Source organism: Falco biarmicus, chromosome 11 (genome assembly GCF_023638135.1).
Source record: "Falco biarmicus isolate bFalBia1 chromosome 11, bFalBia1.pri, whole genome shotgun sequence".
Lineage (NCBI taxonomy): Eukaryota > Metazoa > Chordata > Aves > Falconiformes > Falconidae > Falco > Falco biarmicus.
The window spans coordinates 13,020,196-13,075,225 of record NC_079298.1 but is presented as its reverse complement, the minus strand read 5'-3'; the positions used below and the strand labels follow the sequence as shown (position 1 = coordinate 13,075,225).

At 55.4% G+C, this 55,030-nt stretch overlaps 3 protein-coding genes across 4 annotated transcripts; 1 reads left to right on the top strand and 2 right to left on the bottom strand.

Moving 5' to 3' along the window:
* Positions 1-3,805: 3,805 nt before the first annotated feature.
* POMGNT1 (protein O-linked mannose N-acetylglucosaminyltransferase 1 (beta 1,2-)) lies at positions 3,806-20,966 on the bottom strand. Of its 2 annotated transcripts, none has more exons than XM_056356303.1 (22): positions 20,544-20,966; positions 18,409-18,603; positions 16,002-16,110; positions 15,478-15,593; positions 15,102-15,167; positions 14,549-14,662; positions 13,804-13,921; positions 13,415-13,513; positions 12,763-12,890; positions 12,100-12,170; positions 11,719-11,794; positions 10,159-10,242; positions 9,983-10,024; positions 9,707-9,765; positions 9,078-9,150; positions 8,646-8,774; positions 8,191-8,316; positions 7,971-8,035; positions 7,543-7,587; positions 7,232-7,367; positions 6,613-6,722; positions 3,806-6,326 (listed from the first exon to the last, which is right to left on the bottom strand). In XM_056356303.1, exons 2-22 carry the CDS (start codon positions 18,517-18,519, stop codon positions 6,224-6,226), a joined length of 1,980 nt encoding a protein of 659 aa, XP_056212278.1. In that variant the 5' UTR covers positions 18,520-18,603; positions 20,544-20,966; the 3' UTR covers positions 3,806-6,223. The 2 variants fall into 2 exon arrangements, with proteins under 2 accessions (XP_056212278.1, XP_056212277.1); XM_056356302.1 differs by lacking the exon at positions 20,544-20,966 and adding an exon at positions 19,598-19,751.
* Positions 19,952-26,293, top strand: LURAP1 (leucine rich adaptor protein 1). The gene is made up of 2 exons (XM_056356304.1): positions 19,952-20,252; positions 23,611-26,293. The coding sequence occupies exons 1-2, from the start codon at positions 20,034-20,036 to the stop codon at positions 24,298-24,300; spliced, it is 909 nt and encodes a 302-aa protein (XP_056212279.1). The 5' UTR covers positions 19,952-20,033; the 3' UTR covers positions 24,301-26,293.
* A 109-nt stretch (positions 26,294-26,402) lies between these two features.
* On the bottom strand, positions 26,403-46,564 carry SMIM44 (small integral membrane protein 44). The gene is made up of 3 exons (XM_056356307.1): positions 46,097-46,564; positions 44,926-45,986; positions 26,403-34,966 (listed from the first exon to the last, which is right to left on the bottom strand). Exons 2-3 carry the CDS (start codon positions 45,314-45,316, stop codon positions 34,791-34,793), a joined length of 567 nt encoding a protein of 188 aa, XP_056212282.1. The 5' UTR covers positions 45,317-45,986; positions 46,097-46,564; the 3' UTR covers positions 26,403-34,790.
* Positions 46,565-55,030: the final 8,466 nt, after the last annotated feature.

Below are 55,030 nucleotides of genomic sequence, written 5' to 3'. Positions count from 1 at the left end.
GCCCTGGCAGTGACCCCGGCTCTGCTGCCCAGCCTCCCCCCACACAGCTAGGTCTCTCTCCGCCACCCTCATCACCTCCCCAGCTGGGAGAGGGGCAAACCCAACCCAGGAGAAAAAGCAAAGTCTGGTCCCTGTGCTCAGGGGTTTGCTTTGTACAGGGAAACCGGTGCACGCAGAGCCCTGCCTCACGTGCTGGGGACCAGCGCAGTGCCACCATGTTCCCCCCCTCCACTCCAGCAGCCTTGAATCTTCTCCCTGTGAGAAACAGCCGCTTTCAGAGCCCACACAGGGAATTTCCCCCTGCTTAGGGAGCAGGATGGCTCAAGGCTGAGCTGCTCCCTCGAAGGCAGTAAGGAAGGGCCTGGTGTGTGTGCTGGAGGCTGGGCTGGGTGGGATGGATCCTGCCCCCCCCCCCCCCCCCTCCCCCCAGGAGCTTCCTGCAGGGCAGCATCCTGGTGGAGAAGGTGAGAGGCTGGAACTCCCAGCCACATGGGAAAGGCGAGTACCTGAAGCTGCCTTTCACCCCCAGCAGCCCCATGGGGTGCCCGTACACCTGTAGCCCTGCCACGATGGGTGCTGCGCATGGGCTGAAGTCCCAGCAGGTTTGTAGGATGCTTTCGCCACCAGCATCACCTGTCCCAGGGCACAACAGGAAAAACCCTGCGTGGCAGGCAGGTATGTGCTGGCTGGGAGTGGGTAGCACTCAGCAACTGAGGAAACGAGCTGCCCTCTCTGTCCTGGGAATTAGCATTAATGGGGGACTTGTTCGTCATGAGGGGGAGGAGGAATGACAGCTGTTCGAGTTTGTGTTGATAAAAGGAGTGAATGGGAAGCAGAAGCAAACTCATTAGGTGTCAGCTCCATAAAAAGTGTCTGCTGCAGGGGGTTTCCCTCTATTTGCTGTAGCAATCTGTTCCCAGGTTGAGGCAGGGAGGACATCCTCGAAGGACACGTGCCAGTCTGGGAGGAGAAGTAAGGTAATGCACCCTTTTCCCAGCACAGCTTTCCTCCTGGCTCCCCTTCTCCTCCTCCTCCTCCCTCCCCTAGACATAAACCCATCCTGGGTGTGCACCCAGGCTCAAGGGTGCTTTCTGGGCAGCTCAGCGCACTGGTTATTTGTCAGGATATCAGAAGAGGTGATGGAAGGGCTATAGAAAAGGCAGCAGGCAGGAGCTGACGTTGAACCTGAGGTGTTAATCGTTAACGGCACGTCAGGCAGAACACAGCATAATAACTACCACAGCAACAATTCCGGGTACCCAGTTGAAGATTAATTTGCTGCCTGGCTTTGTTGGGTGTGGGCACAGGAGGTGGCAGCCCCACGCTGGGAGGTGCGGCAGCGGATTGGAACAGGGACAGGCTGACTGAGGGGGAAAGACCCCCCTGCAGCTGGGAACAAGGGGAGAAGCCAAGCACAGCCCCTCCCTGGGGGCAGTTTGGGCACCTTGGTGTTGCAGCGCTCTTTATAAAGCAGAGGAATTGGGGATCAGCTCCCTGAGCTTGGATGCAGGTGGCTTGGGCGCAGCACCACTGCTTCTCTCCCACGCATGGATGGGGCCACCATGTCCTAGGCAGTAGGGTCCCTGCAGCACTGAGATCCCCCCATCTGAGAGGGCTGTGTCTGTTACCCCGCAAGGCGCCAGCTGGAGGGTGCTTCCCTCTATCTGTGGGGCACAGAGGGACTGATGTGCCACGGGAAGGGTTCGCCGGGACCTTGTCTCCCACATGCCAGCCCATCATCAGAGTACTGGGACTCCCTGCTTCCCCAGCACAGAGCTCCCTGCCAAAAAAGCATAATGCATAAAAATAACCACCTCCAGATATGATGCAAAATTCCCCTTCCCCCCTCCAAGTTCTGGAAAGGTCAAGTTTCATGCCAAGGCTATTTTGCCTTTGTTTAATTATCAGCCAGCTCCTGGGACGCAGAGCAGCCCGGGCAGGTTCTCTTTTGTACTGCTGCACAAAGCCAGGGAGGCTGGGCTGCGGGGGGGCTGCAGGGGGCTGGGCAAGACCTGGGAACCTGCAACGTGGGTAGCTGGTGCTGGTGCCACATGGGGCTGAGCTGTGGGAGCCCTCAGGTCGGGCTTCCCAGGCAGGGCAGGTCAATGGGCCAGTCACCCAGCCAGCTCCCAGACATGGGGATGCTCCAGCACCCATGGGCTGAGCCAGGAGGTGAGCGGGACCCCGAGAAAGGGCGTGATGGGGAGTAGTGACTCTGCTCCTCTAACAGGTTCCTTGGGACCCAGCCCCTTCAGGCAATGAACCTTGGCATCACCATCACCTGGGGGCGATGAGCCGAAGCTCTCCCTCAGCCTGACACAGGCACTCCCCTTCAAGGGGGTTAACCTGCTTTTAGCATCCGTCCTTGCTTTCAGAAGGGGATGCCCCTGTAAACGCAGCAGTTTGCAGATGCAGGCTCGATGGGGTGGGTCCCACTGTGAGCCCACATTGCCCTGCCGGGCTCTGGGGCATCAGTCCCAGTGGCTGGATCCTCTCGTTGCCCACAGCACCCTGGCAGAGGCTCAGCACCACAGAGTTTGGCCTAAGCAGGAGTCGGATGCAGAGGCTGCCAGGAGGTGGGAGCCCACTCCAGGACCACCAAGCCAAGCCCCTGGGGTGGGTCAAAAAGCCTCTGGCAAGGGGGTGACCCCCCTGAAAGCTTGTGCCTTGTCCTGGGGAGGGGGTGGCAGCTGCCGAGGAAACAGCCCAGCCTGGCTGTAGGATTGAGGCAGGTGGTACGGGATGCAGGTCACGGCCGATCTGTGCTGGTGGCTGACTCTTTCCAATTGCAATTTGATTTGGGTCTTGTGGTCCCAGCCCCAGGAACAGGTACGCATCCAGCCCTCCCAGGGCTCCCCACCCCACGGAGGCAGAAATCTGGAGCGGTCTCTTGGGCTTCCTGCAAGTGTCACCTACGCAGAGCTGACCCAGAGGCTCTGTAGCTATTTTTCCTCATGGCAGAACCAAGCTCGCTCCTCGCTTGGCTTCGCTTCACCACTGCCTGCACCCACACCCCGTGGGAAAGAGGCAAAGGCGGGTGTGCTGTGGAGGTGGCTTTGCTGGACATGCCTCCTGCAGCCCCTGCTTTTGCTTGGCTACCCCTGGCCAGAAACAGGCAGGGGCTGAACTGTCTCTGCTCCAGCCATGGCTGGTTGGTGGCCGGGCCCCAGTTCCCTCCAGCTGCCACATCCCTGCCCCCTGCTGTGACCTAGAGGTGGGGGTGTGTGTGTCCTTATTCCAAGACCTCACTTCCCTCAAAGGAAAGAACCCCAAATCCACCAGAGGTGCCAGAAATGCAGCTCAGCCCTGTGGGGCTCAGACTGCCAGATGGTGGGGTGCAAGCACCAGGGCAAACTGCTCGCTGCCCCCCACCCTAGGATGAGCAGCTGCTGACCCCCAAGGGGACACCAAGCCAGGAGCCAAGGGCCATGAGTGTGTATTTCTCAGGGGTGGGCTGAGGGCAGCTGGAGGTGCTGGGGGGGAGTGTGGGGGCTGGTTATGCCAAGCAAGAGCCCCCAGGCAGCTGGTCAGAGTTTCTGTAGGTTGCTGAACTGGAGATAAAAGTGATAAAGCTTGAGGAGGAAACAGCTCATAAACCTGTGCCAGCCACTCTGGCCACATGGCACAGCACAGCTCGGAGGACCTCTGCTGGCATAGGCCTGGGGCCACCGTTAGCCCATGGCTAGCCCTGTGGCGCAAAGGGCAAAGCGAGACACCAGAGGACAGTGGTTTGTCCTTTCCAGGCAGGTGGCCAGAGCTGGGGATTCCAGCCCTGGGCCATGCATAAAGCCAGCTATGAAACACGTGAGGCTCAACAGCTTTGCAATGTTTACTCTTGAAAAAATAATTTGATTCAGAATGCGGCAAGCCCTGGGGATGCCCATGCACCCAGCCCTACCATGGCTGCCACCCTGGAGCCTTTACTGGAGGAACAGGGATGGAGAACAGCACCCGGCAGGCCCATCAAGGTGTACTGAGAGGGGGAGGGAAGCTTGGAGCCCACCAGTCAAGTCCTGCTGTTGCTGAGAGCAAGGAGCCACAGCCCCCAGGTCGCTGCAGGGCAGGCAGCAGAGGAGAGAGGAACTTGCATTTAACCATTCCCTACCCATAGGACCACCTTCCCCAGTCCCAGGAGGAAGCCAGGCCTGAGCCCTGCCAGAGAAGGGAGAGGGAGTGCATTCAGTTTCGGGGAGAAGGGACACTGGGCCTCGGGAACAGAGATGCCAAAGAAAGGGCATCACGGTGGAGAGCTGTGGAAGTTACTCCAAAGCAGGGTGCTGGGGATGAGCTGCCTTCCCCAGGAAGAAGCCAAATCCCTCTCCCACGGTGCTGAAAGGACCTGCTTTACCCTGAGGGCCAGCACAGAGAGGCTGGCTGCCCACTGGCAGGGTCCCTGCAAAGGGCAGTACTGGGGTGGCAAAGGGGAGCAGGGCTGAATCTAAGCTTGGTATCACAGCCTAAGGGTGCCACCCTGCACCCTCTTGCTCCCCTCCTGCACCCATCCCACCCCTGCTGCTGGGACAGGCAGGCAAGGGATGGTGGGGGTCAGAGTCCCTGCGGTCATGCCAGAGCTGCGCTGTGTCTACACAGGGCTCGTTTTGGCCAAAGAACAGATTTCCCACATTCACAACTATTCATTCCTATGCTGGGTAAGGGAGGAAGGAGGGGAACAGAGGATGGAGCCAGGGGGACAAGAGACAAGCCTCCCATGACTGCCCCTGCACAGGCTGGGGGCTGCCAGCTCTCCGCGCTGCTTTCCTAACATCCTCCCCTTCCCACAAGCAATAAATAAATAAGTTAGTGTAGTGTAGACCACGATGCTCAGTTCACAGTGAGAAAATGAAGGAAAGAGCCCCTGCGACCACAGGTAAAGGGCTGAGCAGCAAATCCTCCTCCCAAGGGCAAGCCAGAGTGTAGCATCTCTGCCTGAGGCTGGGGGGACCTGGGCAGAGAACAGTTCTCTCGCTGCACGGATGAGACGTGGAGGTGTACTGAGCAAGGGGACTAGGACTGTCCCTGGTGGGTGGGGCGGGCAGGACATTAGTACTGAGTGGCTGAGGGTGCGATGGGGCCCTGGGGTCCTTCCTAAGGCACAGGAGGGGGGGACAGGGACCCCCTCCCTCTCCATGAGGGGTGTACCACAGCAGGAGAGCCAGGCTGTCCATCCTGGCTCAGCTTACAGCTTCCCTGCTAGCAACGTACCATGGTAAGGGTAGGGAGTCAGAAGAAACCCCCGCTGCCTTCAGCAAAAGCTGGGGGTACCTGGCCAGGGATGAGGGACAGACAAGGTACAGTACCACAGGCAAGGACCACGCCAGAGCGCAGCACCCCTCATTCCAGAGGACCTCAGTCCATCTTGCCGCTGCAGCCAGGGAGATGCCCGCTGGCTGCTCCCATCTCGCTCTGCAAGGCACTTTCACCCCCTCTCCCACGACTCGGGGGGCAGGGCTGCTCCCCACAGAGAAGGTGGCTGAGGACAGTCTGAGCTGCGGCACACAGCTTGGTCCACTTCCATCTATCCATCTCCAGGTTCCAGAACTGCAGAGAGAGGAAAAGGACACCTGACTGCCCTCACGCTGGGTATGGGGTGTCCCCTGTGTCCACAGCAAGTTCAGCTACTCTCCGGCATTCCCTTTCGCCTGTGAGCTGGGCTGTACCAGCCCAAGAAGAGAAGCCAGTGTGTGGGCAGATGTCCAGCCCAGCATAGCCTTTCAAGGTGCATCCATCGTGCAGGAGATGGAAGAGATGCTGGAGGATCCCCTCTTTGCCACCAGGCATGGAGCCAGCCAGGCAAGAGTTAATAAATAACACCCAGCTGGTAGGCTGCAGCACCCGACAGAGCATGCTGCCTTCTCAGGACTTGGGGGTCAAAAAGGGAAGCAGAGGTGTTTCTCAAGGCCCTCTCTAGCTCCCTGCTGAGCATCTTCCTCCAGCTTTGCCCAGCCAGGGGACAAAAGGAGCAGCGTTAGTAAAGAGTCTGTTAAAAAAAAAAAAAAAGTTCCTGGGATGGGGGGGTGGCATATCTACAGGGAAGGACCCTGTCCCATGCAAGGGAGAGGGAGACCACAATAGGGGGCTGGAGGGAGCCCGAGATCTCATTTTGCAGCCTGAAATGGGGAGTTTGTGTCCAGTCACCAGCCTCCGAGAGCTGCTGCCAACTCTGTCTCTGCACCATGGGGGTCTCTGTCTTCCCCCGGTCCCCTTCGCTTCCCAGCTGCCAGCCTCACGTCTGCTCTGCTGCAGCAACCGCTGGCACTGCCACTGCCCCCTCCTCCTTGGCAGGGGGCTCCATGTAGATTGGTGTCACCGACGAGGGCTTCTTGGACCTGCAGGTGAGGAAGCCGGATGGGAGCGGGCAGGGGTGGTGGCTCCCCTCAGCAGCCCAACTCCCAACAGCACTGCCTGGCCTTCCTGGCATGATCTCCTTCCCACCGGGGCGTCCTCCAGCCCTAGGCACGTATCCTGTCCCCCACCACACTGACTGAGAAGTGGGGGTGGTATGCCCCAGAACTGGGCCAGGACAGAAGCAGATTATGCAGTGTACCGGGCAGGGGATGCTGCCATGAGGACAGCGGGGGGAATCACCCAGATTGCTGTGCCCCTGATACTCACGAGTAGGGGGAGGCAGGGACCCCCACCACAAGGAAGTGGTTCTTCTTGCGGAAGAGCCGCCACAGCCCCTTGTGGTTCCCACGGACATCCAGGTCCCAGATGTGGAGGCACTAGGACGGTAGGAAGTGAGGAACAGGCATCAGAGCCTGGGGATGGACACCAGAGCCAGGTGACCCACGGCAAGGAAAGCCGCCAATTCTGCCCTCACTGAAACACAGCGGAGAGGGCTGCACCCCTTGATCGGGGTGGTGCAGGGCAGCACCCCTCCAGCTACCATCAGTGGCAGGAAAGGGGGAACCCGTTCCCATCCCTGCCTCAGGACAGGGGGTTTTGCTCATCACCTCCAGGCGAGGGATGGAAACTACCCAACAAGCTCAGGCCCTGGACTCCCACACAGGGAGGTCATAAAACAGTCTTCTTCACTGGGCCAAGCATCTGCCCTGGATGACCCAGCGCCTTCTGTAAACACCAAGAGCTTTAACATCACCCAAGGACACCAAGAATCCATTTGCTGAGCTGCAGCCATGCCACAGACAAACCCAGGAACAACAGCCAGACATTTCTCAGCGATGCTGAAATCAGCACAGGGCTGCGGATGGGCCATGTTGAGGGGCCTCACCTTGGCAAGCTGAGTCCAGGTGGTGAAATCTGCTTCTTGCTCCATCTTGATGAACATGACATAGACCCTGCCTTCGGTGTCGGGCACGAAGGAGTCCTCACAGGGGTTCTTGCGGTGGTCCAGGACTTCAGCCTCACTGTGGAAACAGAAAAGGGAGTGAGAGGGGACCCTATCTCCTCCCCATTCCCACTGCAGAGTACTTCAGACAGGCAAGCAGTAGCTGGGGCTGCCAGAGCCACCACCCTTTCTTCTGTCCTGGTTTGTCCACCCAGTGTGCCCTGTGGTCTCCCAGCCTTCCCGCAGGCACTTACCCCAGGAGCCGATGAATTTCAGTCTCGTAGGCATCCTTCCTCAAGCTGTTGGAGGAGGAGAAAACACAGAGATCAGGGCGCAGTTAGACAGTCTGATAAGCAGGGAACGTCCCAAGATGATCCGTATTTAAGACTGCCCCAGCGTAACACTAAAAGGCAGGCTGGAACCAACGCAGGACAGGGACTGCCACGCATTCTGGAGGACGTGGCAGCAAAACCGTGACCCTTCAACACGTCCATCAGAAGCACAGGGCCACTGAACCCACCCTTACAAAGACCACTGCAAGGATTCCCCAGCAGAGGCCAATGTGCTGGGGCCGGGGGTCATGGCTGTTGTTCCAGAAGGGAGGGAGTTGTCCCCAGCACAAGGGAACAAGGGTCAGGTCAAGCAACTGTTTCATCCAGATCTCATTCTGACCAGCACTCACCTCTCCACATTTTTCAGCTGGACATTTGGAACAGTGTTGAACTTGTGCTTCTTGAAATAGGCTTCCTGGGAAGAAGGGAGAGGGGAGGGAAGGAGAACCGTGTTTAGTCATGAGTCAGCAGGACCTGGAGGTCACGTCAAGCATCCTTGTTACCTGGATAGGTGGCTGAGTCAGAGCTCGGCTCCAGGACGGGGCTTAGGGGCTGAGAGAGGTCACTCACATGAAAGTAGCCGTTCATGTTGAGCCCCACGATGCCAAAGTGGTAGGAGCGCGAGATGTCAGGGATGATGCACTCCCGGCCCTTCCGCTGCTCGGGCATCCGCATCCACATGTCCCAGTCCCAGAGCTGGGGAGGGAAACTGCCACTCACACTCAAGTTTGAGGACATGATTTGTTAGTGTAGCCATCAAGGGACCTTTCTGGCCACCCACACCAGCTCTAGCCCCTTTGGCTCCAGGTTGCCTGGGCTGTTCCAGCCAGCTCTGTGGCTGGTTACATCATCCTCAAGTTACCGTCTGTCCCAAATCCATTCGGCTTTGGCAACCTTCCCAAAACAAGCTCAGGGAGAGACATGGCCCCTCCAAAAGCTGTACCCACAGGGACTGGGTGATGATCAGGGACTGCCGATGGGCAGAGATGGGGGTGCAGAAGGCAGGGTCGCTCTAGGGTACTCACCTTCTCAGGGGTTGGCCACTTTGGCTCCAGCTCATCCTTGTACAGGCTCTTCCGGAGCACCCAGCCCAGACCTGGCATGGTCTCCACACGGTACAGGAGCGAAGGGTCCTCAGCTGTGTGCTCATAGCCCTGCAATGTCACAGGGAAAATTCAGCACCCTGAATGTACCCCTATTGCACTAAAAAGGGAGGCATCTTGCTCCACTGAAGCTCTTGGCACAGGGAGCAGGGGACAGCCACTGGGAAGCACATGGCAGGGACACGACGGCTATTGGCAGGGGCACTTCTGAAGAGTGTAGGGCTGGGGAGACAGACCCACTTAGGATGATAGTCGGGGGGGCACCCTCTTTAAAGACAGAACTTGGACCCCAGCCTGACATAGGAACAACACAGGGCAGAGGCACCCCGGCTCCACCATCCTTCCCTGACCCACCTGGTCATTCCAAGCCGAGATGCAGTATAGGCTCTCATCCTCCTCCAGAAGGTGTATCGACTGGCTCAGAAAGCTGAGGGAAGAGTTGCCCAGTCCCTGGTCAAACATCCCTCCCACACACAAACCAAGGCAAATTTTCCACCAAGAGATGAGCCACGCCCCAACTGCTGGGACTGTTCAACCCATCTCTTGGGTTATAAGTCTGACATAGCGGATGCTGGTGGGAGATCAGGGGACGAGCACCCAAACAAGCTAAGCTGCATCTCACTATGGGAAAGGGACATTGTCTCCTGCTCCGTTAAAAGTCTCTCCTCCTTAAGAAGAGAAGCCCTATCAGACACTGTCCCTGTCCTCTTGCACAGGGCAGCCCCAACCATATGTGTATATAATGCATCAACGTCCCCAAAAAGCAAACCAGAAGAGACCTCAGACCCCAAAGTCACCCTGCACTGAGGGCCAGGACAGTGGACTCAAGATTTTCTGCAGGCAGAGCTCAGTTATGGCTGTTGCCTGGGGGCTGCTCAGCCTTGGATAAGCGAGCGACACAGCACGGCAAGGATCTGGCCTCTCGTGAGAAGCCAGAGAGCTTCTAGAAAATGCCCCACCCAAACAGGGACCTACAGCTTTACCTGAAGAAGTCAACAGAAATATCAAGGTCTTCCTCCAGAACCACGGCGAATTTAGCATCCTGTAGGGGCAAGGGTAACTTCAGAAGGATGGAGAGGAACAGGACAGAGCAGAGACACCAAGCAAGTGTCCCCTGCCTGTGCTGTTCCCTGCCCCAGAGGATTGATTCCAGCTCCTGTGAGATGGGGGTCACAGATGTCACCCTCCCAGGGAACCCTGTGCTGCCTGGCTCCCAAGGGCGAGCAGCTAGACAGAGCACAGGCAGAGGTCTCACTCACCGGGAACAGGTTGAAGGTTGCAGTCAGGCTGGCTTTGTAGTGCTACAAGAAACGACAGATCATTGCCTGCGTTAGCATCAACCTGGCATAGATGCGAGGCTATGTCTGTCTCCCCCTCGGATGCCATCCCAGGTCCCAGGACGTAACTCTCCCAGGACTTGGGAAAGGTCTCTCACCTGGGAAACCCTGGCATTTTTAATGCTAATGGGAGTGTGCTGGATTCCCGAGAGGCCAAACAGCTCCACGACATCCATTGGCTCCTGCAATGGAAAGGTACAAAGCTCACCAAATGTGTGGGTCTGGATACATTCTCCCCATCCTCTGCCACTGTCAGCTCCCTGGGACAAGAATACGCCTGTGGGATCCCCTGTATGTGGCTGTCCTCTTAGGGGCAACTGAGGCTTGAAATGATGCTGTGCTGTAGGCCCTGCAGCGAGGAACTCCAAACCCTCTTGGCCCTTCAGCCCTTACGTACTGTCATAAGTTTCTGTAAGTCCCGCTAGTTTGCAGACCCAAAGTTGTATCCAAGAATATCTGAGAGGCCCCGAATTCCCAGTCCCCCACTGACAATGCAGAAAGAAAAAGGGTATAGCCAGGAACACTTCCTAGCTGCTTCATGTCAGGACCACAACTAACTTAATCTTCCCTCACAGTTGCCAAGAAAGGGACGTCTCTGACCAAGCACATCTGTACTGGGGTCAGAAGTAATCCGTATTTGGGCTGACACGTCTCTGCTCCAAAAAGACCCCACCAAGGCCTTCTCCATCCCCTTGCTGTCCATCTCACCTCATAGCCACAGAACAGAGAAGGAGCCCCCATTGCACCAACCATTCCTCCTTTCCCTGGCATCCACCACGACAGCACAAGCATCCAGGCTGCCCCCTCGTAGCTGAGGGATGCTGCTCCTGTTGCCATGGTAATAGATGCTGCTATCTTTAACCGCTCTAATGTGCTGCAGTAAGAGCCTGCATAAACAAACCAGTTCCCCCAGCCCCACAACCTGGCAGTGGTGAGAGAGGCCCGCAAGGGAGCGAGCCTGTTCCCTTCCGCACCTCCATCACAAGGCAACCAGACAATACCTCATGGGCTGCTGCAGGGACGAGGGACAGCAAGCTCCTGAGACCTACAAAGATCCCACATGCCTGTCCTGGAGAACAGCCTGCTACCAGAGAGCCAGAGCTTGCAGTGGGATCCTCCAAGATTTTATAATGTTGAGCTGATGGGAAGATCTTTGTGCTCTAAAGGGCCAGTGCATCCCTTCCCAGCCTCAGCTTTCATGAGCCTTAGGAAAACAGACCATTTTGGCTCTCTTCACCTCTTACTGAGTGGAACTGGACAGACACAGCTGGACTGGTTTGTTCTGCTTCACATAAGGGAGTTGGACAGGCAGTATTACAGCCAGACCCTGCTCAAGGGCTGGCAATACTCATCAAGCGAGAAAAAAGGGGATGGGGAGAGCCCAGCACGACCACCTCATTCCTGCACACCAGCCCCTTTCTGACATGGGAGTGTCAACCCTGGGCTTTGGAGAAGGCCAAGGCAGCTTTATCCACACCCATGACTTGGCTAAGCTGACTGACTTTGTGTAGGAGAGCATGAGGAGCAGTGTGACCCACAGCATGAGGAAGGGCCAAGGGGCTCATAGCCTGCCCCCCACCAAGGAGTGGGCCAACACCACATACTCTCAGCTGAGGGACCAAGAACCTGGCCACAGGGACCTCCGGGGGTGCTCTCACCTCGTAGTACCCGTCGATGAACACTGTGATCATCTGTGGATTGACGCCCTGAGCCGACAGCAAGGAGCGCAGCATTCTGGGGAGAGATGGAGGGGCCTGAGCGCAGCACAGCCCCAGCGGGCCCAGGCCGTTCAGCAGAGGGGTATGGATCCCTTGGGGTGGGGGAAAGTGTGCACAGTTAGGGAACAGGATCTACTATCCCCAGGATCTTCCCCTTCCCGTGGCCAAGGACCCCAGCAGTTGTCCAAGCAGGTCCGCCCATGTCACTCGTGCAACCCCAGGAGGAAACTGGAACCTGCCAGCAGGACAAAAGGGAGGTCCTGGGCCATGCCTGGTCTTAGGGCACAGAACAGAGAAGCCACGTCCCCTAGGAGTGCTTACCTGTACAGGTAATTGGGGCGGTTCCCTGCAATAACAGCTACAGGCACATCAAAGACTTTATTGTCTTTGAGCTGGAAAAGAAAAGTGTGTGTGAGTGGGGCTGGGGGAGGTCACACCAAGCCAAATGATTCTATGCCACTGGGAGCAGGATCCAAGGGGTAGGGACTGGCCTCACTCTATGCAGAGCTGCATAGAACTTCCCCTTGGCTCAGGACCACACTGACCAACCAGGACTCCACTCAGCACTGGTGGAGACCCTGTGAGCTCCCCTCCTTCACCCCACCTCAGACCCAGCTTCCAAATCCCAGGTTGCATCCACCTAGAGACCTTTGTCCAAACTCTTCAGTACTGTGCCCAAAGACCACGTTAGCTCCTCCTTCTCCAGATGTACACACTCTGCTGCTTTTACACTGATGCCCCTAAAGCCACGGTAACCTGGCAGCTCAGGGCAGACGCAGGGCAAGGGAACTCCTCTTCCCCTGCATGACCTGACCACGTGTATTCACGTTACCTTTGTAGGGGCTAAGAGCTTGCCCAGGGGCAGTCCGCTCCACTCAGCTGGTGCTTAAGGACAGGGCTCTGCATCTGAGCTGCAAATACACCTGGTCCAGCCCAGCCCGGCCCTCTGGGAGCATTCCCTGAATACTCTGCCTCTGCACTCACGGGATCAGGGTTGAACTCAATGGGTGTGGGGTCTTTGCAGCTGCAGACGCTGCCATAACCTTCTACTTTGCTGCAGAACCTCTTCCGGCGGCGGTTCAGCTCTGTGTCGGGCCAATGGCACTCAGCATCTGGAGGCATCAAGGAGAAAACAGACCACTCACCCCCACGGCCTCACCTTGTGTGCTCCAGACTACACTGCCACACGCATGGCTCTCCCTAGACTCAGCCATCACCAAGCCAGTCCTTATTACTCTGAACAAGCAACACTTGTGGATGCCAGATATAACCACAGGAGCTATTCAGAAGCCGTCCCCACCATATGGCCTCTCTGAGCAGCAAAGGCCCATGTTCAAGGCCAGCAGTCAGAAAAGATTGGACCAGGCCTGGTTTGGAGAGGTGACAAACGGCCAGACCATCTCCCTGCTTTCCCAGCCCCACTTTTTCCCAACCACGACCATGCCTGGAATTGTCACAGAAGCAAGAAGAAGGGAAGCTGGCCCCATTTTAAAAGTTACAATCCCCATCTCAAACAGCCTTAAATCCGTCCTGTGACCTTGCTAACAGACCCACGGCTTTGACTCAAAACGTCAAGGGCAGCAGGCAGACACGTCCCAGAGATACCTGGCACTGCAGAGCAGACCTTACTTCCTACCTTCCACAGATGTCAGATGAACTTCTGTCTTCAGCAGTACGGGGTCACCCCACGTTGAGAGGGCGGGCGACTTGGCATGCTTCTCCCCATACACTTCCCCTGGAGCAGGGACAGAGGGTCAGGACTGTCTGGAAGGGCCCATCCCTCCTATGTCAGGGCATGAGCAGGGGCTGTAGCTCAAGGTGGCAGCTTGACACCTTTCCCATTGGCCTCTGGCAAGCTGCTGAAGGGGTGTGCTCTGCCTCCATCCCCTCCCCCACCCCCAGGAACAGAGTTGCCACTCTCTGTAACTTGTTCCCTGCTTATACGGTGTGTTGGGGATGTCTTCATGTGGCTTCTCCCAAAAAAACAGGAGCCATGAACCCTCTCCCAGCCTGTGCAAGACTCACCTCCCTTCTTCCCCACAAATGTCCACATGTCTCTCCAGCTCAGGAATGGTGCAACTTGGCTCCCCAGGCTTTTCAGGACATTCTTGGCTGTGTCCTTGAGGTGAAAGGAGCCTTCATCCTGGAACAAAGCACAACCCTGCAGCTGAGGTCTGGCTCCTGATGCAGACAAGGAGAGTCTCCCAAAGAGGTACAGGGGCCACTCCTACCCTTGAACCAGCTGAACCAGAAACCTTCAAGAGCATATTCCTAAGGTCTCTGTGCTACTAAACCTCTTGATGGCTTCATCATGACCCACAGGGAGGTCAGAGGAGTTGCAGACTCCTGTTTCCTTGAGACCAAATTGTTCTCAAGCAGGGCCATGTGTTCAACAACACTTTACATAGCTAAACCTGGAACTCTGAAGCAGTCCAGAGCCCCCTGTAAAGCCTAGAACTGGGACCCAGAAAGGTCCCACCACATACTTAAGTTTCCTCCTGGCCATTCTCCACCTAACCTCTTGTTTGTTGCTGCAGCCTCTGACACATCTGCTTTTTGCTCTCCTGCCTTACTGGACAAACAGTAGTATCTGTAGTAACACGAGGGAGTAAGAGGACAAGGGAAGTGATCCAGGCAGGGAGAGATAGCCCAGTGGGGATGTGACACAGCCCTGGGAATGTCCGATGATATTCAGGAGGCAACTGCCCAGATGAGCTTTAGGGCATCCTGACTCAAGGTGACTTTTTCTTTTGATGCCAAGGCCACATACCTTAATGGTGAAGATCAGGATCCGGCCCCGGGCGACCATGTTGAGGAAAAGTACCATGGCTTCATCTTCATGGGGAGAATAGGTGTCAAAGACCCTCTTGGCCATCACATGACCCTGTTTGGTATTCAAACGTCAGATGCATCTTAAATGCTACGTGGCCAGGACATGCAGAATTATGGAAATCTGTCCTGGAAGCCTCAGTCCCTAAGCAACACAATGAGTTATTTTTCTGGTATGTCAGGGAGTTAGGCCTCAGGCAAGCGCAGCCCTTGGGCCTTCATCCATGACATGAAGTGCACTGAGGTTCATGGGACAGCATTACCCAACCTCACAACTCCTCTCCTGCCTGCTCCCCAAGCACAGCTAGGCAAGGACAAGGAAATACTGCAGGGACTCTCTGGGTGACCAGATCGTGCTCTGGAAACTACAGACAAATAAGCATTTGGGGACTTCCCTCCTGGCTGCCCTTTGCCTCACGCACCCAACAGTTAAAGAGCAACGACAAACACTGTCCAGTAAGAAAGACAAACGTGGACACATGGGGATGTTTTACCGTAGCCTGATTTAAGACAATGACATGGATCCCTCTTCCCTGCTCCCGAGCCTCATCTTCCAGGACCTGCAAGTGGAGAAGCGATGAGAACCATACACCGAGACCTCTTATTCCCTGCCCATTCAGCACAATAAAGCTCCCAAACAATAGGCAAGTCTCTCTCCTGTGACACTTTGGCTTTGTTCATGGCAGTGACGGATGCCAGAGCAGAAGACAATGTGGGACAATCCTCCAGAGTCCTGCAGGCAGAAGGGGGGATCCACTCCTGACCTTCTTGCTAGCCACTGAAGTGCTCTCACCATCCACTGCTTGAGGCTTCACCCATTCAGCTCTATCCGTCCTCTGCCCACATGGACAGCCAGCACACGTCACTTACCGTCGTCCCATCCACAGCCACATAGACCTTCGACCGGCTGGAGTACACCTCAACATCCAAGACCTTCTTATTGCTGACAGGGTGCCTAGGGACCTCCACATTCAGCATCTCATCATCTACAGGGAAGAAATGCCCAGTCTCAACCAGCCAAGGCACCTCTAGTTTGTCCCTGCTTGGTGATACCCCTGCCGAGCCTCCAGAAGGTCATGCCCACCAGGCACCCCAGCCCAACAAGCCATGTGTCAGAATCCACAGGGATGGCAGGTAAGGGAAATACAAAATGACAACAGGTCTGGTTCCAGCTATCCCAAGACAGACCTCTGCAGCCATATGTGCTGAAGCCTTGAGCAGACGGACCAGGAATGGGAACAGCCTTTTCTATTCATTTTTGCTAAACCGACATGCACAGACCTGTCTTTCATGTTGTAGCTGGTCACAAGTTTGCCCTGACTTATAGAAATTACTCCTCCCCCCCCGCCCCCAGTTTCCTCGTTTTCAAAAACAGGCAAGATGCTGCCCCTCACCGTAGTCCTGTGCAGATTCCTCTTCCTCCTCATAAGCAGCTCTTCTGGTGTCCAAGATCAGCTTGATGTTCACAATTACAGTCACAAGCAGGAAGAGGACAGCACCTGTCTGCAATGCAGGACACTTCGCGTTAGCAGCCTGTAACAACCCCAAGATCAGCCCACCTCCTTGGCAGAGGCTGCAGGGCACCCCAAGCAGATCTTGGAAGGGATGATAAGCATCTGTCATTTCCCCTGTTTTCTTCTGGGGAAAGGCAAAGAGAAGGAAATAGAGGTGACGGAGTTTTAGGGTGAAATGCTTTCATCAGCTGGAGAGCACTGACTTCTTGATACATGAGAATTAACCCACTTCCAATGTATCCCTGCTTCCAGATCCACAAGCAGATTCCTGCTAAAATATTGCATCAAGGTTGAGGGTTTCTGCAGGCAAAGGGTTTGGTAATTCAGAGTTACAACTCCCACAGTAACCTTAACTTCCACCTCTTCTGCAGCATCACTGCTCTTGTCCCCTGAATACCCTGAATATGTCCTCTGGTTGCAGAGGGAGAGACAGGAGATGCTGCACGACTAAAGCAAGGCAAAGGGAAGAAGCTGAGGTCTGACTTCAGGAAACCGCACTGTGCCACAGGCTGCAGGGAACAGCCCGCAGCCTTACTGTCTGCAGCAAACTTCAAGGCAACACATGTGGATGCCAACAGAGGGCTACGGCAAGGTCCCGGAGCTATGGAACATGGGAACCCCCAGTGTGACCACCACCACTGTCCACAGCCTTGTTTCTCCCAGATCAAGAGGAGGGAGAAAAGAATACAAAATTTCTACAAGCACCTGTATTTTCTTTAATGCATATCTTGCTCCTCTCTTCCTCAATTTCAGTCTTCTTCCTGGTATTTGGACCCAGTGTAAAGCAGAAACTACTATACCAAGACAGAGCCACACAGGAAGACTTGGACCACAAACATCCTGTGCTGGGAAATAATCCACCTGCAGGTGTAAGCTGCAAAAGCACATCTGGCCACAGCTAAGAGGATGGTCTTAGAGCTGCAATGCTGCCCTGGGATGTAGAATTGAAAGACAAGATCTTAGCTGAAGCAACTTGTCTTTGCTTGACCCAGGGAGCTCTGTAACCCAGGGCCCAGGTGCTTCTTCATGGTAGAAAGGTCACAGCAGCATGTGGTGGCCATGGGGCTCTGCATGGGGACAAAGTCCCTGCCCAGTAGCTACAGCCCTGCCCTCAGCTCCAGCAGGGAGCCCAAAAACTGCCCTCGACAGTCATGCAGCGAGGGGAGGTTTTGTTGTTGGATGTAAGACACAAAGCCCTGAGCAGCTATTACCCGCAAAGCTAAAACCACTGCAGGGCTCCACCATCAGCCTCCATGTGAGGAGGGTCCATCCTGCTCACAGCAGAGCCACCACAGAGGCCCAAATCTGACTGCTACGTGCTGCTGACAGATTCATCCCATGGCCCAAAAGCGCTGGACCCTTGACCCAGGCACACTTTGGACATACTAGATGTTTTCAGTTTTGGCCACGCAAGCTCAGGGTCCTACTAATCTCCACATAGCATCCCAGGACTCAGTGTGAACATGTCACAGCAACCAAGGGAGAGGACGGGAGAGACTGGTGGGCCAGATTTACCAGGTCCAATGCCAAGCCCCAAGCACTCCAGGGGATGGAGGACTAAGCAGTCTCCTTCCCCAGGGAGCCCTTGCAAGTCTTCATCTCCCCAGGCACATGCAAAACCCTCCCCTGCTCCCTCCCACACCAACCAACTGCCAGATTCCACAAGCTCTGCTCATCTCAGGAACAGTCTCTTTTCCACAGCTGTGTCACGGGGGGGGGGCAAACTTGTCCTTAAGCCCCCAGACACCCCTCAGCATGCTGGCTCTGCCAAGGATTAGCCATTTTACAGCACAAGCAAGCAGGCCTGTGGCTTTCCCAGACACCAGCTGCCCCTGGGGCACGCGATCCTGTTACCCAGCCCTATTTTCTCTGTCCACCTGTTGTGCCTTGTACCAGGCTTGGTTTGCAGACTAAACATGGCAAGGATGCTTTCCCACTGCAGGCTGAGCCCTGAAGCACTCAGCATGGGTCCAGAACCAGGAGGGGAGGAACCGGTCTGGTTTCTAGCTGAAAGCCTCCCAGGGACACCTGGGTAATTGTCCCTTGTTCCATAGCCACCTAACAGGACCACTTGCAGCTGGAAGGAGCTGCTAGGTGTGGCAGAACCTTCCATGCATGAGCACAAAGCCACTGAAGGTAAATTTTGGGGGGAAAAGTTATGCTTCCCCAGCCCATCAGATCACCCAGACTGCCAGCAGACCCACTTCCATCCACGCAGCTGCTCCACAAGCTCACAAATCCTGCAGATTATCCTTCCTAATCCACCGCAGGCCTGTGGGTGACTCACCTGGCACAGCTTCCGCAGTGCGCGCTGGTTCATCAGCTTGTACTTCCAGGCAAGGTACCAGCTCCGCTTCTTGTGGGGCTTGATGGCAGGGTTGGGTTTCCACTCGTCCATAGTCACAGGGGCTGGCACAGGGGCAGCTGTGTGGTACAGGGGTCAGGATGCGTGCTGCTCCACTCTCGTGTCCATCGGGTCTCCCTGCCAGGATGGGATGGGCACAGGATGAGGGAGGTGAGCGCCTTCAAACTCTCCTCAGCAAAGACAGGGCCTGGCACAAGCAGTGGCCACGAACGGCGCTCACATACCACAAGCAAAAGCCCCACAGAGCCCCCCCACCTTACAGCACCCCTTGCCCTGCAGGGAGCGATCCAGGAGGCCAGGCTTCACTGGAGGACTGTAAGCAGGGCGATGGGAAGCCCTTGAACCCAGCGAGGGGCTCTGCTCCAGGCCAACCCCTTAGCGAGGCTGCTGCAGTGTGGTGGGCCCACTCCCACACTCTGGAAAAGTGGCCAAAAGGCACAAGCTGGTGATGGGGCCCAGACGGGCAGGCGTTACTGAGATGCCATCGCTGGTGATCTCTGCCTGCGGGGTCCCTGCTAGGGAGAGGCACCCTCCCCGCCTGCAGCGGAGGAGCCATGAAGCAGCTCCGTCACCCCTAGCGAGGATGCAGCTAGCCACTACCCACGGGGACCAGAGCTGAGCCACAGTCTGCCTGGAGACGCCGGCACCCCTGGGGCAAGGAGGCTCTGCCCAGGTGAGGCCAGGCTCCCTGCTGGGAGTGACCTGCTGGGCCTGGGTGCGGAGGCCCGGCAGGGCCAGGGGCCTGGCTGGAGCACAGCCCCCCGCGGCGGGGCCAGGTCGGGTGGGGAGCCCGCAGCAGCCGCCTGGGGCCGGGGGGAGGCCTGGGGAGCGCAGAGCCCTCGGGGCAGGGCGGCGGGACCTGGCAGTGCCGGAGGACGGGTAGCGTAGAGGGACCCAGGGACCCGGGGGGAGGGGGGGCTGCGGGGAGGGGGGGACGGGAGGGACCCAGGCGCTCCGGGCGGGGCGGGGAAGGCAAAGCCAGGCACCAAGGGCGGAGGCGGCAAGGAGCGACAGCGGGGTGGGCCCGGGCGCTTCGGGACCGCGGAGAGCCCGGGGGGGCCGGGAGCCGGGCGGCGCGGCCCGGAGTGTGTGTGCCGGCCGCGCTACTCACGGTCCGTGCGGGGAAGCTGAGGCTGGGGCGGGGCAGGCCGGGGCGGGGCGGGCAGGGGCCGGGCAGGGCCGGGCCGAGCAGGGCAGGGCCGGGCCGAGCAGGGCAGGGCAGGGCCGGGCCCGGCGGTGCCGCCGCCGCCGCCCCGCGAAGCCTCAGCGCTAGCGGGGCCGCGCCGCTTCCGGCGCCGCAGAGACGCCGCGGGGGGGCGGGGCCAGCGCCGGCCCCGCCCCGGGCCCCGCCCCCCCGCGCCGCTCTGCGCTCCCCGGCGGACCTCGCTGGTGCGCAGCCCCCCCCCGGCGGCGGCAGCGGCGGCGGCCGGGTGCGGGCAGGTGGAGCGGGGGCGGGGCTGGGGGCGGGGCCGGCGCGGCGGGGCGGGGCCGGGTCTCGGGCCGGGGTGACAGCGCGGCCGCCGCCCCGGCGCCGCCGCCCCACCCGCATGGAGGGCGGCGGGGAGGCGCTGCCCGCCGACCTGCGGGAGCTGGCCAGCAAGGTGGGACGGCGGCCGCCCGCCGGGCTGCTGCGGGGGCTGCGGGCCGAGACCGCCCCCGCGCCGCCCGCACCGCCCGCGCCGCCCGCACCGGCCCACGGCGCCCGCCCGCCGCTCGCCGACCGCCCGCCGCTCGCCGACCGCCTCCGGGCGCTCCGCCTCGAGCTGGTGAGTCCCGCGGCGCCGGGGGGGCACCGCCTGCCGCCCCCCGGTAGCTGCCCCCCGCCGCCCCCGGGGTAATTGCGTGTCCCCCGGGTGCCTGCTTGCCGCCCCCCCGTAGCAGCCCCCAGTAGTGCCCTGCGCTCCGTCTGCATTCTGGGGGACACCCCCCCCTTTTGCTCCTCCCTGCACAGGTTAACAGCCCGCAGCTCATACCCCCCCTCTGGGCTTTCCGTGTCCGCAGCAGCCCCCCGGCGGCCCCCCCGGCCCCCTCCGTCCTGCCCCCTTCACCCCGCGCACCCCCAGGCGCTGGCTCCGGCGGGACCGGGCTGTCCCCGGGATCAGGATTCAGGGCGGGGACCTTCGCCAAGGGCACGGTGGCGGGTGTCCCCGTCCATCCGTCCGTCCGTGCCCCCCCACCTCCCGGGTGTCACTCCCAGGGTGACAAGGCACAGGCAGTGCTGGGAGCTTTCCCGGGGTTCGCTTCCTGCTGGGGCCTCTCCAGTGGCTAGTAAAGGGTTGGGCTCCGGGGGCAGCCCTTCCCGGGGACCGGGGGGTGCCGGTGGCAGCCTTCTCGCCTCCTCTGTTCGTGGAGGAGCAAATGCCGGCGGTGCCTGCGCCTCTGGGAAACGTGGCGAGATTGGGCAATGGGTTCAAGTGCTGCTGGGGGAAGGGACTCTCCCACGCACACACACGCCGAGTGGGCGGGAATGAGCAGCGTTTCCCTCGGGAAACAGCCTGAATACCCCCGCATCCCTGCCCGCCGCCCATGGAGCTGCGCCTGCCCAGCCAGAGCCACCCGCACCGACGCGTTGCCCCGTTCAATATTGGTGTAAATCGTTGGTGTAAAAGCTTCCACCCTCCCTCCGACCGAGGAGAGGGTCGGTGGCTCGGAGGAGGGGGACGCAGCCGTGCGGTTTGCCCTGCCCGGGTGCCGGCAGGTTCAGCCCTCGCTCTGCAAGGTCTGGCTTTGGCCGGGTGTTATCCACCTCGGCTCGGAAGGGCTTTTCCTTTCTCTGCCCTGGCTCTTCTCACCAGCCAGCGAAGAATGGGCTGCTCTAAAGCATTTGACCTTGGCAGGGACAAGGCACAGGAGGAGAAAAGCTGGGAACCCCGATAGGAGGGGGTTCCTCATTTTTCTCTGCTTTGTGCAACTATCAGAGATGCCAGGGGAGCCACCCCAAAAGCAGAGTGTATGAGAACACTCCCCGCTTTCCGTATCATCTGCTGGAAAGAGTTGGCCATGGATTTGCTGCTACTTCAGGCCAGTTTGACCCCCACTGTTAACCCCTCACACCCAGGTCAGCAGCCTGGAAATGGCACCCGAGTGCCCCAAACCCAGCACAGGGCTCCCCCTGTTTCCCCATCCCTGTGAACAGGGACCAGAATTCCCCTCCCAGCAGCAGAGACCAGCAAACACAGTGCTCAGAGGAGAAGCTGGCCTGGGAGTGAGTGGTGGGAGGAGAAGATGGCAAATTCCCACTCTTGTCTCCTGGTCCGAGGAGGATGTTTTGTCCCTAGGGCTCAGTGCCTTGAAGGGAGAAGGTGCCTGCAGGTTTCCTGCATGCTGGGGAGGGGAGCGAGACTGTACCCCCCTCTGGGGGGGGATGCTCTGTCCCCTCTGCCTGCCTCTAGAGAGCATGAGGAGGAGTGTGGCTGTTCCTGATATGAGGTTGACATGGTGTACCCATCACTGCACCTGGAGGAACATAGAGAGCAACTGGACCTAGGTTTCCTCCTATGTAACCTTGGTTTGCTGGAGAGGGAGTTTCTGGGGGTGCAACAGTGGGGGTCAAACTGGCCTGAAGTAGCAGCAAATCCGTGGCCAACTATTTCCAGCGAATGATACAGAAAGCGGGGAGTGTTCCCACACACTCTGCTTTTGGGGTGGCTCCCCTGGCATCTCTGATAGCCACAGTTGCATGAAGCAGAGAAAAATGAGGAACCCCCTCCTATTGGGGTTCCCAGCCTTTCTCCTCCCGTGCCTTGTCCCTGCCAAGGCCAAATGCTTTAGCAGTGCGTGCAGAAAAATCCGTTGTAGGCAGTTTTTGAAATAACTTGCCTAGAAAGGAAGTTTCTGCACTTCGAAGCTGGCTGCTGCCCCAGTCCGGGCACTTCACTGTTATTTTTTTATTTAAATCCAGCTTGAGGAGCGTGGGGAGGGAATGGGGGGTTGGTGTGGGGTCTCTACAAATTTCCCCTCCCCCTTTGTGTTTTGTGTGTCCTCTGGACTGAGAGGTGTCACATGCCAAAACCCTGACTGGAGTTTTCCCAGGCTTCTTCTTTGGATGCTTTTATTGCTGCACACGCTGTGGGACTGGAGACAGAGGTCTTGAGAGACCAGCAGGTCACTCATGGGCGGGCGGGTGACTCCGAGGGTACCGGATGCTGGGGACTGGGCACTGTGCTTAGAAATGATCCCGGGGGATCGTGTGGATTTCCGTCACAGCTTGCTGGTGCTGGGGACAGGGTGTGTTCATGAATGAGTCCATGGCCATCAGCAGCTCCCAGGATGCCTGTACCTGTCCTGCAATGGGTTTCTCTCCCTCACCTCACATTGCCACTTTATTCCCTTTCCTGGCAAAATATTTGCGTCCTGTACAGGGGAAATCCAGTGGCTTTCAGCGGCCAGTATCACACAGACAGGAATGTCTTGGCACGCGGGGCTTTCCATTAGGAAAACAGATGTTTCTGCAGCAACTGAAGTTTTGCAATGAGCTTCCCTGGGCTCGGAGGGGCAGGAGCTGCCGAGGCGAGTGGTGTGATCAGCAATGCCTGTGTCCCCCCACCCCGCTCTCCCCTGTTTCGGGAGTGATTTGTGTCTCAGGCTCCAAATCCTGCTGCATCACATTGTCACCAGGCTTGGATCAGATCCTAGAAGAGGGGAAGTAAATGTAGGACGGGACCTGACCGAAACAGCCCAGGGAGGCGCTGACAGTCCAGCCCGACCCTTGCCCTGAGCAATGCCCCTGCCTGGTCCTCTTGCCCTGCCAGCAGCCTCCCAGGGCTTGGGGAATGCTCTGGGCTCAGATCTAGACCCAGGGCCTCCAGTTCCTTGCTTACCTCTGTCCCTACATGAGACAGTGACATAAGTGCCCTGGATTTATTTCCCCCAGGGTGGCGGCAGCTGGTGGGTGCCGTAAGTCATTGGTCCCCAACAGCTGTGTCCCTGGGTCTTGGACAGGATCCCCTGGTATGGTTCCCTGCAAGGTGTTCCCCCATGCCATGCTGTTCATCAAGCAACTCAGGAGACCTGCAGCCACCGTGGTGACACCTCTGCCAGGGAGGGCTGGGACTCGGGGTGGCCCTTGGCCACCTGGGTCACCTTGGTCTCCCAAAAACCCCGCACTCTCTGTCTCCCCACCAGGCCTACCTGCGAGCAGTCGACGTGAAGATCCTGCAGCAGCTGGTGGTGGTGAACGAGGGCATTGAGGCAGTGAAGTGGCTGCTGGAGGAGAGGAGCACCCTGACCAGCCGCTGCAGCAGCCTTGCCAGCAGCCAGTACAGCCTGGTGGAGAGCCAGGCGGCCTCGCGGCGGGGCAGCTGGGACAGCCTGCAGGACCCCAACGACAGGCTGGACAGCATCTCTGTTGGTAGCTACCTGGACACCTTGGCCGATGACATGGATGAGTATTCCCAAAACGCCACTGAAACTGCTGTTGCATCCACACCAGGCAGAGCCCTGGTCAGGGCAGAGCAGGACTGGGTCAGGATCGACCCCGAGAGGGGTCTTGCAAAGCAAGAGAAGGGCAAAGCGGAGCATGAGTGGCCCCATGTGGACCTCTCCCCACCCAGGCTGCCTCAGGATCACCGGTTTGCTAAGGAGCCCCAGGTGGCCAACGGGTATTTGGGCCAGCAGCCCTCCTCTCTGGAACCAGACAGAGACACCAAATTGCCATCGGGGGCCAGGGAGAGGCTGGGGAAGGGGAACCTGGGTGGGAAGGCTTGGAAAGCTGAGGCTGACTTCGAGAACTGCAAACTCAACAGCAAACTGCACGTGGAGTACGATGCCCACTGGCGCTGGCTCCAGTCTCAGGATGATGTGACATTCTTGTAGCCTGTGGCTTCACCTTCCCACTCCAGCTGTCCCAACTGCGCGCTCTGCTTCAGTTGTCTCTTCTTGGGAGAGCTGGGGTGGCTGGAGAGAAGGGGGGCAGGCTGGCTTGATGGTATTGCATTGTTCCCCCCATCAGTGTTTGGTGATACAGCCCTAAGGGATGGGATGCCTGCCCTGTGGCAAATTTCTGGGAGAGGTGGGATGAGGTGGGTCCCTGTAAATCTAATCTTTTGTTCTGGGGTGATGCTTGCAGGTGGCTAGTTACTCCTGTGTTGTCCTTGGTGTTGGTGGCAGGGAAGGGTGGGTGAGGAAACCTGGGACAGTGGGACTCCTGGGACCTCTCCCCTCAAATTCTCATTCTCCTGTCTGCAAGCACTTCCCCCAAGCTGGCTACCCAGAGAGGACGGGAGATGCTGCTATACAGCCACAGCTCAGTGGCACCAGCATTCGAGGTGCGGGGCGGGACCATCAGCAGGGCATCCCTGTAGGATGTGCTCATTTCCATCATCATCTTCAAGGCCAGTGTCCATCCAAGGTAGAGTCGACGTGGAGTACCTGGGATGTGACCGCAGCATGTGGTGGCAGCTAAGCCCCCCCTCCCTGAGGTGAAGCCTTGCCTGCTTTAAATGCCTCTGCGAAGCCGATCTGAAGCCTGATCAGGGAGGTCGCTGTAGCTGCTTCTGTTGGGCTGGGGATCCTTTGCCTGCCCTCTGGGGGAAGGATGACGGTGCAGACTTCCCTCCCCGATGTGATTACATGAGAGGGGCAAAGCACTGGGTGGGAGACGGAGATCCAGTTCTCCCAGTTTGTTTCTGGACTGTCTTCCACCTTGGGACCAGGTCCTGCAATAAACCCTGGGCTGTGGTGGAAGTACAGGCAGCCTGATGGAGCCTGTGGGGTTCCGACTCAGAAAGGCTCTTGCTTTCCCCTGGCGCAGTGTGATGGGGGTGATAGCTGGCATCTCCATCTGTGTGATGAGTGGTGTCAGGTCTCTGCTTCCTACCAGCGACCAGAAACGTGAGCCTCCTCTGTCGGGGTGGATTTGCAGCAACCTGCACTGGAGACATCTCCTCTGTCCTTTTAGCCTTGGCTTCTGCCTGTGCCTTTTACTGTCTGTCCACCATACCTCCCAGCACACCCTTTGCTGGCTTGTAGAGCATGGCTTGCAGCTGGAGCTGTGCGAGAGCTTGGGCAGGACCTGCTGCCTTCACCAGATGATGCAAGGAAGGACCTGAGTATCCTGCAACCACCTGCTTCAAGGAGAGGGGCTCTTCCACATGTGTGGACAAGCCTGGAGGGTCTTGGCTTCACAACTCATGGGTGCATCCGTCCCTAGCCAAGTGCTGTGACAGCTTTGCTCTTGCCACAGCGCTGTTGTTCCTCTGCCTGCCTGGGTGGCAGCCTGGCTCTTTCTTTGCTGGGGTGGGTGGTGGGAGTGGGGACAACATCTGATGTCCATGGGAAGTGAAGAGAGAGGGAAGGCCTGGCTGTGACTCTTTCTAGATACGAGATGTGGCCTGGCTGTGGTTGGGTGCACAACAGGTTCAGCTTTCTGTCTCTCAAGCAGCATCTTCAGTGGAAACTACCCTCTGTGCCGAGACCCCCGAGCACCTTCCCTTCCCCTGCAGATCCTTAGGGCTTGCCCAGATGGACATGGAAAGCAGGACAATGTCCAAAATTCCTGGAGATGGCACCTGCTGAGGACTTGAGGGAATCCCAACAAACCAGAACCGGGTTGCCCTATGCGAGCATCCCATCTGCCTGCCCTGGAGCAGCCATGCTTGGCTGCGAGCAGCTCGTGGCTCCCTGTGCTCTGCTGCTGCTGCTGAGCCACCATGTCCCCCAAGGCTGGCTGTTCCCCGCTTTCCTTCTAGCCCTGCATGCGATGAATCAGCTGAGGGTCCCTGGGGGAGACAGGGTAAGTCCTCCAGTACTGTTAAAATCATTCTCAACAAAAAATAGCTGACTTAATAAATGGTAGTGTTTCTCCCAGGCCACATGTCAATGCTTTGCCGAGCTTACGGGGTTTTCTAGTGGAAGGGGAGAGGCTCTGGGCTGAAACACCCTGGAGCCTGTGGCAGCTCTGCAGGCAGGGCAGGTTTAGCCCCGGTCCCAAAACAGGCACAGACCACATGTCCAGGGATCTGTCCCTTCTCACATCAGGGTGGTGACACATAAAGTCACGCTTCCCGAAGCAGCTGGGTACCAGAGTGTGTCTGCCAGGAGCGAGGAGTCTGATGTGACTGGCTCTCTGGGCAATGGGGCATATTGAGCTTGGCTGAACTATGTCTCCAGCTACAGCAACTTTATCCTTCCTGTCCCAGATTTCCAAGGAAGATCTTTCCAGGTGTTTGCCAGCCCTGTTAGCCCTGTCTCTGTTTGCTTCCCTTGTTCTGCAGCTGCAGCCTTGGCTCCTGTGGCCTCCTCCACCGGGATGTGCAGGGGGGGTCTGGGTGTAGGACAGACTTAATTCCAGCCCAGCAGCCACAGCTCTCATTTCAGGCTGTTGGGATTTGCTCCTGGGTGGGTCCCTTAAAACCACTGGAGCCGGTGCTCATGCAAACTTCAGTCTTTCCAAAGCAAACGAAAGTGGATTATCCAGCCCTACCATCCCAGCCTCAGCGTCCCCTCTAGCTCCTGGCTTTGAAACTGTGAGCTTTTGCAGATGGAGAGGTGGATGCTGCCGCCAGCAGGACTCCGCAGGATTTCCCCATTTTCTGCTGGGCTGAGGTAAAAAAATAAAATAATATGAAGAAAATCTTAGAAACAAAATGCCCAGCCCATTCCCCGTCCAAACTTAGACCCCAGTGGTCAGACAGCTCTGTATCGCTGCAGATGAGTCCTTGCTGGGGCTCCCCTGGGCATGGACTCTTTGGCTTAGCTTACAGGAGCCTAAGTTCCCCATAGCCCCGAAATCTGTGTATCCCCCAAATCCCATCTGCAGGGCGTGGATGAGGTTTTCCTGCCATCCCCTGTCCTGTCTCTGGGCTGCCTGGACGAGGAGTCACCCACCGCAGGGCTTTGCCCAGGCTTATGCAGAGCCCAGCCCACCCTGGGGAAAACCCAGGGACCTCCGTCTTGCTGAAAGGTGGGTGCAGCAGCGGGGTGCAGAGCACGCATGGATGGGAAGCAGCCCACAGCACAGACCTGCAGCCTCTCCTGGCCGCTGCCCAGGGAGGAGCTTCCAGGCCCTACCTGCTGATGCCCTTGGGCTGTTCTTGGGCTGCTCCGCGCTGGTATCAGGTAAGAAAACAAGCAGATAAAGCAAGCAGGATCCCAGCTGGTGCCAGAAAACACCCACCTCTGTTACAATAAAAACACCAGCAAGCATTTTTTTTTTTTTTTAAGATATACACAGAGATTAGACTGCCTTAACGAGGCAGTAAAACACTTCAATAGCTCCCCTTGCTAGTTATTAAAAAGTCCCTTGGGCTTTCCCCTCCCTGAATGCAGCTTGGCTCTGAAAGAGCCTGTTCCTGGAGCGTTGCAGCCATTTAAGCAATTTATGTTAGTTCTTGCGGGGAGGCAGCATGAAAATAACTTTTTCCTGGGGTGGGGAGAACCTGGTGCCCATGGTCGGAGGGGATGTGGCATCCAGCCCCTCTGCCAACGACCGTGGCCTTTGGTCTGGTGGCCCTGTTGCCACACACAGTGCCATGGGCTTGCTGGCGTGGGGTGCATGGCTGTGGGGTGACCAGGGAAGCGGATGCAGGGGATGTGTGGGTGCAAGCACAGCCTGTGAGGCTGGATCCTGGCACCCCCACCCTCCTCGGGGCTGGGGTGGGGATGCTCCCTGTTGTCCTTTGTACCCTTCCCTGTGCACTGCGCAGGGATCAGATGCTGGGAGGAAAACTGTCCATTAATGCTGCTTGGGGCTGCTCTAAAATGTGCCCTTTGGGCTGTGCACAGGCTTGTCTCAAGGCTTGTCTCAGACCTCTCCACCACAGCCCTGCCTCTGGCACCCGCTGCTGAGATGGAAAAGGTAAGAAAAGGTCCAGATAAAGCCAGTGTAACCCAGGGCTGACGGCATCCCGCCCACTGGTTCCCCCGAGCTGAGCACAGGCTGCTTTGAAGGGTGACCTGCCTGAAAATCAATCCCCTCGAGAGAAATTTTCCAGCCAGAGCAGTGCAATGAAGTGACCCAGACAGCAGTGGCAGTGGGAGGTTGTCCCCCAGGCCACCTCACCCCAGCCCCTGGGGAAAGGTGAGCCCATGCACCCCACGGTTTGCTGTAACCCTTACTGGGGAGCAGTGCTGCAAGCAGAGCCTGGGACTTGCACAGCCTGACCCATTGCAGACAGTGTGGGGCAGGAGAGGCCAACAAATGGGGTCTGCCTGCCCTCTTTTGGCAGTGGGGATGGTCTCCTGGGCAAGGCTGAAATGATGGTGCCAGTTGGGGCAGAGTGGTGATCCCATCCATCCCCAGGGAAAGCCCCATGACACCAAACCCACCTCCAATTCAGGACTGCATCCAGTCCTGGTCCTGGGGGACATTGACACCCAGGTTGGCCCCATCATCCAGCTCTCCTCTGGCCAGGCCCTCTCACCCAACCCACTCCCCATGCCCTGCCTAGCAGCCCCCAGTACTGGGGTTAAACCAGCCCAGTGGAGGGTTCCTGTGTCTGGAGTTTCAAGCTTTTCCTTCCCACTGCCCCAGGGTGACCAGTTTCCTCCAGGTTTTGTACAAATAGCAGCTGAGGAGAAGGCAGAGGTGTCCCTCAGTGCCCATCTTCTAAGGAAGGGTGTGCTTGCAGCGTGTGCTCAACCTCTACTACACACTGGAGAAGACACACCAGGCAGGGGATGCTCCGATTGCCCAGGGTGGCTTAGGCACCGAGCAGGAGTCTCATGGTAGCAATGTCCTGCCTCCTCCCCATCTGTGGGACCCCCTGAGATCCCCCCTGAGTCTGCTCTTGGTGACAGTGGCTGTGGGACTGGGAGGCTGGTGAACACAGGGACAGAGCTGGAGCACGAGCCAGGAGCAAGCTGAGCCTTTGGGAAAAGCATTCCTGGGCTGTTCCCTGCCCTGGCTGGCAGCTGGCCAGGCCTTTGCTTTGGAGACTAATCCTCCCGTTTTCGAGCTTCCCAGCTCTCCTTGGGAGCAGAAAAACAAGCGTGACTGCTCAGGGCCTCGTGGGCATATGCGCGTGAGTGGGTGAAGAGGACAAGCTCCGTGCTTGGTTCCCTGCCTGTGTCCCCCTTCCAGACCAGCCAGGGTGCTGTGGAGGTGGCACAGCTCTCCCTCCTCCCCAGGTGGTGGGCACCCACCCTGGCCCATCAGGGTCCCTGATGTGCCACCTTCTTCCCACTCGTGTGACCCATCACTTGGTGAGTACCTCCCCACCTCCTACACAAGGCTGGGACCTGGGGACATCCCGCTCAGTGCCACCCCAGGGGTGACACCAAGAGCTGCATGTCCACAGATGTGTGCGCTCCTGCCAGCCCTGCTTTGGTCACTGCTGGGGAGGAAAAAATCTGAATGGCTTTTCTGAGAAATTAATCTTCTTTTACCGTCTTAGCTTAGCCTGACCTAGAAGAACCCCCCCTAGGTGTTTTTTTTTTCCCTTGTGGGGTCTTTAAAGGGAAAATTGCAGCAAATGTGTTGCAAAGATGCTGTGGGAGACAGGGGCCAGAGCTGCAGCAGGGGAAAGCGATGCCGGCAGGTTCTGGATGGTTTCAGGCAGGATTCCCCATGCTGCCCTCTCCTGTGAGACCCTCTGGATCCAGGGGCTGGAGAAAATTGCATCTGTCATGGGCAGTAAAACAGAAGGAGTAAAAGGTTAAAAGATGCGTTTGGTTCCCCCTGGCATGATGTGGAGTTGTGGGGTCAGGGGGGACTGTTGGCTGGAGAGAAGTAAAAGCTGAGCTGCTTAAAAGAGAAATTGTGCAGCAGCCAGGAGGGCAGCCGTGCTGGCAGGGGAAGGCAGGGGTGCTGCCTGGCCAGGGCTGATGTCCCCATGCTGCACAGCCACCTCTCAGGGGGACACTGGGGTAGTCCAACACCAGTGGGGAAGGATGGGGAGCAGGACCAGAGAGGGATGTCCCTGAATGGCAGCGAAGCAGCTGCAGTGCTTGCTGTCCTCCCTGGACAGCTGTGGTCCTGGTGGGGCATGACTGGGACTGCAGCTGGGTGGAGACAGGATAGGGACAGGAGGTGAAATATGCCTCTCCCAGGCACCCGCTCCTGACCCACCAAACCTCCCGCTGTCCCATTTCACATCTCTTTTCCCCAGTCCCCTCCAGCTGCAGGGATGAAGCCTGGGTGGCCCGGATGCCATGCATGGATTTGCCGGTGCAGCCTGGGTCAGGGAAGCCAGCCACAGCGCCAAAATGACCCTGAGAAGATGCTGAAGTTCGTGTCTTGGGGGTTACAGGCAAGTGTGAGGCTTTGCCAGCCTCTAAAGCTCATCAGCTGCCCTGCAAAGGGCTCTGCTCTGTGCTGCGGGGCCAGGAGCACTCTGCCCCTTCCCTGCTCCCTCCCTGCCTCAGTTTCCCTCTTGTTAAAGGAGAGGGGATTAGAAAGGAAAGACCCCCCCGCCTCCCCTAGCTCCTCTGCTGCCGCAGGCTTTCTCATGGCTGTGCCATGGGGTTGGTTCCAGCTTCACAAGTCTCGGAGCAGAGCAGGGAGGCCGGGCAGCTGCTCTCATGCTCATCCATGCGTCTCCGTACATGTGTCTGTCTGTCCCTCCTCATCAGATTGCTGCGACTGCGAGGGGGGTCCAACACTTCAATGCCTTCTGCAAAGGGGTTTTGAGTCCAGAACCAGCCCCAGCCGGGATCTGTGCCCTGGGAGAGAGGCAATGCTGGGAATCAGAGGTGTTTGAGGCAGATTCTGGGCAGCAGCCCCCATTTTGGAGACTCAGCCCTGGGCCTCAGGGCAGGAGGGCACAGGTGGTGTGACCAGCAGGGATTATGGCTGCTATAAAAAGCACCAGCATCTCTTGTCCCTGCTCCCTAAGGCGCTTAGCGGAGGAAAGAGGGCCTTAAAGAGCAACCTCCTGCACTGAAGAGGTGCAGGGACTGTGGCAGTCGGAGCAGCACAGCACCCTCATCAGCCCCTTCCCCCTCGGCACCCCCAAAACCTCCCCTGGGTGAAGCAGCCCCCAGCACCTCTTCCCACAGACCTTCTCCCTGGACCCCTGATGTTGGATGGCCAGACCCTCGTCCCCTGTTCGGAGGACATGGGGGACAAGGAAAGGACAGAGGGGGAATAGCCCAGCCTGGAGAGGGGGACCTGGTGGGTAAGAAGAGCAGATGAGGCTGCTGCACCAGCCCCCAAACAGCTCTGCCTTCCCCAGCCTGGCAACCTCGCTTGTCCACCTGGTCCTGCCCTGCCACCCTGCTTCAGAGGTTCTCTGAGGGTGCTGGAGATCTCTAAAATGCATCCAGCTGCAGGGATGGGTGGCTGGACTGAAAGCCACTGATTTTTTGGAGGGACAGGGGCTGCTTTCAGCCAAAAGCCATGCTCTGCCGCCAGTGTCTGGAGGTGAAATGGCTCCACGGCTTCTTGGGATTCTCTGACAGGCTCACAAGCATCCTCAGAGCTCAGCACCAGTACAGTGCCTGGGGACATGTTTGGGGACAAATTCAGGGGAAGGCAGGTGCCAGGTGGTGGCAATGATGCAGGGATGGGGGGATGCAAAGGAAGGTGGTGTGGCAAACTGCTGTCCTCTGAGGTTTTCCCCTGGCATGTGGCAAGTTCCAGTGGGACCAGCAGAGAAAGAAGCTACAGCCACGGGGTTCTGCACAGCTCCAGTGCCAGCCTGGCTCCTGGCCTCGACCAGGCGTGACGCTGTGGCTCAGGGAGACGGTCAGTGGTTCCCCTCGCCACAAACACTGCCATAACATTACCCAGGGGCTCGGCCGGTCTGGGGGATGGACACAGCACCAGGACCCCTGCAAAGGAGGGGCTTCAAAGGAGGGGTCCTGGCTCCAGGAGGCCGAGGAGCAGAGTGGGCCAAGGGCAATGTCTCACCAGCTCCTGAGCAGCCTGGTGGACCCCGGTGCAGGTGGCCACAGGAGGGAGCTTGGCTCCTTCCTTCTCCTGCTCGGAGGACGGTGGCCTAGGGTGGCTGACAGCCACGCTGGCCCTGGGTGCAAGCTGCTGCGTGTTGCAGGAGCATCTCCTCGGGATCAAACCGCATCGTGTGGGACCCAAGATGTCTCAGGAAGGGAGTAAGAACCTGGCTGGAGAGTGGTGGCTGCCTCCATCCTCAGGGAAACCTCCACCTTATTTCCAGCAGCTGGTGCGTGACAAGTCTTTGATGCAGATGAGCTGTGGCTGTTGCTTACAGCCATGGGGGGACAAGTTGTGCCTGGTGAGTGACATGTCCCCGTGGCAGGGACTGGTCCCTTTGAGAGCAGTGCCAGTGCCAGACACACGGTCTCAGCATCCCCCCCCAGCAGTGGCTGGGAGCACCTGGGTGTCCTAATGTCCAGTCTCTAGATGCTGAAAGGGCAGGGGAGCAAGGAAACCAGCTGTGCCCCCCAGCTCTGTACAATCTCCTGTCCCTCAGGAATGAGGACCTTCACAGTTTCCCCTGCTCACAGCCAGCTCTGGTGCTGCAGCCCCACTCCTAGGGGCTGACAGACCTGGGATCACCCCCCAGCACCCTCCCAAGCTGTTGCAGTGTTGCTGCCCAGCTCCCCTCAACAGCCCCAGCGTAGGAGCCGGCTGGCAGCTGCCAGAGCAGCCACATTACAAACCCAGGGCCAAAAAAATGGGAGGAAAATGATGGTGGCAGCGATGGTTGGCTGGTTGGAAATGGTTAATTACTGGGGGGAGGTTTGCAGTTCTATCCTACAGCCTTTGCTTGCTGCAAAGCTGACAAAGCTCCAGCCTGGGACTGCTGGTAATGGCTCTCATTAAAAGCCATCAGGGCAGGAGGTTGAAACCACATCCATTTTCCCTTACTGCTTTCAGAAGGGGAAAATTATGTTCTGGCCCCTGCTGTTAGGGGTCTGTTGGGTACCTCAGGCTGGGAAAGGCAGGGACTGTCTCCCTGAATGCAGAGGCAGAAGTCCTGACCGTTTGCCTTTCCCTGGGATTAGGTCTCTGGGCCATCCGTATAGTCTGTTTTTTTAAGTTCAGGGAAGATGTGGAGGTCAAAGAGATCTTCATAAGAAACAGACACTGGGTCCAAGGAATTAGCTTGGTCCCATTGCCCCAGCTCTGCCGTACAGAGAAATGATGGATTCTGGTTTAAAATCCCAAGCAGGGTGAGAGCTGGCCTTAAAATACCAATGAAACCATCAGGGTGCCCCTTTTCCCACTTGGTTTGGGAGCTCGCCCCCCACCTTGGGAGGCTGCTGCTTCCCATGAGCCCCTTAAAAAGGAGGGAGCGGATATCTGCCTGGAGTTAGCAATGGGAAAGGATGCCTTTGAGCAGAGAGAAGTGGCAGAAGAGAGAAGGAAGGGCAGTTGTGGGTGGCAGTGCCCTGGCAGCGAAGAGTTAGGTACTCAGGGGGACAAGGGAGGTCTCCCCCCTCCATCAATGCATGCACATGCAGCTGACCCCAGTGCAAAGCCAGCATCCCTCGTGGTGGCAGCTGCTTTGGAGATGGTGAGGGAGATGGCCACACTGGGATGAGTGTGAGGGATGCAGCCATATAGCAGCTATTTTCCCCCATGAAGAGTTGGGGTTTCCTGCAGGTGGGTCCCTGCCCTCCCCTCCAGCAACTTTCCTCGAAGAACGGGGATGTGCCATGTCCCAGCAGGGTTGTTCCTGTTCAGGGGATGCTGGGCTCAACCAGAGCTGGTGGTGGGGGCGGCCTTGGCCTGGGCCTGGGCATGGGAGAGGAAGGCTCTCTGGGTGAGGTGGGGCTGTCCCCCCACTGTCCTACAGCCGTGGGATGCACCTGCTGAAGTGGGCTGTGAGCTGGGGCTGCATAACTAAGGGGTTATGCCCAGACAGGTCATCAACATACTGAGCTGGATCTGGCTCCTACCGACATTTCAGTGCCTTCCTGCAGCCCCTGGCTCACGCTGAAGCCCCAGTCCCTGCTGATTCCTGGGTCTGTCCCCAGAAACACAGACACCCCCATTTCTCATGCAGCGTCCTTGTCTCCTTCGCCCTTTTCACCACCCCATCCCCATGCCGCAGGACAGCTGCATGCCAAAGGACTGCCCAGCTCCTCTCTGGCTCATTTCTCTTGCAAGCTTTGTTTGGTGGGTGTATTTTGCATTTGCTTTTTTTTTTTTTTTTTGCTATTCACAGGGAAGAAAGGAAGGTCACAAACCCACAGACAGATGGTCAGGGCAGGATGGGTGAGCCTGGGAGAAGGGGCAATACTGCCTGCCCTGGCAAGGTCCTTAGAGATTGGCAAAACTGGGGCGAGAAGGGCTTTGCTCTGTGGTGCCAGCTCTGCCCATCCTCTTGCTGCCCGGTCCTGCAAGGTGGCTGCTGCACTGTCCCCCTGCTCCATCCCTCCGCTCCATCCTGCTGCTCCATCCCACTGCTCCATCACTCCTGGCCCAGCCACCGAGCTCGTCATGTCTGCTGTGGCAAGTGACAGGTCTCGCTGATGGAAATGACCACATCCTGGGGCTGGTGGTCCTGGTGCTGCGGTGCCTCAGGCATCTCATTCATCTCATTGACGCTGTTGCTGATGCAGTTGATGTCGCTCTTGTTGCTGTTGTCATCTGGGCTGGGGCCGAAGATCCAGTCTGGAGGAAGGAAAAGCATAAAACAAGCCCCTGTTTACCTCTAGCTGTTCCCATTGTCAAAGCTGGTTGGGAAATTGCTGTCCCTTGCTACATCCTACCCCTCGCTCTGGGAGTTCACCCCTGCCAGGAGGGTCCCTTGCCCACCCCTGCCTCTTCAGCCCCCTCTGTTCCCCTGGTACCAGGGTCTCTGCTCTTCCCTGCACTGTGCTGGCTTTCAGGCTGCTGGTTTCTGGAAGCCCTCCCAGTACAGGCAAATGAAATCACTGTGCTAATCCCAAAAATGAAAATGAAGTATTTCTGAAGCAAAGTGTGCACCTGGGATCTCCGGCAATGTACTCCCCTACAGTGGGTTTTTGCAGTCAGAAACAGAGGGGACAAATAACCGTGTGACATCCAAATGGTACTGGACATAACTGGGGACATAGCTTATCTGCTATGGGAGTGTATCACAGCCACACCGGGGCTTCAAACCCCCCTTGAGCTGCTTCGGGGCCATGCTTCTGGCAAGCCACTGGAGCACCAGGACATAGCTCTGAACTGATCCAGCCACTCTCACAATCCTGGGGGCAACCGACCCTGCTCCAAAATACAGTGGTCACTGCTGGGTGGTGATGGGACCAAGACACCCCCTGCAGCACAAGGGGCTGTGGCTCAGTGGAGGAAGGTGGTGCTGCTTCCTAAATACCTGTTTGGTTTTTTTTTTAATTTGGCTGTTTGGGTGGTGAGAGGCTATGCCCAGCCTTCACGGGGAGGCACCAGCAATGAGGAAACCAAAGCTGGGGAAACCCAGGCGAGGGCAGAGGAGCCCCTGGGGCCAGGCAGGACCTGGTGGTTGTGGGCAGTGGAGCACCAGGACCCCTTCACTTTAGCCCTGCTCCCAAAATAAAGCCGAGATGGCTATCAGGAGGCAGACAAAAGGACCTGCCTGGTTTAGTTTTCTGAGGGGTTACACTTACTCACCAACAGATAGCTCTCAAGAAATAACATTTTTCTCCTTTGTGGCATGGGGTACTTTCTGTCCTCATGGGGCATTTCAGTTGCAGCTCTTTGCTGGAGGATGCAGGCTGCCTGGCGGAGCAGGACCAGATAAATGCAATCACAGAGAGATAGATGTTGCCTTTTCACAAGCTGTGGATAAAAGCTTTGCAGCAAAACCAAGGCTGAATGATGACAAATGTGAGGGTGGGATCCCAGGTGTGAAGGGAGAGGAAAATCTAATTTACTGGGTCACCAGTGGTGTCCAGACATTGCTGCAGGCACGAGAAGAGAGATGGGAATGACCTGTGGTCCCCCTTGTGCTTGGTGTGTGCACTATAGGTTGAATCTTGGGGCTTTTTTGAAAGCCAAATTTTGTCATTTTTGCAATGCAATATTTGACTTTCTTCTCCAGACTTTAGCCATTTGGCCACACCATCCCTAAGCGCATGGGGCATGGCTTTTGGGGTGATGCTCGTGCTGTGGAGCCAGGATGGGTGTTCACCCCTGCCATGGGGACTGGGCAGGGGGTGGAGGGGGTTGTGCCCCACTGCCAGTGTGGGCTGCCTGAACGTGGGTGCAGGCTCCAAGGAGGAGAGAGTTCCCACCACACTGGGCACAGGCAACCTGTCCAGAGAACAACTGTTTTTTCTTGTCTTTCCTTTTTTGTTCACCTCCATCACCATGGCCATTGGTGTCTGCTGGTTGTGCGACGGGAAGGGCAGGAGAAGAACCACCACAGCCCGCACATCTACCAGCAAAAGTGATTGGGGAACTCAGCAAAGATGTGGTCCAAAGGCTTCTGGGGAGCCCTGAGTCTGCCCCGAGTCCTAACCTGGGCATTTAGCTTTCACTTGCAAGGTCCACAGCCCCCATCAGAGCCTGGGCTCCCCATCACGACCCTTCCCAGAGGAAATCAGCCAAGCCCGGAAGGCTCATTTAGGTCTTTTTTTTTTTCCTTTATAGCATCTATTTTGCTTTGATTTACTGGATTTAGACCAAAGCCAAACAGTCCACCAGCTGCTTCCCGGCCTGGCCCTGCAGCCCAGACTGGGTCCGTGTCAGCCAGACCTCCACCTCCTGCTCCCAAGACCTCCCAGGATCACACCAGCCCCCACACAGCTGCTTGGCGTGAGGAGGATCCGGAAGGCAATAACAAGATTGCCTCCTACAAATACTATTAAAGGTCCCAGCTTGCTTTCCTTGACGTCAGCTGTAAAACTCCAGTGGGAGCAGGGGCTGGTCCAGCACGGAAGAAGGGGAATAATATGTAGAAAAAGAGGTGACGGGTCCCCACGTATCCCGTGAGGCATCAGGTGAGGGTTGCTGCATGCAATGGGAAGTAAAAAGCACAGCTTTGCATGCCTGTGAGCAAGAAGTGGCACTTGGTGGCCAAGTGATGAACCCTTGGGGACATTTGCAGGCAGCAGAGGAAGCAAAAACTGGGCACAGCACTGGGACACCACAGTAGAGGCAGAAAGGCTGAGGATGGGTGTTTTGGGAGAGCACTGGGGGGCTCAGCACAAGTCACTTCCATGGGAAAAGAGTCACGGTGCATCATCTCCAGAGGGGACGTGGCAGGCCAGGGTGCCCGGGGAAGGCGGCTTGTGTGAGGCTGCCGCAGTCTAATTCCCGGGTAAGAGTGGGCTGGATTGTACGCGCTAATCCAAACTGCTCCTTCCCTGGGAATTATTTCTGGAGCCTGCTGGATCTAATTACCCAGTAATCTGCAGGAAGATGTAATTAGGCTGTCATTAGAGGGTATTTACTGCGATGCCTTTATGATTTGACTGTGTAAGTAAGGAGTGAAGTAATTACACAATTACACATTATTTGTGGCCATTTATGGCCTGTAACTTCAGCATGTTGCCATGTGCAGAAGAGGGGAGTGAGGCCCCGTGGAGCTGGCAGAGGATCTCCTGCCAGCAGGACCCTGGAGAAACAACCATAAAAATGTCAGCACCCTTGTCTCCCCTGTCAGCCACTGCCGGCCGGCTCTGTCCCAGCTGTGCACACTCCTCCCCAGCTTCTCCCTCTGGCTTCTCTCAGGCTGTGAGTGAGAAACCAGGGTCCCCTGGGGTCCCCCATGGGATGTCTGGGGAGGGATGAGTGGGAGGAGAGAGGAGACTTGCACAGCTTTGGCCACAATGGGATTAATCCTTGCTCTGATGTGGAAGGACTTTTGCAGGGGATGGGATGCACAGCTTCACGTCATGCACAAGTACGTGTTAGAAACCTTGGATAATGAACCCTACGGGAGATGTAATCAGGTAATGGAGGATGGTGAGGGGCCGGGAGTCGAGGACCACTGGTGACTGGCTGAAGGTAGCTGAAGTCCGTAGCACCACAACAGGTATTTCTCTCTCAATCCGTTAGATCTGGCAGGGGGTCTGCATGAGCAACAGAAAATGGGCATGGTTGCCACCAAGAGGAAAATTAAATCCTCTTTTGGAGAAAAGTCCACATTTGGGTTCACACATGCTTGAGCAAGAAGGCAAGCAAAGCCATACTGAACCAGGGCACCTGATGGACCTGGGACACCCAAGGGCTGAGCTGGGGCAAGCAGGGGTCCCATGGTGTGCTCCTGGGGCCGTGGCACCCCTGGACCCACAACATTCACACTTTGGAGGTAAGAAAAAGCATTGCCTGCACCTCCCCAGCCCCTAGAAGGAGCTTGTGACACATGCTGCAAAATCAGGGCATGCACACAGGAATGGATGTGACTGCTTCAGAAAAAAGAGAGGGACAAAGTGACTTTCTCAGCCAGGCTAGGGGAGCAGCATCTAACCCAGAGACGCCTCTCCCTGCTCGCCAGGTGCTGCCGAGGCTCAGCGAGCCTGCTGAGGTCTTGCAGGGCGAAAGTCGAGGTGGAAAGTGCTGAGATGGGGTGAGATCGATACAGAGCGATTGATCCAAAGCAGCTGGGGAGAGGAGATAGGGTAGACTGGGTAAATCGGGAGCTGCAGAACAGCATCTCTCCCTAAACAGTGGAGTGATGTGGTGCAAAGTGTCTCTGCACCTCCCTGGCTCTGCCTGAGTCTCCAACAGTATCCCTGGGATGCGCTGTGTTTTGGGGGGCAGGAAAACACTGTTTGGGGCTGCCCAAATTTCACAACATGCTCCTTGTACCAGCAGCGTGAGTGATGGTCCTTGCTCAGAAATCCCTTAGAGTGCAGGCAGAGGGGAGCAGCCATGCTGCTGCCTGTGTGCACAGGGATGCTCTACACCAAGTCCCATCCCAGTGGGGTGGCCAGGTCCCCTGCATTCATTGGTGGCAGGGTGGGATGTCCATGAGGCACTTCAGCCCCTGGAAAAGAGATGTTCCTAACGGAAGAGCAGAGGGAGGTGGGAGAAGAGGCTGAAATTTAAATGCAACCCAGTGAGCGAGACATTCACACTCCCTGCAGTGATGGAAACAAGCGATGGAAGGGAAAACATGTTAGATGAACAATCAAACTCGTGCTCTAGTTTTACTTGCTTTAAATGGGGCTGGTGTGAAAACAGCTACTAAAAAAGCCCTTTTCCCAGCGGCAGGAGCAGAAGCACCAGCTCTGGCCAAAGCATTCCCTACAGACATGAGTTCAAGGGTATCCCTCATGTGTTTGACACAATGCAGCAGTCTCAGCTGGACATCGTATCTGTCTCATTTGCAGGACAGACTCTGCTTATTCATTAGCAAAATCAGCAGATATCTCCCAGGTTTGTTCTGCTGGAAAATCTCTGCCTCTGGCAGTAGTGATTTGTTAGCAAGAAGCCCCCCTTTCACCCCAGATTCATGTCTTTCTAAATTAACGTGCTGTTGGAGTCTGTTCTTCCTTCCCTGTTTTGCAGAAATTTCTCAGGCTAGCTGTGCTGGTCAAGTCAAAACTGTCCTGCACCCCGAGCAACACAAGCACACTGCATTGCTGATGGACAGGTAATGACACTGTCCCTCTGGTGAGCTGTCGCCGGCATGAAGAATCTGGTGGGAAAAGGGGGTGACGAGGAAAAGGCATTCAATTAATTACAATATTATCTTAAAAATAGCTTCTCTGCACTGGTATAACCTGGGACCAAGCCTGCATTTGATCCCAGTCCTGTCTGCCGGGCAGCATTGCTGCTCCAGAGAGTGGATCTCGGAGAGGCAATGGCTCAGGTGTGGCACATGGGAGGCAGGGATGCTCCTGGGCGTCATTAATTGCTCTGTGCATCCTCCAGCTTAGATGTTTGCCACGAAGGAAGAATGAAGATGGCCAGAGGGTGAAAAGCTGTGCTTGGTCTCGGCTCAAGAAAGATGAGCACTTGCAGAGGAGTAGAAAGGCACAGTCCTCGCCACAGGGACGTGATGCAGCCCATCGCTGGACCACACAATGGCAGGAATGGGATGGCGCATCCCTGAGGCCAGCCTTGGTCAATCCCCGGCAGTGCGTGCTGGGAGCCATCCTGCTGCTCGGGTTTTGTGCTTCAAAGGTTTGGTTGTGAAAGTAGGTGTCCTGGAGTGGGGCCACCTCTGCCTGCTTTTCGCAGGGCCAGACCACTGTGGCTGCTTGTCTGGCTGACAGCCGCAGCCCGCAGCCACGGTGGTGCCAGGGTGGATGTGGGGATGGGGCATCTGTCCATTATTACAGTAGCTGGGAGTGGGAATTAAGGTGGTGAAAACCACCTTACAGCAGCCACTGCTAGACATCAGCACCCCTGAACAGCAGCTAAGGAACCTCTTATGCACCCCCATTTACAAAAAGAGAAACTGAGGCAGTGGGTTAGTGTCAGAGGTGGGTTAGCATCGAGATGCGGGAATAGAAGGGACCTGACACAATCTCTTCTTTTCCCACAGCTTTGGGATGCAAATGAATCATCCCCGAAACAGAGCCTGAAAAGAAAACATAAGTCCTGTCTGATGGGCTTGAGACCCTATCTGCAATCCCTGCCACTGAATTATCCTAAGAGCCCTGCAGTTCTGTGTGGAGCAATTAAAAGCAGATCCCGAGTCCCTGCAGGATCACCCAGCAGCTATTTTCAGCAACGCTACACTCACGCACAGTTTCTTTGTTCAAGGAGACCATTTCCTAAAGAAACCTGAAATGTGGCAGGTGGAGATAAGGCTGAAAAATAAAAATATAGCTGGTGGGTCAAAAGGGCAAAGAAAAAAAAGACCCCACTCCAAGAATGGCTTGGGGTTTTAAGCAGTCCCAAAGCCATCAGCCAGCACAGTCCCGTCAACATCAGTGAGCCTGCCCTGCCTTACCCCAGCTGAATGTCTGCCTTGGGCCCATTCTTGAAGGAGAAGCTTCCTCAGGGTCTCCTCTGGAGAATCAGCTGAATCCTCAGCTGAACTGGGTGACACTAGCAAAGGTCTACCCGCAAAGCATCAGCTCCCATGCAGGCCAACAGACCCTTCCTGTGTGGTTCCCGTGCAGGCAGCAAGATGCTTTCCTGGGGACCACACGGCACAGTCTCCATGGCAACAGCTTTGTTTCCAGTCAAACTTTTTTTTCCCCTCCCTTTTTTCTCCCTTTTTTGTGTTTAAATAAGGGCAATATTCAGTGAACTGCTGGGGACAGAGGAGGGAGGGCAGGCTGATTCCCAAGGATTGCAGTAATTAGGCGCTTGCTATGTTGGGGCCGGCACTTCACCGCAGCGCCGTCTCTGGCAGCAACCCAGCGCTCCCGAGTTAAGCCGCTTTCCAAATGTTTCGACCCAATTTGACTTAAGTGGTAGCCAGGTCTGAGCTGCGCTCACACAGGAGCGTTCCTCCTGCCTTGGGGGGCTGGCATTTGCACCCCAGCCAGAGACGTCTGGTGAGTTTTGGGAAAGTCACAAACATGAGACTTTGTCAGCTCGGAGCAAGTGAGGAAGGATCGGAGAGATATTAAGGTATTTTGGGTTCTCCTTGGTCAGGTCCCTCCAGCAAGAGCTGAAAAGGGGCTCTTTCACAGCCCTTTTATCCATATTCACGTGTTCTGGGGATGAGGACAGACAGAATCCCCACCCCGGCTGAAGGGGAACTCTGCCTTCCTCCTCTCTGACAGCACACCTTCCCCTCTCCTCTGATACAGCCTCCTGTTTTGCCCTCCTCCCCACCCTGCTGGGCATCACAGCAGCATTCATCTCACCCCGAGGATGCCTGGAAAAGCTCTAATTGAATTTTAAGAAGCGTCTGTGAGAGAGGTGTCGATGCCTCAAATACCTGTTCAGATTTTGCTGGGGAAGAGCTCAGCAGTATCCCGGGAGCCCCTCCACCATCCCGAACAAGGCCCAGTGCCGCCTTCTTATGGTCCTCATGAGTGCACGCAGCTGGGTGATGCTTTGACTCCCCCGGCCGTGTCCTACAAGCTGTTATTGAGGAGTCAAACCCATCCCTGATGTCTCTGAGAGAGTGTTTAAAGTAGCGATTAACTATTCACACTTTAATCTCCCTGAAACAGGCTCCAGCCCTTTGGCATCTTATTTCCATCTCTCTCTGTATCCTTCTAAATATGATTAGCACAGAAACGCTGATAGCAGAGGTTGGAGCTGCTGCCGAGTATGTAAATCCAGGCATTGTGTTAAGGCAGCTAATAGACCGGTTTCTTATTTACTATCCCTTGGTCCCTCTGTCCTGTCCCTGAAGTCATTTTATGCAAACTCATTCACATGAAACCTTCTCTTTAAAGGCTGCTGCTCGGCAGTGTTAACAAACACGGTCTCGTCCGCTCTCCTCCGAGGATTGGCTCATTTTAAGTGTATAAATGGTGTGAAGATGGGCCCGGAGTGCTAAATAGGGCGACCTGGAGGCAGCCTTCAGCACTGAGGGGTGCTGCTGGAGTTTGGGAAATGCCTTCTCCTCTCTGTCTGGATGGGGCAGAAGGTCACATCTGGATTCCTGATCCTAACTAACATCTCCCCTCTACCCCAGGTAGGGAAGGTCCTCAGCCCTCAGCGAGGGCATTCAGCTGGGAAAGGGCTTGTCACAAAGTGGCAGAAAGCAGGCAGACCCCCAGGCTGTCCCTGTGCCTGTCCAGCCCTGGGACAGCCCCGGTGCTGTTAAAGGCTGTGGAAGTCCCTTTGCAAAGGGCTTTGCGAGGGAAGCGGCACCCCGCTGGCCTCATCCCACACAGAGGCAAAAGCAAAAGGTGCCCAAGGTCACCAGGGAATATTGGTGCTGAGCTGGAAATAGCATGGCAGGGACACTTCAGTCTCTCTCCCTGCCCAGGGGGACAAAACTTTTGTGTAGATTTTGGCTCTGCTTTGCAGTACCCACCCAAGGGCTGGTTTCAAGCATCCACATCCATGGTCTTCTGCATCAGGGACCCCAGCAGTCGGGGCAGGGGTCTCTGCTCTGTGGGAGCGCTGTGACTGCACTGGCACCACCTCAGGGACAGTTCGAACAGGACCTGGCCCTGGTCCTTTCAGCATCTCAGGGCAGGAGTGTGCATATTTTTAGGTGCTGTCCCCGCTTTTGTTGGGAAGGCAACACTAAATCAGATGAGCAAGCTGCTGATTAAGTGTTATATTTAACACTTTAAGACAGTATCCGCTCCCTTCCAGCTGGGATGAAGAAGCTCGCCTCAGCAGCAGCTCCCTACTGTTTTCCTGGCTGAGCCCCATGTGAGACCCCAAGCCCTGCTCCCTGCCGGGAGGTTTGACCTTTCTTGTCCCAGATACCTCCTCCCCAAATACTCACATCCCAGATCTACCAGCCCCTGCCCAGTCGTGAGCCCCTGCCCAAGGGGCTTGGCTTGCCCTCCCACCAGCAAGGCACAGGTGCTGCCTGCCCTGCAGGCACTGGTCAGAGTTTCGGCTGGTGTGTATATCTCCCCCATCCCAGAAGCAGGGAAATAAAGGGGAGTCGTGAATGAACACGTGGATTTTGCTCCAGAAAGTGTGATCTCCCTCATGTTGCATAGTTGGAGCCTGCAGGGCTTCACCCCTGGCTGGGGGGCAGGCTCAGAGCTAAGGGAGTTCAACCCCACTCCCCTGCAGAGGACATTGCTCCCCAGAGCTTTCAGGGTGGGTATGCACATCTGCAGGACTCAGAAGATTAAATCCTTCTGTGGATGCCTCCTGGCCACCCGTCTGAGCTGGAAAACTGCCACCAGCTCCCTGCAGCAGGGCCCTGTCCCCCAGAAGGACATGGCAAGCTGGGTGTCGGGTTGTGGGAGCTAAAAGTACTGGGGATTCAGAAGGGAATTGGGCACATCTGCAATCCCCGGCATCACCTACCTGCCTTACAAATTATGGGATAAACAGCAAGTGTCACCGAGGGCTTGTCGTAAGCAGCCAGGCACCTCTCCCTGCACCTCTGCCTGCCCCTCTGCCTGCCCGTGGTGGCTGCAGCCAGCAGTGTTTGTGTTCTTGTCCCCGACAACAAGGGACCTTGTTCATCGACAACAAGGGACCTTGTTCATCAACAACAGGATGAAACGAAAGAGCCAGGAAGCCAAGCCTCATAAAAATGCACTCTGGGCTATCATTGTATAGATTCGTTGCAGAGGCTGTAGTGGTTATGCTAGGTGCTGGGCAAGGGAGCCAGACTGCTGAGCGGTGTTTCCTAGGAGTCTGTGGATTCACTGATGTCTGATAAGGGATTAAGCTCATATGGCAGCTTTTCTTTCACAATGCACTAGTGGCTTGTTTACCTGTGCTCAGGTATCTGTTGCCATGAAACTTTTCATTTTGGAGGCCTGTAATCCAAGCTCAGTTGAAACTGGCCAACGGATTTTACAATTGTTCAGCAGCACGGACTTACACACATACACATTTATGCACACACATACGCACGCACAAGCCTCATTTCTTTAGGAAAGGAGCTAAACGCAGGGATTTTCTCTGGGAAGCCGATCAACGTGCAGCTCAGTTTGGAGAACCCAGCACATCAGATAAACTAACACTCCTGTAAATGTGAAAGGGTCAAGGCTTGGTCTAAACCCCACCCCAATCAAAGGAGAGATGCCAGCCAGCATCCCCAGGCTTTGTACCAGGGTCTTTTTGACGGCATGCACACAACGCACGATGTCTGCACTCACCTATAAAGTCATGAATGAGGTCCTTGATGAGATGCCCGACGATGGCGTATGCCACTGCCACCACCACCAGGGCTGCCATGAGAAGGTAGAGGACAGCCTTGGGCAGAGGAATGGCATCTCGAGGAGGCGGTTTGTACTCCTTGTAAAGCTGGTCACTGTCCGAGTATGAGTACTGGAACAAGTGGTCCAGGCCAGCCGTGAAGTTGCTGGAGTTCATGGACTGGCTGTTGGACAGGTAGCTGTCCTGCTCAGGGTCCTGGAGGACACTTACCACCGAGCTGGTGGTGGCTTCCACTTGCTGTACCAAGTTCAGAGTCTTGTTAACGCTGGGGAGGATCTGGGAGAGGAAAGTGCTCCAATCTTTGATGGCACTGATGTTGCAAATAATCATAATTGCAATGAGGAATGGTCTTCAAGCCCAAGAGACTTAAAAGGGAGAGAAAGAGGTGAGAATTGTTGTGCTTACACCAAACCATGTACTGCGAGCCAGGCAGAGAAGGTCTTGCTGGGGTAGGTTTCTCATTTGCAAATTCTTACAGGATCTGGTAGGGATGCATTTGTGGTAGGTCGGTCATCACTTCTGGAAATGCCTGCAGCAAACCCCTATGGGCATGAAGTTCCTTGGGAAAAAGTACGTGCTGGAATGATTTTGACTGATATCATTTTTGTTCCGCAGACGTCTCTCCCTGATGCTACTCACTGATGAAAACCAGAGACATGAGATCTTGTAGGTATTTTCAGTCATCTGGAAAACAAAGATAAATTGCCCTTCTCCAGCTTGTTTTCACAGGTGATGGTCCTTGGAGAGACAGAAATCCCCCTTTTGCCGTCGCCCACGCTCTGTCTGGGTGACAGCAGGTGCCAGGTGTGTGGTGCGGTGCTGTGCCGTGCTGTGACCCTCCCCGTAATGATGCCCGAAGCGTCCGCAGAGGAGAAAGGTGTATTTAAAACCCACAAAGTTCAGCTGCTCCCGGTGTGTGACAGAGCCGGCGGCACACAGTTCCCGGCCGTGCCAGCCTGGCTTTCAGGAACTTCTTTTGCCGGCATCTCCCGATCGATTCCTTTAAAAACAAAATCATAGTCAGAGATAATGACCACGACAGCAGCGAGCCCGGTGCCCGGTTTCTCTGAAGGGCAGCCCAGCTGAGGAGCAGCTGCTCTCGGGTTTTACCTTAAGGACTTTTGCAAGCGAACAGATCTGCTCGCCTGATGCTCCGGCTTGTTTTATTCGGCGCTCGGCTCCCGACGGACCTCCCCGCAAACAGCAGCCGATGCTGTGCCGCTGCCTGCCGTCTGCGGGCTGTGCGCGGATGCGTGCGTCCGTGCACACTCCTCCTCGTCCTCTTCCCCTCCTGCCCCTTCACCCTCCAGTCCTGCTCGCTCTTCCCAGCCGCCCCGGCTGCCCGCAGCGAGGGGGATGAGCCACCAAGAGGTTGGCTCCACAACTCGGGAGCACGCCGTGCAGCCGGCAATGCCAGTGCGTGGTGGGAGCGTAGGCTCAGCCTCCGCCGCGGCTCCCCGGGGAGTTAATCCTTTCCATGCCAGAAGACGTGTCTTGATCCGGCCGCTGGATTTTTCTGGAGGGCTGGAGGGGAAGGTGGGGAGCAGCGTGGGGGAAGCGTGCCCGTGGGTGTGCGTGTGTACATGCGTGTGCACGGGGGCACAGTTGGCGTGTCCCTGTGGCAGCCTGGGCTCAGGCAGCGCTGGGGATGGGTCTGGTGTCCCCTCGCAGGTGACCCCCAACCCCAGCCTGCCTGTGAGTGCTGAGCACAGCCTTTGTCTGGGAGCTTCGTTCCTGGCAGAGAGAAATCAAATCGTGGGCGCTGCTGGGAGGAGGGCAGACATCATCAATCCCATTGCTGGCATCCCAGGGGAGCGATACTCCCCACAGCCCTGGTCCCCCTCCCAGCCTCCACCCAGTGAAGTTTTGGCATCAGTGAGATGCCTGATTTGCAGAAAGCCTGGAGGATTTGGGGCTGAGCTCCCCTGCCATCTCCCTCCCTGGTTAGCTGTCTCTGTAAACTGGTCACCTTGGTGGTGGTTTTAAACTTGTCTGGGTTCCCTATAAACACATCTCCTCATCCGCCTTGGCAATGGGATTTCACTGGGGTGCTGGCTTGGTTTGAAGGCACTGGGACTTATTTAAGGAGGAGTAAGAGGAAATCTTAGAGAGGGGGAAATTGTCTTTCTATATTTGGAGGTGAAAATAAATCACAGCACCATTTTTCACATCTACTTTTTTTTTTTTTTGTGCAGCTTCCCCATGTAAGAAATAGCTGTCACAAGGGCAAGGAAATCACCACATTAGGCTTGAATGCAGCCAAATGGAGCTTCTGAGAAATAATAGCAAAAGATTAACTTTATTTGTGTTTGTGTGTTACCAGCCAGCAGCAATCCTGCCAGCTGTCTGGGCGTTGGAAGGGTAGAGAATAAAATGGCAACATCTCCCCCTTGCAATAAAATCACCACGACTCAGGTAGGTGATGGAGTGATTGTACAGCCCGGGAGCAAAGAAAATGTGGAGGAAAAAGCTTTTCTGCCCCCCTCAGAGTGTCCATGGGCTAGGTTACAGTGACTTCTGTTGCCCAGAACCATTTTACAGCATCCTAAAATTTCTTTTCACAAGTGACAGAGCTGTGACAGGTTACAGAAACACATCTGTGCAGCTGCATGGAGACATATCCTGCAATGGGACATGTCCTGATGTCCTCTGTCCCAGCGTCATGATGCCTGGGACTGGAGCTTCTCCTCTGCCACCCGAGCATGAAGCTGTGGGGATGCTTTGAGAGCCAGGGCAGGAGTCAGGAGCTAAGGGCAAATGGCTCCTCTCTCAGACTCTGAGTCCTGCCATGCCAAATTTTATCCTTCCAAGAGGGAAAATGTGGCAAGATTGTTTTTATTTTATAAGAACTTTTCAATGCAAGGTGAGTTTTATGCTCTGTGCAGAGCTACCACAGTGCAGTCTGGCTTTGTCCTGCTCCAGAGGCCACATCCTTTGACTGTGGTCCCCAGGAGGAGAGGACAACCCCTGGGACATGCCCGCTGGTCCTTGGGGGCTGAAGCTGTTCTGAAGCTGTTTTTTCACAGCAGCTGTTTGGTGTTAGCAGTTGCCATGGCACCAGTGCATCAACTGGAGGGAAAAGGAGAGCATCGGTCCAGGCTGAGCCATCCCTGTGGCTGGCTCTGGGTGCCACTGTCCCAGGCAGGCTCCCACCACACTGTGCCCCTTTATTCCCAGGAAGGAATGGAGCAGAGTGATTTGGGGCAAAGTATTTGCAAAGGTGTGTGTGCACGGCGAGATTAATCAGAAGAACTGAGAGCAAAAGAGGATATTGTGTCTCTGGAGGTCTTAAGGTCCTCAACACCTTCAAAGCCTTTAATCAGACCTGGGTTAGAGTCCCTGGGGAGCTGAGTCAGTGTCTCTGTCCCACGTGATATGGGTCAAAACACCCCAAACGGAGGAATTCAAAGTTAGTGAGGACCAGCCGAATGAATGGCTGAACAAGGTTGCAGGTGGGAGACTGCTTCCCCACCTATAAAAGCAGGGTGACAACAGCCCTTTCCTTCCTGCCATACCATCAGCCAACTGTGGTGTTTTGTTGTTTTTTTTTTTTTTTTCTCATTTTAAAACAAAGGGAGAACGTACTGAGACCTGGCTGACACCTTCCCCTCCCTGCTGCTTCCGAAGTGCCAGCCAGCGGAGCTGCGCTGCTTGGCTGTTTCTGAGCCTGTGCACCTTGCCCTGCTGGGGCTGTCAGAGATTCACTGTCTTTGGCTACCCTTGAAGGCCACTCGTGGTGGCCCACTCACAGAGCTTGCTTGGACTGCCCGGTGGCTTGGCAGTGTGGATGCTAGCGGTTCCTGTCCTGCTCCCTGCAGGGCAGAGGCTTGCAGCACAGCTGGCACAGCTGGCACAGCTCTGCCTCCTATGCCTCACCCTGGGCTCTCCGGGAAACACATGGCTGTGGATCAGCGTGTCAGAGGATGAAGGAGGCATCAGCTGGCAGCTCTCTGCTGGCCTGTGGATAGCTGGTGACAGCAGCTCAGACCTCGCTCCAGTGGGATGCAGGGCAGCCCCCTTCGGTTTCCTGGGGCTCCCCTGAGCGCTTCTGGGAAGAGGCTGGAAAAGCGCTTGGGGGAGCTCTGAGGTCTGCTGCAGGCGCTGAATTCATTAAAGGGGCTTAGGGTAATAATGAAACAAAAACCCTCCACCTTTTACATTTCCCTGCAGCGGAAGTAAAGGTGGCCTCTTTCATTCTCATTAACACCCATATCAATTCAAAATGACTAAATAGATGCTTAATTGTTCATTATACGCTCTCTGCATCTCTTGTCTGAAAGGGAGGTTTTATTTCCACAATTACAGTCCATCCTGTTTCAGAGGGAGTGTGAAGAAATATAAAAGTGTGGATTTTAATAACCTTATATTTCAAGCTCTCTGTTATTAAATAAAAAGTTTGCATTTTCAGGGTGGGGTGGGAGGGATTAAAAGGATTGCCATGGATTCCACTTAGGGGACACTGCTAATGATTTCAATAAATTACTTTAAATAAAAATCACAATCTCCACAATTCCACTCAAATGACATTTGGCAGAGGGGTTGATCATGGGAGCAAAATTAATTTCAGAATTAGCTGCTTGTCCTAATGTAATTGGACAAATTAAATTTAGGGATACACACATACCCAATGACACACATATCTCATGCAGAAGAGCAGTGTTTTGGCCCCTGGGAACAAGAACAAATAATGTTTTAGTGAGTCAAGAAAGATCTTGTCCCTCATGATGGATGTTGAGTGTTTGTTTCAGCTATTTCCTTAGTATTTTTATTTTATGGCTTACTCTCTCTATAACTACAGTCAAAGCACTGGTGTTTTATTTCCGTACAAGCAGGATCAAACTGACTACTGGGACATACCTCTGATAATACTGGTGTCCATGCAGAGCTGAAAAACTGCTCTGACACATTGCAAGTGATGCCCTGAGCAGACAGTACAGTTTCTTGTCTGTGACTTGGACCAGATCCCAGGGTTTCTACACAAGGTAAAGCCTGAGATTGTCCTACAGCCCAGGCGCTACACCATGGCCAGAGATCTGACCCTGCTCTCAGCTCCACTGTGCATGGCCTCCTTTGCAACAGGTAAGGGATATGGAGGCAACAGGCTGTGGATGTAGCTGCTGACAGCTGTCAGGTGCAAACTGAGCTGTAAGGGTGGAGAGCAGTGAGGAGTTTATCGCTGTGAAGTGTGTCATGGCACAGGAAGGCTTTGTGTCCCATCCTGGCTGAGAGGTATCCAGAAGTTGGCTGAGACTATGATCAGGAGGTGCAGCTCCAGCAGCAGTGCGTCCATCCACACTTTAGAGCAACACATTCATTTGCTCAAGGGTCATTTTTCAGCCTCGAGGTTTTTTTGTGTCTCTCTCCTGCACTGTTGACAGCATACCCTGATCCCCACCAAAGATGCCACCACAGCTCTTCAGCAAAATAAGAAGCACAAAGATTTAGGCCCTCATTTAGCACAAGGTAAAACAGTCTTCACAGGACTCCTTCAAACCATTCACATTTTAGCTATGCAGAGTGACATCCGCATGCGTATCAGGGTGCTGGCTCGTGGGGGCTGCGCAGCTCGTGTCCCAATCCCTGCAGCCTTCCCATGGATGAGGCACGCTGACCATCATTCAGCCCTGGATCGGTCAGATGCTTTTCCCTCCCTCCCTGCCTGACTGTGCGCAGCTGCTGCACTACACTCTGGAGCACCGACTTCATTTCCAGCAAAATTCCAGATTTGTACCTAAGTTGTGTCAGTAATGTTCCTGCAAGAAGCTGTGAAATACAGGCTTATCCTGGCTTTCCATTCCTGGTGTTCCTCTTGCCTAGAGATCTCTGCTTGAAAAAAACCAAACAAACAAGGAACAGCAGCAATTTTTAGCAGATGAATCAGTAAGCTGTTTTTATCTATCTATATATAAAAGCACCTTTTAAAAGAGAAGTTTTTTTGATGCTGTGTTATTCATGCTCCCAAAGCTGAAGATTTCCAGATTATATTAATAGATGACATCCTGAACATGCCATATTGAGTACAATGCCTAGGAAGCCTCATCCTTATTTGCTGTGTCCGGTAAAGAAAGTGGGGTTTTAATTCTGCGTGTGGCACCATCTATGGACAGCTTGGCTTATTCAATGGATTTGAGGTGCTGAAAGGCACGCACAAAAGTATTCAGCATGAAATGCTTGCTTCATGAAAGAGAGGGGAGCATTTCCCAAGTCAAAAAAATCCAGGCCAACGGGACTAATTGCAGTGGAAGTGAGGTGGGAAGAGTGAATTACATGTTCTGTTTGCAACACTAGAAAGAACTGCTTGGCCACAGAACAGGTAAAAATAGCTGAAAATTATTTGCAAGGTTGTCTGTGGGTAAATCTGATACATGTGGGCAAATCAGCATGGGAAAGCTTCATCTCAACAGATGGATAAGTACTGCTTTTTCCATGTTCCCCTCCACTCACAGCTTTGCTATCCTGAAATCCAATGAGAAGGTGAGCCAGGCTGTGGGCATCCAACACCTCCCAAAGAGTCTCAAAGGGATCTGGAGAGAGAAGCTGGCAGTCTTTATATTTTCTATCTATCTTCTCCGCCATCTAAGAAGGATAGGTAAAGCTAAAACAAAAGTCATCAGCTGTTTATTTCAAGCAAAACAGAGAAGAAACCGCATGGATGCAAACCCTGCCTGAGTCTTCAGAAAGTTTGAAAGGGCAGGACTGAGGGGTCCATCCACCTGCTAACGTCTGGGCTCCAGGACAAATCTTTAAATGTCAGCAGCAGTAGATGTCAGGTAGAGATGAAGGAGTTGAGCAAGGCAAATGGGAAAACTTACCTGATTCTCTGAAATATTTCCCCCGTTGCAGCTAGAGGTACAGAAACAGAGACCACCCCACACGCTAGTTCTCATTCCCCTGCAGACACACACAGAGGAGTGTGTAGCTCTGCTGTCCCTGCCTCGCAAGGTCTTTTCTCCAGTGTTTTCTCCTCCCAGACCAGGACCTGCTTCTAACATGGGACCTGTAAAGTCGTGCTGGTATTTCAGGTGTGGAGGAAGAGCTCAGTAGCGTTAAGTGTGTGAAACACAGCTGGCTTGCCAGGCAGGTTACAAATACACTCTGTGACTCCTAATTAATCTGCCACTGCATCCGAGAGGTGATGCAGTGCTCTCCTCTGCATTGCAGATTGTGCCCCAGCCGTGCCCTTTCCCTACCACCTTTCATAACCCTTACCTGCTATTTCCCAGGCACTCATTCAGCTCAGCATCACACAGTGCATTGCATGCCTGATCTATACGTTGCTGCATGCGTGGGTTGTAACTGTGTCTGCAGACTGCTTCTGTAAGCACAGGTGGGAGAGCAACCCCTGGGGGCCACATCCTGGCTGTCCCTGCCACACCAGGCATGCTCACATTAAAGTTGCTGGTGGTACAGGGGCTTAATGTTAGCCTGTGTTTGTCTTCTGGTGGGCAAAACCAGATTCAGTGTCTGGAATGAAAGTGGATAGCACTCCCCTTCCTGCGCTCCCAAGTGATGCGTGCAAATGATGGATGAGACCACCCAGCTGCTATAGGTACATGGGTGCTGGAATGGAGGAAGTGGGCACAGCTCCTCTGGGCTGAAGGCTGAAGGTGGATGATAGCACCCCACCTCCCCATTCATGTCAAGCAAGATCAGCCAACTCGTGAACTGCAGGAGCCCTGGACTGAGTGACAGGAACATGAAGAAACTCCAGCCTGGACTGAGCTCTGCTGCATCCCAGCAGGGACATTGCCTCAAGCACCCTGTGGTGCTCCAACTCTAGCGGCAACGCTTCTCTTGTCAGCAGCAGACAGTTGTTATTGGCAGTGACAGCAAAACGCTTGATTACTTTGGGATAGGATAAACAGCAAAAGTCAAAAGTATGTATTTAACAAGTATGGAAACCGCTTTTAACCCACCTGCAACCAGAGGCGTGATTGCACCCCCTTCCATCTTTTTGTTTTGTAGTGAAAGTCCTGCATGTTGTGTTTTTCAATCTGCCTGCTTGATGCTACCAAAGAATAATTTAGCCAGGGATATGTTCCCTTCTAGGAGTTGAAACCTCAGGAGAAGGCTGAATTAAGACTAAAGGTGACATTCACAATGAGCAGGGCATGATTTTGTTGCATAAGCTGCTAACCACACAGAGACATAATCCTTTGACTCCTGCACTTTACTGCTATGAAAGTATTAAAAGTCCACCAATGTCACGTCAGATAGTCCACAGCTTACCAAAGCTCTTGGCTTTGAAAATGTTGATTGCATGGCATGCTCTTCTGGCTGAACCTGCTGTTCCACAGATGGAGAAGGTCTCTCATCAATGAGGGGGTATGCAGTCAGTTCTTGTCCTTCAGTGTCGGATTATAGCTTCTCCTAGTGAATCCAGCTGCAGTCTTCCTCACTGCAATTGGAGTCCACAAGCACAGAGAGCTTCCTATTTGCTTCTGTACTGGACCACTCTGATGTTTTTGATGGACAGCTATCTATAGATTGGTGTAAAAATGACCTTACACACTTCATTTATCAGAGAGAAGAGGAAAAACTAAGCTACATCCACTAAGGCGATGCACATTTAGGCAATTCAGGAAGAATGGGTGAGAGATGGAGCAGCAGCCCCTAAGTTCATGGTGGTGCTGAGCTTCAATGAAATTGCACACAATTTTCTCCAGAATGGGACCCGGCTGAAGGTGACCCTGGGATCTGACCAGTAAGAGAGCACAGACACTGAGATTTCTGCCTCAAAATCAGTTCTGGCTGTGGAGTTAAGCCCCGAGGAGAGGAAGCCTGGCCCTAACAGAGATTCTAAGCCTATAGTTCCCATCCTAGACTATACCTGTCTTCACTTTTACCCTATGCAACCGCTGTCTCCTCATGTCAACAAAGCAAAACTCTCCCCTTTAAATAGCAGAATGCTCTCTGCTCTTCTGTGCATCCCATCCTATTCCCAGACCTGCCTTCCCTGCACCAAGGCATGCTGCACACTGACTTTCTGGCCTTTGCTTTTTTTTTTTTCCTGTCGTATTTTGTCTGTGCCAGCCTCTAGACAGAGAGCAGACATGCGGCCCTTCATCCACCACTGCTGATGATTTATAAGCTTGTCAACAGCTCCAGGGCTTCCAGTCACTGTGTGGGTAATGGCTGCTACCAGAAGACTTTGGAGTTTTAGATTTTCTTTAACAAAGGTCCAACACGCACCATAACTGAGTTGGTTTGATTATGCTTTTGTTCAGCTCGGTCCAAGGTCAAAGCCAAGAACAACATGAAGAAGCAATTGTAAAACACGCAAAAGCCCTCTGCAAACTTCCCTGCAGGGGTCCAAAGTACAAGTGGCTTTCAGAGGGAAGCCAGGAACAGCATCCCTGTGTCACAGGTGGGGAAACTGAGGCACACAGCAGCTGAGCACCAGATCCCAAACTTAGTCAGAAACAGGGACTAGATCCTCCTTGGTTTCATTTGACTTTAATTCACAGAAGGCCAGGTGACATGTGTAGTTCGTTCGCTATAAACAAGCTTTCTTAACCAAAAAGAAGGCTGTTTCTTTAACGAAGGAAAGAAGCGGTACTGGGAGGGAAGGAAGCATAGCAGCGGAGCTGAGCTGCTGAGCCTGTGTGAGGAGGGAGGGGGAAATAGAGAATCTCATATCTGAGACCCCAGCGTTAATTCATATGTTGATGAATGCCATAAATTAGATTGCAATCAGCTTGCATTCTCCAGGGACCTATTCTGTGTAACGAGGCAGAGTCGAGTCTGTTCCAAATCCAGAGAACTTCTGGAGACTCCCAGTGCAGTTCCTTCCTTCCCCACCCTCAATAAATAAATAAAGTTGGAAAAGAGGAAGGTATTAGCTGTGAATGGATTTTAATTGAAGCAATGGTAAATTCATTTCATAATCTTTAATTAGCAGAGATGCTTGCCAGAAATGTAATTTACAGGAAACTTGCTCCTTCACTTGCAAGTCACTGAAAGGTCCTAGTGATGGGGCTGAGAGGGATCTGTGGTCTTTGCAGTCTTGTAAATAATGCATGAAGGCCCAGGATGAAGGCACGT

Excerpts from the sequence above, each read along its gene's own strand:
- LURAP1 (XM_056356304.1), top strand. The coding sequence starts at position 20,034 with ATGGAGGGCGGCGGGGAGGCGCTGCCCGCCGACCTGCGGGAGCTGGCC. Across the intron at positions 20,253-23,610 it reads GGGCGCTCCGCCTCGAGCTG|GCCTACCTGCGAGCAGTCGA; the intron begins GTGAGTCCCGCG and ends TCTCCCCACCAG.
- POMGNT1 (XM_056356303.1), bottom strand. The coding sequence starts at position 18,519 with ATGGACGAGTGGAAACCCAACCCTGCCATCAAGCCCCACAAGAAGCGG. Across the intron at positions 13,922-14,548 it reads TCCTGATCTTCACCATTAAG|GATGAAGGCTCCTTTCACCT; the intron begins GTATGTGGCCTT and ends GCTTTGTTCCAG. Across the intron at positions 8,317-8,645 it reads AGTGGCCAACCCCTGAGAAG|CTCTGGGACTGGGACATGTG; the intron begins GTGAGTACCCTA and ends TTCCCTCCCCAG.
- SMIM44 (XM_056356307.1), bottom strand. The coding sequence starts at position 45,316 with ATGATTATTTGCAACATCAGTGCCATCAAAGATTGGAGCACTTTCCTC. Across the intron at positions 34,967-44,925 it reads CCTCATTCATGACTTTATAG|ACTGGATCTTCGGCCCCAGC; the intron begins GTGAGTGCAGAC and ends TCCTTCCTCCAG.